General features: G+C 50.0%; 4 protein-coding genes, 2 long non-coding RNA genes and 2 other non-coding genes across 11 annotated transcripts in view; 4 read left to right on the forward strand and 4 right to left on the reverse strand.

Moving 5' to 3' along the window:
* Nucleotides 1–16,271: 16,271 nt before the first annotated feature.
* Nucleotides 16,272–31,869, forward strand: LOC128400704 (2-acylglycerol O-acyltransferase 3-like). 2 transcript variants are annotated; one of them, XM_053363136.1, is made up of 7 exons: nucleotides 16,272–16,356; nucleotides 18,509–18,616; nucleotides 20,291–20,361; nucleotides 20,703–20,907; nucleotides 22,380–22,551; nucleotides 29,573–29,775; nucleotides 30,318–31,869. In XM_053363136.1, the coding sequence occupies exons 1-7, from the start codon at nucleotides 16,290–16,292 to the stop codon at nucleotides 30,470–30,472; spliced, it is 981 nt and encodes a 326-aa protein (XP_053219111.1). In that variant the 5' UTR covers nucleotides 16,272–16,289; the 3' UTR covers nucleotides 30,473–31,869. The 2 variants fall into 2 exon arrangements, with proteins under 2 accessions (XP_053219111.1, XP_053219110.1); XM_053363135.1 differs by lacking the exon at nucleotides 16,272–16,356 and adding an exon at nucleotides 17,694–18,027.
* LOC128400728 (uncharacterized) lies at nucleotides 18,508–29,581 on the reverse strand. The gene is made up of 2 exons (XR_008327364.1): nucleotides 28,288–29,581; nucleotides 18,508–19,192 (listed from the first exon to the last, which is right to left on the reverse strand). It is a non-coding gene; the product is annotated as an uncharacterized LOC128400728 (long non-coding RNA).
* An 818-nt stretch (nucleotides 31,870–32,687) lies between the features above and the next one.
* Nucleotides 32,688–46,022, reverse strand: LOC128400725 (uncharacterized). The gene is made up of 2 exons (XR_008327362.1): nucleotides 45,294–46,022; nucleotides 32,688–33,211 (listed from the first exon to the last, which is right to left on the reverse strand). It is a non-coding gene; the product is annotated as an uncharacterized LOC128400725 (long non-coding RNA).
* Nucleotides 33,825–34,779, forward strand: LOC128400713 (tigger transposable element-derived protein 1-like). The gene is made up of 2 exons (XM_053363152.1): nucleotides 33,825–34,360; nucleotides 34,391–34,779. Exons 1-2 carry the CDS (start codon nucleotides 33,839–33,841, stop codon nucleotides 34,634–34,636), a joined length of 768 nt encoding a protein of 255 aa, XP_053219127.1. The 5' UTR covers nucleotides 33,825–33,838; the 3' UTR covers nucleotides 34,637–34,779.
* Nucleotides 46,023–46,055: 33 nt separating the features above from the next.
* LOC128400706 (2-acylglycerol O-acyltransferase 3-like) lies at nucleotides 46,056–52,591 on the forward strand. Of its 2 annotated transcripts, XM_053363139.1 has the most exons (7): nucleotides 46,056–46,174; nucleotides 47,863–47,970; nucleotides 49,360–49,430; nucleotides 49,590–49,794; nucleotides 50,421–50,592; nucleotides 51,492–51,694; nucleotides 52,239–52,576. In XM_053363139.1, exons 1-7 carry the CDS (start codon nucleotides 46,108–46,110, stop codon nucleotides 52,391–52,393), a joined length of 981 nt encoding a protein of 326 aa, XP_053219114.1. In that variant the 5' UTR covers nucleotides 46,056–46,107; the 3' UTR covers nucleotides 52,394–52,576. The 2 variants fall into 2 exon arrangements, with proteins under 2 accessions (XP_053219114.1, XP_053219115.1); XM_053363140.1 differs by lacking the exons at nucleotides 46,056–46,174; nucleotides 47,863–47,970; nucleotides 50,421–50,592 and having other exon boundaries at nucleotides 49,071–49,794; nucleotides 52,239–52,591.
* Nucleotides 52,592–58,149: 5,558 nt separating this feature from the next.
* Nucleotides 58,150–58,223, reverse strand: TRNAT-AGU (transfer RNA threonine (anticodon AGU)). The gene has a single exon. It is a non-coding gene; the product is annotated as a tRNA-Thr (tRNA).
* A 2,317-nt stretch (nucleotides 58,224–60,540) lies between these two features.
* Nucleotides 60,541–60,612, reverse strand: TRNAW-CCA (transfer RNA tryptophan (anticodon CCA)). Its single transcript has one exon. It is a non-coding gene; the product is annotated as a tRNA-Trp (tRNA).
* Nucleotides 60,613–65,411: 4,799 nt separating this feature from the next.
* Nucleotides 65,412–68,249, forward strand: part of NAT16 (N-acetyltransferase 16 (putative)) — a 16,418-nt gene continuing 13,580 nt past the window's right edge. For both annotated transcript variants that reach the window (XM_053363142.1, XM_053363143.1), the window contains exon 1: nucleotides 65,412–65,551. The gene's annotated coding sequence lies outside the window, so the exon portion shown is untranslated. The remainder of the gene's footprint in view (nucleotides 65,552–68,249) is intronic.

Raw genomic sequence — 68,249 nt, forward strand, 5'->3', positions numbered from 1 at the left:
ATGTTTGCCAAGGTTAACCCCTCCCCTTTTGTGACATGTCAGTGATGTAGCAATGATGCTGTACGAACTGTATTCTGGGATGTGGTGGGAAAGTTTAAAAAGTCTTTGTCACCCCATCCTCGGGGTTCAAAATTGCTCTTTGAAACTACTGTGCAATAAACTTTGGTCTACAGCTATGTTGTTAGCCGCCCTGAGCCCAGCTTCGGCTGGGGAGGGCGGGATATAAATAAAATTTATTATTATTATTATTATTATTTGCTCCGGTTGGCTGGACTCCTTCCTTTATTCCGCAGGGACCCGCGGGCTCCCTATATACTTATGTATGTCTTTGCCTGAAACCAGCCCTGAGTGCTCACTGGAAGGACAGATCCTGAAGCTGAGGCTCCAAGACTTTGGCCACCTCATGAGAAGAGAAGACTCCCTGGAGAAGACCCTGATGCTGGGAAAGATGGAGGGCACAAGGAGAAGGGGACGACGGAGGACGAGATGGTGGGACAGTGTTCTCGAAGCGACCAGCATGAGTTTGACCCAACTGCGGGAGGCAGTGGAAGACAGGAGGGCCTGGCATGCTCTGGTCCAGGGGTCACGAAGAGGCGGACACCACTAAACGACTAAACAACAACAACATGTCTTTGCCTTGTACGTTTATGAGCATTTAATTTATATCTGAGACCTTAGAATTCTTACAACAATACCCTCACCTTGATACCCTAAAAGGGGCAGGAGGCTGTCCCCCCCCGCTCAGCCCCTCCTACAACTGCCCCCCTCCATGGCAGCCATTTTGTGACCTACACCCATGGCACACCCCCACCCCCCGGGGGACCTGCCTGGACCCCACCTCGCCAGCCGGGAGCATATGGGGCAATGGCCCTGAGAGGGGAGGAAGAGACTTGCTAGGATAGACCGGGCCCAACAAAAGCAGCTTCCCATGAGGTCAACACTGTAACAGGGAACACTGGCGCCTCATGAATCCTGAGTTATGGGCCGAAGATAATGTTAGGAGAGGCTCAGAACTTACAGGGTTAAGAGTTCTGAGTGATGACGCCTCACATTCTGAGGGTGTGTTTAGAACACGGAAGTGGGAGTGGTCAGTATCTCTGAGAGAGAGAGAGAAAGACACACACAGTGTGCGTGTTAGCTCCGTGGAGAAGGGAGCAACATGGGCGAACTATCGCCAGGAGATTTATAGCTGTTGTGTTTTGCTAAGGAATAAAGGCTTTAAGATAAGGAGACTGCTGCGTTTCAGCCTGAGTTATTACCACACGACAGAACGTTCCTGCTTCTACTTCCGCTGTGTTTTACGCTCTGCTGAGTCAAAGGTCCCAGGGGGGAAGACCAGAGCTGCGCAAGAGAAGTGTGCCGGACCCCTGGACGTAATTGACCACCCAACAGGTTATGGAGGTCAGCAATAAAGATAAGCAACGTTCGTGCGTGTGAGGAGGCTGCAGCCAGAGGCCAGCCGATGAGACGCTGGGAAGTGAAACTGCAGGCAAAGAGGCTGAGGAGCAGCCAAAGGCCAGCTAAGGAGTAGCTGGAGCCAGCTGGAGCGAAGGGAGCTCGCTGGGAAGGATCTGCCGGACTGGGAGGCCGGGCCCCGGGGGAGAGATGGCAGACAGCCAGAAGTTGTCGATCCCTTTTGATAAGGTGGACGGGAGCAAGCCCTGGGCCGGGAGAAGCAGTGGGAGCCAGGCCAGAGGGGGCTGAGAATTGCTCTGAGGAAGCACCATGCCCAGGAGGCCCAGAGGGGGCTGGGACTGTGTTGGAGGGCTGCCGGAATGCCCCAATACGTGAGCTGCGTGCTGGAGAACAGCTGAGAGAAGAGAAGAACTTTGCACCAGAGAATGGAGTTGCAGGCCGTTCCAAGGGTCTTGAGAGTGCCCAGGCTGTTTGGCAGGAGCTGGAGGGGGTTTGCAGAGAAACCACAGCAGAAGCCAAAAGCCATTTTCCCAACGGCAGAAAAGCCTCGAGGAGGAGTGCTGCTGGAAAGGGTGGGGGGGCAAAGAAGACCAAAGGCAAGTCTGCAAAGTTTTCCACTAGGCGATGTTTTGTTTGTGCCTCGGCTGACCATCTGCGTCGCAGCTGCCCACAGAGAGCAAAGGAGCCAGGGCAGGACGATTCCAAGGTCGTTTCCCATGGGAACCAGCCGGGTTTCCATGGCAACAGAGGGAGCAGGCGTGGGAAGGCTTATCAGCTGACTGCTTCGATGGCGGTTTTGGACAACAACAACACCTGCAACGAGAGCCCCAAGGTCGGGGGCAGCAGGAAGTCAGTTGCTAAGGCAACAAAGAAGGACAACTCCGGAGGGGGGAGAGTCCTACGTTGGGTTGTGGACTCGGCTGCGAATGCCCATTTGGTAACAGCGCCACCTGATGGACAAATGTGGAACTGCAAGGCTGTTTCAGCTGAGAAAACAGTTAAATTTGCTACAGGTTCAAAGGGACGTGTAACCCATGTTTCTAACATGTTTGTCTCTTTTTTACAGGCTGAATTGAAGGTTTATATTCTCCCTGAGATAAAACATTGCTTGCTGTCTGTACCGTGCCTTTTACAGGAGGGATATTCTGTGAGTTTTGAAAAAGATGTTTGTACAATTTCCAGAGATGGGAAGGAGCTCGTAAGTGTTGGAAAGGATCAAAACAACCTCTTTGTTTTGGAAACACCACTGGAGGGTGAGGGGAATACTGGGAAAGCCACTGATCACACTCATGTGTCGTGTGCTTGCGTGTGGCACAAGAGGATGTCACATGGGTCCTGTGAGGACGTCCAGATGTTATCAGAGTGCACCAAAGGTTGCAAGGTAAAAGAATGTGGTAAACCTTTGAATTGCAAGGCTTGCAGAAAAGCCAGAAACAAGGGATTTAATAATCCCAGGGTGGAGAGAGTAACCACAGAGCCTTTTGAGCTTGTGCATGCAGACCTTTTTGGTATGCCACAGCCAAGTCTGGGCAAGGCCAAGTGGCTGATGGTGCTGACAGATGATTATACGCAGAACGCATGGGCGTACACGCTGAAAACGAAGGAGGAGGCAACGCAACTGATCAAAGATTGGGTTGCAGAGGTGGAACTGAGGTTCTCCACCAAGGTGCAGGGGTTCAAATGTGACCGAGGTTCAGAGGTCACTGGGTCTGCTCTAAAGGGTTTCTTTCGCCAGAGGGGGATACGTCGCAAGGTGACTTCTCCTCAGGAGAGTGGCGTGGCAGAGCTGAGGAGTAAAGCTCTGGTTCGAGCATCCGAAATTCTACTGGATGACTCTGGTTTGCCTCAAAGTTTTTGGGGGGAGGCGGTAAAAACGGCCAATTTCACGATGAACAGGTGCTACAATGCAGAGGTAGGTGACACCCCGTATTTCCTGCTTCATCGGCAGAAGCCGCTTGTGCATTTCTTTCGCACTTTTGGTAGCAGAGCCATGGTGCCTGTACCAAAGTTTCTGCAGCAGGAGGGTGGTCCAAGGTACCAGGAAATGATCTTCTGTGGATATGAGCCTGCGACAAAAGGGTGGAGATTCGCATACCCAGAAGGTGATCAGACCAAGCTTCTGGTCAGTAAACAGGCTGAGTTCTTTGAGCAGGATGGTTGGGCAAGGCGCGAAGCGCGCTCTAACGTTCACTCAGATTGTCTGTCCGACTCTGAGGAGGAAGGAGAGCCAGAGCCTGAACCTGCTGGTGGAGACCAGGTCCCTGAACAGAGTAGGGCGTCTCCACAGGTTGTTAAGGGAGTGTCCAAGAGTGAGCCCTCATCTCCTGTGCGCATAATGGAGAAAGCTCACAGACGTGTCAAGTCAGAGGGGGAGTCTTCTGATGAGGAAGACGCACATGCTGGCCCCAGTGGGTCAAGAGGAGCACCCCAGCTTGTGCCCAGGCGGTCTTCGCGGGCTACAAAGGGAATTCCACCTGAGAGGTTTCAAGTCACAAATGCGTGGGTTGGTTTCGCACAGTGCGAACCTGAGGTTTGTGAGGTTCAACAGGTGCCTAACAACGATGCCAGGAAGGGGCGGAAGGCAATGGGGAAGGTGTTGAACACTCAGAAGTCCCCTCAGAACGTGATTTGAGAGGGGGTGTTAGGAGAGGCTCAGAACTTACAGGGTTAAGAGTTCTGAGTGATGACGCCTCACATTCTGAGGGTGTGTTTAGAACACGGAAGTGGGAGTGGTCAGTATCTCTGAGAGAGAGAGAGAAAGACACACACAGTGTGCGTGTTAGCCCCGTGGAGAAGGGAGCAACATGGGCGAACTATCGCCAGGAGATTTATAGCTGTTGTGTTTTGCTAAGGAATAAAGGCTTTAAGATAAGGAGACTGCTGCGTTTCAGCCTGAGTTATTGCCACCACACGACAGAACGTTCCTGCTTCTACTTCCGCTGTGTTTTACGCTCTGCTGAGTCAAAGGTCCCAGGGGGGAAGACCAGAGCTGCGCAAGAGAAGTGTGCCGGACCCCTGGACGTAATTGACCACCCAACAGATAACCCCCCGGGCATGGCTAGAAATATACTCCCCATGACCATCTGCTAATCCCGTAGCTGCTAGACAGTATCCCATCCCACGCCTAGCGGCCGAAGGGGTCTGGTTCCAGATTCTTCTTTGCTTTCCCCTTTGTTAACAAACAAACACAGTGCACCCCCACTGTCCCAGAAACTGGATCATCCTTTGCTGAATGGTTGGCAATACTTTGTCTCAAGTAATAATTTTGTGTGGGAAGACTACGGCCCTGATGCAACAATGGTTGTTCAGCATACAGAATAAGGTTTCTACAAATGATTCATTCTCATCTCTTCTTGCTAAAGGCTGTTGCAGCAACAGCACAGCAGCATGGCTTGGATCTAAAGGCAATACAGATTCATGCAAGTAGTAGGACATCAGTTTTGCATGCTTATCTCTTGGCTCCAGTTACAGATAGGTAGCCGTGTTGGTCTGCCATAGTCAAAACAAAACAATTTTTTTTCCCTTCCAGTAGCACCTTAAAGACCAACTAAGTTAGTTCTTGGTATGAGCTTTCGTGTGCATGCACACTTCTTCAGATACAATGAAACAGAAGTTGCCAGATCTTTCTATATAGTGAGAAGGTGGGGAGGGGTATTACTCAGAAGGGTGGTGGGAATGGGTGATTGGCAGATAGCTGTGATGAGCCTGTTGACGACTCTTAACGACTGCAATAGGTCTTACAGGAAAAAGCAAGGGGTGAGAAGGTGAAAAATGGCTTTGTCATGTATAATGAGATAAGAATCCAATGTCTTTGTTCAGACCAGGTCTCTCCATGGTTTTAAGTTTGGTAATGAGTTGCAATTCAGCAGCTTCTCTTTCCAGTCTATTTCTGAAATTCCTTTGTAGTAAAACAGCTACTTTGAGATCTTGTATAGAATGTCCTGGGAGATTGAAGTGTTCTCCTACTGGTTTCTCTGTCTTGTGATTCTTGATGTCCGATTTATGTCCGTTTATTCTTTGGCGTAAGGTTTGGCCTGTTTGTCCAATATAGAGAGCTGAGGGACACTGTTGGCATTTGATGGCATATACAATGTTAGACGATGAGCAATTAAATAGTCCCGAGATGGTATGTGTGATGTTGTTGGGGCCAGTAATGGTGTTGTCCGGGTGTATGTGGCAGCAAAGTTGGCATCTGGGTTTATTGCAGGCTCTGGTGCCAGTGTCCGTGTTACGTCTGGTTGTAGTATTATTGTGGGTTAGGAGTTGTTTAAGATTGGGTGGCTGTCTGTAGGCAATGAAAGGTCTTCCTCCCAGAGCTTGAGAAAGAGAACTGTCATTGTCCAGGAGAGGTTGTAGATCTCTGATGATGCGTTGTACTGTTTTAACTTGGGAGCTGTATGTGATGACTAGAGGTGTTCTGTTATTTTCTTTTTTGGGTCTGTCTTGCAGCAAGTTCTCTCTGGGTATCAGTCTGGCTCTGTTGATCTGTTGTCTAACTTCATCTGCTGGGTATTTTAGTTCTAAAAAGGTTTGCTGTAGATCTCTTAGGTGAGAGTCTCTGTCTGTAGAATTGGAACAGATACGGCTGTAACGTAGTGCCTGGCTATATACAATGGACTGTTTGGGATGGTAGCTAGAGGCATGTAGATATGTTAGTAGCTGTTTTACTACAAAGGAATTTCAGAAATAGACTGGAAAGAGAAGCTGCTGAATTGCAACTCATTACCAAACTTAAAACCATGGAGAGACCTGGTCTGAACAAAGACATTGGATTCTTATCTCATTATACATGACAAAGCCATTTTTCACCTTCTCACCCCTTGCTTTTTCCTGTAAGACCTATTGCAGTCGTTAAGAGTCGTCAACAGGCTCATCACAGCTATCTGCCAATCACCTATTCCCACCACCCTTCTGAGTAATACCCCTCCCCACCTTCTCACTATATAGAAGGATCTGGCAACTTCTGTTTCATTGTATCTGAAGAAGTGTGCATGCACACGAAAGCTCATACCAAGAACTAACTTAGTTGGTCTTTAAGGTGCTACTGGAAGGAAAAAAAAATTTTTTTTGTTTTATCTCTTGGCTGTTATGTCACCATCCTGAACTGCTGGCCATACTGCCTGGAGCTAATTAGGAGCTACAGCCCAACAACATAAACCCAGAAGGCCAAAGTTTACCCACCCCATGCTCTAAGCAAGGACCTGAAGAGTAACTTCTTAAAAGCAAGTGAAAATTTTCTGGGAACTTTGTCAAAGTTTTTTTTTTCAGGTGCTGTTTCACTCTGGAAGGGACGCGGCATGCTCACATCAAAAAGCTGCTCCAACATGAGATTTTGAAACCTTGCCACACAATGGAACACCTTGTTGCTCCTCAAGAACGAGACTTACGCCACTCTTTCAGGGGAGGGTATTTGTGTGGGACATTCAATCAGGGAATCGCGCCCCAGCCCGATTCGTTATCTTGCCACCTGGTAGAGCTCCACCCGGAGCCTCCAGAAATTACCTAAAGCCTCCCCCTGGCCCAAAGAACCTACTTGTTTAATAATAATAATAATAATAATAATAATAATAATAATAATAATAATAATTTAGTTGTTTAGTCGTTTAGTCGTGTCGGCCTCTTCGTGATTCCATGGACCAGTACACGCCAGGCCCTCCTGTCTTCCACTGCTTCCCGCAGTTTGGTCAAACTCATGCTGGTCGCTTCGAGAACACTGTCCCACCATCTCGTCCTCTGTCGTCCCCTTCTCCTTGCGCCCTCCATCTTTCCCAACATCAGGGTCTTTTCCAGGGAGTCTTCTCTTCTCATGAGGTGGCCAAAGTCTTGGAGCCTCAGCTTCAGGATCTGTCCTTCCAGTGAGCACTCAGGGCTGATTTCCTTCAGAATGGAGAGGTCTGATCTTCTTGCAGTCCATGGGACTCTCCAGAGTCTCCTCCAGCACTATAATGCAAAAGCATCAATTCTTTGGCGATCAGCCTTCTTGATGGTCCAGCTCTCACTTCCATACATCACTACTGGGAAAACCATGGCTTTAACTATACGGACCTTTGTTGGCAAGGTGATGTCTCTGCTTTTTAAGATGCTGTTTAGGTTTGCCATCGCCTTTCTCCCAAGGAGCAGGCGTCTTTTAATTTCGTGGCCGCTGTCACCATCTGCAGTGATCATGGAGCCCAAGAAAGTAAAATCTCTCACTGCCTCCATTTCTTCCCCTTCTATTTGCCAGGAGGTGATGGGACCAGTGGCCATGATCTTCGTTTTTTTGATGTTGAGCTTCAGTCCATATTTTGCACTCTCCTCTTTCACCAGTCAGTTGTTCCATATCCAGTTCTAACTGTAGCTTCTTGTCCCACATAGAGATTTCTCAGGAGACAGATGAGGTGATCAGGCACTCCCATTTCTTTAAGAACTTGCCATAGTTTGCTGTGGTCAACACAGTCAAAGGCTTTTGCATAGTCAATGAAGCAGAAGTAGATGTCTTTCTGGAACTTTCTAGCTATCTCCATAATCCAGCGCATGTTTGCAATTTGGTCTCTGGCTCCTCTGCCCCTTCGAAATCCAGCTTGCACTTCTGGGAGTTCTTGGTCCACATACTGCTTAAGCACCTGCTAGGTAAGAACCTACTAGGTAATAGATAAACAGATCCCTGAGCCCAAGTGGTGCAGATAGGGCTGTGGGTGACTATGGCTTTGGCCATGGTGGTATTTTTACTGCCTCTGGCCGTCAGTGTGCCCACACCGCTTCAGGTGACCAAGCAGCTAATGCGGGAGTGGGGTGCCCGCAACATGAATAATAAACAGCTGCAAATGGCTGAAATGGTGGCTTATTCTGCAAACCGAACCAACTGCACGGTCTGCACTCTGGGACCGACAGATGCTTTGGGAGGAATGCCCCTCCTCCCTGTGCCTTGGAATGAGTCCTCAGTTACGGCCCCAATTTTTGGCTTCCGCCCTCTGGAAAACAATTCTTTTTGATGGAACTATTCTATCCCTTTCCAGGTTCACCGAATTCCTGGATGGCTCTGTGTGAACCAGTCTGAGGGCGCCAGTAACAATCTGACGTATGTGGGGACCTCCCGTTGTAATCGCACCTTCCCAGCCCAGACAACCGTGACTGAGTCCGCACTAGGAACTCTTTCTGGCTGTAATCTAACTAGGTGCCTAACACACTTGGCAAGGGCTTCAAAAGGGGGAGGTGGTGTCTCTGCTCAAGGACATGGTGTGCATTGGGTGTGTGGAAAGCCGTCGGAGGAGACGCTCGGTTGACCTAGTAGCAGTTGCAGGAGGCAGCTCCCAAAATTGGGGCAAGGATCAGTGGCCTCCAGAAAGGATAGTGGCCCATTACGATCCGACCTCATGGAATCGGGGAGAAAAAATCACAGGGGCAAGGGGGCCAATTTATAATTTAAACCGCATAGTAAGACTCCAAGCGGTAGTAGAGATTGTCGCCAATGCCACAGCCACAGCCCTCTGGTTAATCGCCACCCAGTCCTTCAGCTCCGCTTAGGGCTGGACTTTCTCCTGGCACGACAGGGCGGGTTTTGTGTTGTGTTAAATTTGACAGGAGGGGCCTGTTGCTTTAACGTCTCTGACCATGCTGAAGCTATTCGAAATTTGGCAGCAGAAATTGAAAAAGTGGCCCATGTCCCTGTCCCTACTTGGAACGGATGGGACATGTCCTGGTGGACTGATTGACTTCCAAACCTAGAGGACGTTTGATGATGTCACTAGGCCCATTGTTAATTTTGCTTCTTTTCTTCTCCTGTGTACCTTGCTTATTGCAATGCTTGCAAAATATGATGCATAAAATGGTGTCACGAATGGTTCGGCCCCAGACTATAGCACTAGCCCGAGAATATCAGCCAGTGCCTCCTTGGGACGAGCTGGAAGGCTGTCCAAAATAAGAGGGGGGAAAGAAGGGACAGGATACCCAAATCCTGACTGTGTGGTCATCCCAATTAGTGTGTACTCACCCCAACTAGGCCTCCAGACTTCCCAAATTCTTTCTTTGAGGATGCAAACCTGAAATGCATTAGCTCTGCTGTATAACACAAAGCATAACACAAAGTAGCTGAAAGGAACAAAGCTTTCTCCTCTTCTCAGGAAAAGATGACCTGGCCAGCAGCGCATCCAGCTGATCAGCCTGCTGGCAACTTTCTTGGCTCGCTGACGGGAGCAATGCACATCCGACCCGTGGGAAAGGCCTGAAAGGCTACAACCCAATGCAAAAACCCTGAGGATCCATGTGGATCTGTGCTTTGTAACCACGTTTTTGCGCCATTGCGGCCCCACAAAACAGTGGGTGCGTGATTTTTTTGGTGCAGGCTGTAGTCACGGACATGCTATGTGATCTGATGGTGAATTTGGGGTGACCCAATGCTAAAATCCTGAGGACCCATGGGCTTTTACCTCCCCCCTCCCAGACAGCCTCCTTTATCGCTAGCCTCCCTTATCTCCCTCCCGATCGCTTGCTGATCAGCGGATTTGTTTCAACACCCACTTCCCTCTTTCAAAAAAAGAAGCATGATCTGCTTTTTGCCCCTGGGCAATTCGGCTCCAGGGACCACACATTCGCTCTGTAAGACGCACAGACATTTCCCCTTACTTTTTAGGAAGAAAGGTGTTATTTACTGAAGTTCTCACCCTGGGCCAGCAGGGGGATGTTGTAGATAGTTATGCAAATGAAGGATCGAAAGTGACGTTCAGTGATTGGATAGTTTTAGAAAGTTGCTACAGTAACGTTGTACTGGAGCTCTATATAAGCAGGCTGACTGAGCTCTTCAGTTCACTTCTGTTCTGGCCTGTGAATAAAGAAGAGCTGTTTGAAGAATCGCTGTGTTGTCTGATATGTTCACCCACAACTTAACAAAAAAGGTGCGTCTTATGGAGCGAAAAATATGGTAGGTGGAAATCAGTCTTCCCCCTCTCCGCCCCCCCTTCCTTAAAAACCCTGCTCTTCCTGGCTGGGGTCTCTTTCCTCTCTCTCCCCACCCCCAGCCAACCCACCTCCCCATTCCTGGGTTATGGGTTCAGCCCCACGCTGGGCCAAATATTCCTACATTGCACAGGGGGAGGGTAGACTAATGACCCTCCCCTTCCAGCTCTGCTATTCTATTATTGTATATATGGGCAACTTATGAACACTGATAGGATTGTAGAGCTGGAAGGGAACCCGGGGGGTCATCTAGTCCAACCCCCCCCCGCAATGCAGGATTCGTTGGAAGAATCAGGAGCCAGGAAGAATCAAATTTCAATAAAGAATGGGGAGAGTTTAAAATGCATTTGAAAAAAATTATTGTAAACAACTACAATCCTTCGTAGGTTTGACAGAAAACGTGTAGTAAAAATTCGAATCATGGATTGGAGTAAGGACTTATAATAACTGGAGTCAGGGAGGAGATGCAGAACAAAAATTGTAACCTAAGGATCCACAAAGGGGGGGGGGAGTCAAAGGAAATATGTTTGCATTTTGATTCTTTGTAAAATTGAAAATGAAAAAAAATGAAAAAGAGGAACCTTTGGCCTAGCATAGGCTCGAACCCGCAACCTCGAGATTAAGAGTTTCCTGCCATACCCTCCAAGTGTCTTGATTTTCCAGGGACAGTCCCAGAATTTCGAAGGCCCTCCAGGCTTCTGATGTTTATTTGTGAATTTTAATTGTGGGTGTTCATGTTTTCATTGGATTGTTTTGATTTTTTGATATATATATTTTTGTAAACCAGTGTTTTACCTTCTGTGGCTAATGTGCCATTAGATTATAAACCACATCTTATACAACCAAAAATAATATTGGGCTCCGATACATCAGTATAGAAAGGGATGATCTACAAGGACGTGTTGCTGGAGGTGTCAAAACGAGCAAAACGAGAATACACCTCTTTGAAGCCTCTGCTTATGCAATTTTCTGATGCTTACAGATTTCTGGAGGAAAGTAATGGGATATATAAATGCTAATTCATAGAGAGGCTGCCCTGCCCTGAGGCAGGAAGCAATGTCATTGCCAGGAAAGGTTTGCATAATTTCTACCTCTGCCCCCGCCAGGCTCAGGTCAGCTTGGACCTCACTGGCCTGCCTGGCAGGAGACGGAGGAGGAGGAGGAGGGGGCAACCTTTGAACTGCACCCAACACCCCCACCCACAGGGTGCTTCAGAAACCCTGGTGATTTCTCACCCTATCTTTCTTCCAGGGGCACCTAAAGGCCATCAGGAGGAGCTGCGCTTGGTCCCTTTGAAAGGAAGGCAGCTGCAACTGCGGATCCTCAGAGCACTCTTCACCTGCTCAGAGGCACTCTTTCTTCCCTAGAGCTACAGTGCCACCAAAGCTGCGATTCCTGCCTTGCAAGGGGTTGGGCTGGATGACCCCTGGGGGTCCCTACCAACTATACCGCTTTATGGTTCCACCGTAAGACAAAAACTAAACACCATTACAAATTTGGAAGTAGAAGGAAAAGATATACATAACCCAAATGAGATTAGAAATTGCTTCCAGAAGTACTTCAAACAACTATATGCACAAGGGCCACAGAATGAAATGGACATTGACTGTTTTTTGAAAACAAATGGATTACAAAAAATCTCGCAAGAAAGTAAAACAATGTTGAACTGTAAAATATCAGACCAGGAGATAGAAGGCGCCATTCAAAATATGCAACTAGGCAAGTCTCCAGGGCCGGATGGATTGACCTCCAGATACTATAGATCTTTGAAAGAGTGGCTATTGCAACCATTGAAGGAAGTCTGTAATGAGATTTTGGAAGGAAAAAGGGCACCAGAATCGTGGAAAGAGGCTTATATTACGCTAATACCGAAAACAGAAACTGAAAAGACTCAACTTAAGAACTACCGCCCGATATCCTTATTAAATGTGGATTACAAAATTTTTGCTGATATTTTGGCCAAGAGATTGAAAAAAGTTTTGATGAAAGAGATTCACAAGGACCAAGCGGGCTTTCTCCCGGGAAGACATATGTCTGACAATTTGAGGAACGTAATTGTTATTTTGGAAAAACTAGAAGTGAACATAAATACCAAAGCAGTTCTGATATTTGTGGATGCGGAGAAAGCCTTTGACAATATCTCTTGGAGTTTTATGAAAAAGAACTTACAGGGTATGGGGGTAGGCCAAGGTTTTGAGAATGGTATAGGCGCAATATATTCTGAACAAAAGGCTAAATTAATTGTAAATAATGTGGTAACGGAACAATTTAAGATAGAGAAAGGGACACGACAGGGATGCCCAATTTCCCCATTACTTTTCATTTCGGTCTTGGAGGTCCTGCTGAACATGATTAGAAGGGACCAGTGGTTAAAGGTATACAGGTTACACCTTGGAAGAATGGCAGATGCAAGTAATTGACTATATGGAAATGGCTGAGATGACTGGCAGAATCCGAGACCAGGGAGAAGAGTTGGTGGAAGAAGATTGGAGGAAATTTAAAATTTATTTACAGAAGTATTGTAAAATGTATGAATGCGGATGACAATGTAACAAAATGAAGGGGTTCTAGCAACAAGAGATAAAAATTTGAAACTATAATTTTGGGAGGTAAAATATTTAAGGATAAAGTAGTAGGATATGAATTTGCTGAACTAATTGTAAAGAAGGATACAAAAAAGGGAGGCGGGAGGAAGTCAGGAAAATAAGTTAATCAAAGTTGAATAATCAGAAAAGAGTGATTTGTGTTTGTTTTATTGTATTGGTTGTGTTTGTATTGTATCTATTGTTGTGTTTCTTTTTTGTATGTGTGTCTTTTATTGTTTTAAGTTTGGTTGTAAACCTAATAAAATATTATATAAAAATAAAATAAAAAATAAAGGTATACAGGTTGGAGCTAAACAGTATAAACTGAGAGCATTTGCGGATGACCTAGTTTTGACCTTACAGGAGCCAGAATCTAGTACTAAAAGAGTTTTAGAACTAATTCAAGAATTTGGCCAAGTGGCAGGATTTAAACTGAATAAGTCAAAAACTAAGGTTTTAGAGAAAAACTTAACACCGATTGAAAGAGAGAAGTTTCAGAATGAAACAGGTTTAACTGTTGTGAACAAAGTGAAATACTTGGGGATCAATATGACAGCTAAAAATGGGAATTTGTTTAAAGATAATTATGAAAAATGTTGGATGGAAGTGAAAAAAGGTTTAGAAATTTGGTCAAATTTGAAGCTTTCCTTGTTGGGTCGAATTGCAGTTATAAAGATGAATGTATTGCCTAGAATGTTATTTTTGTTCCAAACATTGCAAATTGTGGACAAGATGGACTGTTTCAAGAAGTGGCAGAAAGATATTTCTAAATTTGTCTGGCAGGGCAGGAAACCAAGAATAAAATTTAAGATATTAACTGATGCAAAGGAAAGGGGTGGATTTGCCCTGCCGGACTTAAAACTTTACTATGAAGCAGCAGCATTTTGCTGGCTGAAAGATTGGCTACTTCTTGAGAACACAGACACTTTGGATTTAGAAGGTTTTAACAATGTTTTTGGGTGGCATGCATATTTGTGGTATGACAGGGTTAAAGCACATAAAGCATTTAAAAACCATATTGTCAGGAGAGCATTGTTTAATGTTTGGATAAGATACAAAGATTTATTGGAAAATAAAACCCCAAGGTGGTTGTCACCAATGGAAGCGAAAGCTCAGAAAAAGCTCAATATGGAGGCCAAATGGCCGAAATATTGGGAGATTTTGGAACAAGAAGGAGATAGATGGAAACTTCAGAGTTTTGAGAAGTTAAAAAATAAAGTGCGAGACTGGCTACATTATTTTCAGATAATGGAGGCGTTTAATTTGGACAAGAAAATCGGCTTCCAGGTGGAAAAATCAAAATTAGAAACAGAACTGTTAGAACCCAAAACTAAGATTATGTCAAAGATGTATAACTTGCTGCTGAAATGGAATACTCAGGATGAAACGGTGAAATCTGCTATGATTAAATGGGCACAAGATGTTGGACATAACATTATGTTTGCTGACTGGGAACAGTTGTGGACCACAGGTATGAAATTTACGGCATGTAATGCCTTAAGAGAAAATATTATGAAAATGATATACAGGTGGTACATGACACCAGTCAAGCTTGCAAAAATATATCATTTGCCCGATAATAAATGATGGAAATGTAAAGAAAATGAAGGTACATTTTTTCACCTTTGGTGGACGTGCCCTAGGATTAAGGCTTTCTGGGAAATGATTTATAATGAATTGAAAAAGGTATTTAAATATACCTTCGTGAAGAAACCAGAGGCCTTTCTCTTGGGCATGGTCGGCCAATTGGTGTTAAAAAAGGATAGAACTTTCTTTATGTATGCAACAACAGCAGCAAGAATACTCATCGCAAAGTATTGGAAGACGCAAGATCTACCCACTCTGGAAGAATGGCAAACGAAGTTGATTGACTTTATGGGATTGGCAGAAATGACTGGCAGAATCCGTGACCAGGGAGAAGAGTCGGCAGAAGAAGAATGGAAGAAATTCAAGGACTATTTACAAAAATATTGCAATATTGATGAATGTTGAATGATGCAGGATTGAAATTAATTGGTTTCTAGCTGTAATGGTAATAAGATTATGAAAAAATGGTCCCTTTTTTCTTGGTAAATAATCAAGAGCTTAAGATATAATAATATAAGAGGATGGTTAGAAAATAAGGGGTGTAATTGCAATGCTGGGAGACAAGGATTTGCTGAATAAACAATTCGAACTGGAATACAAGAAGGGGAGGTATGAGGAGGTCAGTGAAAGATGTTATTGAAAAATAAGTTTTGAACGTTATGTGTTTTTTATTATTTTTTCTTTTTAATTTTTTCTTTTTATTGTTTGTAAAAAATGGAAAATCCTAATAAATATCTTATAAGAAAAAAAAAGGAGGAGCTGCGCTTGGTCCCTTTGAAAGGAAGGCAGCTGCAACTGCGGATCCTCAGAGCACTCTTCACCTGCTCAGAGGTACTCTTTCTTCCCTAGAGCTACAGTGCCACCAAAGCTGCGATTCCTGCCTTGCAAGGGGTTGGGCTGGATGACCCCTGGGGGTCCCTTGTAACTATACCGCTTTATGGTTCCACCGTAAGTCCCACTGTTTTTGAAATGCGTCTGTTGTTTTGAAAACGGTTCTTCCCTGCTTTTTATTGCATTTTATGCTGCTCTGAGCTTGGCTTTGGCTGGGGAGGGCGGGATATAAATAAAATTATTATTATTATTATTATTATTATTATTATTATTATTATTATTATTATCTCCTGAGCCCAGCTTCCTCTGTGGTTTGGAGAAGGGAGGCAGGCAGATGGGGCAATCGATCCTTTGTCTTGTGGGTCAAGAGGGCGGGGCGGCCCTGGGATGAGGGCCAAGGGGAGGAAGCCAAGGGCCAGCAAGACAGGTGCCAGGCAAAAGAATCTGAAGGTCCTCTGGGCACGGCCAGTTTGGGAGTCACTGGGCTTGACCTTTTTAAGGTCAGGAATGAAATGACACACCTTGTCTCCTTTTGGAGGAGGAGAGCTCAGCCAGGTCCCCTTTGCCTCACCTGGGTGCCAGCAGCATCCTTATTGCCAACTCACCTGGGGACTAAAGAGCAGGTGGCAGAGAGAGAGAGACTTGTGCATTGCAGCCACGGGCAGGTCAACGTCTTCTCCTGGACAAGTGAGGCTCTTTCCTCCCCCTCCTCCTGCCCCACATGCTGCCCCCTTCCCGAGGGCACGGCTGAAGGGGAGCAGCTGGGCTTTGGGATGCAGGTCAGAGGCCACCTGTGCTGAACACACCTGCGTCTTCACGCTCTCCCTTCTGCCAAGGCAGGGGCCCCTCCTGGTTGGAGTCCTGCTGCACATCCCCCCCCAACTCCCCCCCTTGTGGATTTTCTCCCCAGGATCTCTTCCTGCCACCCAGGGTCAGAAAATGGCTCTGCAGAAGCACCTGGAGGCTCTTAGCGTCTTCCAGTTGGTCCTCACCTTCTTCTTCTTTGGTAAGTTGGGAGCTGGAGTAGGAGGGAGGGAGGGGCAGGGGGTGCTCAGGGAAGAGGGGTGTAGCAGGAACCCCCCCCCCATCATTCAGTTTGTACAAACTTCACACACACTCACACACTACATACGCTACGCTTCTGTTATAAATTCATAGAAAATCAACCATGCATCGGATTTGCACTGTTCCACTTTTATTTTACTCCATGAAGGAAGGACTACAAAATGGGGAAGATTTGATACAGGCCAGCCATAATCCTTTCACCATCCCAGCACATCCACAGGAGCCCTGCCCAGTTGCTATGCCAACCCTGATGGTCCTAGACAGAAGACCATCAATGTCACAAAGAACTTGCATATGGGAGTGGATTCAGCACAGACTGGAACAAAGGACAATGATCAGCTCTTCCCTCTGGGGGCAGGAAACTGCAAACTCCCCTCTGTCACCTGGAAAGTACTCATGGGGAGGGGGAAAGGGGGAACCAGCCAGGTGACAGGACACTCAGGTTACCACCACAACCCCTCCCTCAACCCCTCCTTTCTGTGATGTAGGTGTGATGTTTCTGGGGGTGGGCTTGATCTACAGGGTGGGAATTTCAAGAGTTTTTATAAGGTCTTGCACACCATCTTTCTGGGTCTTTCCTCTCACCTGCACCCTGTCGCGACAGTCTTTCTTCAACAAAGACCAAGCCTACAGGCTGCTGATTTGCTTCAATTTACTCTGGTTGGTGTCTTTACTTTTTGTCCAAGGGAGCCCTCGGATTTTTCCGGTAACAGTTGCAGCTTGGCCTCCTCCTCTTCCTGGGGCCATGGCCCTTGGGAGGTCCTCTGGCAGGCCAGGCCCCTGTAATAAACGTAAATCTGCCCTTTTCCCATTATGGGGGACACAAGTGCCCTTAGAAAGTCCCAGTGGCGTAGCGTGGGTTGTCAGCACCCGGGGCAAGGCAAGTAATTTGCGCCCCCAACCCATGGATTTGCGCCCCCTAACCCGTGGATTTGCGCCCCCCAACCCGTGGATTTGCGCCCCCCAACCCATGGATTTGCCCTAACCCCAGATTTTGCGCCCGGTGCGGCCGGCCCCCCCTGCACCCCCCACGCTACGCCACTGGAGAGTCCTTTGTAGGTTCTCCATCAGTCGGAGAAAAGAACAGAGGCCAAGCAGAGAATATTGAGAAGCAAAGCAGCTAGTAAGCCTGATCTTTATTGAACTGCTGCAACAGGGTGCCCCCTTCACAGGCAGGAGGATGGAGGAGGACCCTGAACAAAGGTGTGCCCGCCCTCATATAGACATTTTACATTGCCCGCCCTGGAGTCCAAGACCACCCCCAGAAACGTGATGCCTACATCGCAGAAAGGGCAGTTTACAGCAGAAATCTGAGTGCGTTGTTTATCTCCTGTCTGGCAGGTTACCTATTAATGCTCACTTGATTGGATACCCTGGGGAGCCTGGCCAGTCTTTTGTAATGACAAATACTTAGCTCCTGAGCCAGGTCACAGGCTCACCCTATTCATACACAGACATACCCTTAAGACAGGATTTGTGAAGGAAAAGACAATGGGGAGGCTTTTCCATTTTCCTTCAACCTTGCAAAGAAATCGTTTGGTCAGTTTGGGGGTCAAAATGGTTTCCGGGCTGTTTTCCTGTGCTGCTTCAGACATGTGGTTTATATATTTATGTACGTGTTTGCTTGGTACATTTATGAACATTTATTATATATAAAAGACCTTAATTTTTTTATTTCACATCCATCCCCCAGAAGCCAAACCCCCTCTTCTTTTCAAAGCAGCTTTGGGCCAGGTGAGTCTGGACTAGGGAGTCAGCACCGCAGGGGGTTGGGCTAGATGACCCTGGGGTGCCCCTTCCAACCTAAAATGTTCTTCTGGGTTTAGGGGGGCTTCAGATCACATCCTCGGGGGTCCTGTGAAATTGGGGTTGTGGTCCCAGGCAGGGCCTCTGAATCCCAGCGCTGCTTGTGTGTAGAGTTGGGCGATATATTGATATATCATCCACAACCAGTTTGATGTCCACATTGTGATATTCGTTTCATTATTTTTTAAAATTTATTTATTTTGTTTTTCAAATCAGAATTTTGCAATCACAAATGCAGCATACAACATAAAAACAAGATTCCACAGAATCTCCTCCCCCCCCCCCAGGTGCCTTCTTCTCCGTTCTCCTGGTCTACCTGCTCTTCACCTCCTACTGGCCTATCAGCGTCCTGTATTCCGCCTGGTGGATCTTCGACTGGGATACGCCAGAGAGAGGTGAGTTCGATTCTCCCCAACCAGGGCCGGATTGGGGTTTGATGAGGCCCTAAGCTACTGAAGGTGATGGGGCCCTTTATATGTCCAGCTGTCCTTTGTCCACAACAAATTGTCGCTGTTTTTTGTGTTTAATATATGCTATAAGGTGATTGATGGACCTAATAAGTGTCTAAAGCCATGCAAGCAGTCCATGCAGATCGTAAGATAAAGGTAAAGGGACCCCTGATCATTAGGTCCAGTTGTGACTGACTCTGGTGTTGTGGCGCTCATCTCGCTTTACTGGCCGAGGGAGCCGGCGTACAGCTTCCAGGTCATGTGGCCAGCATGACTAAGCCGCTTCTGGCGAACCAGAGCAGCGCACGGAAACGCCGTTTACCTTCCCGCCAGAGTGGTACCTATTTATCTACTTGCACGTTGACGTGCTTTCGAACTGCTAGGTTGGCAGGAGCAGGGACCGAGCAACAGGAGCTCACCGTGTCGCAGGGATTCGAACCACCGACCTTCTGATTGGCAAGTCCTAGGCTCTGTGGTTTAACCACAGCGCCACCCGCGTCCCAGATGCAGATCGTAGGTACCCTATATATAGAAATGAGCAAACCAGGGATAATTTAGGGAACAGGCTAGCAGGTGAGGCCCATGACTTACATCACCGGAGCCTACACAACACAAAACACTGTTCCTGTAGGTAGGTTTTATTTTATTTATTTTTTATCTTGTATTTCGGATATGTGCATCCAGGTTTTTTTCCTTTAATTTTTTGGGGGCGCCCAAGGGACTGGGGCCCTAACCTATAGCCTGCTTAGCTTATAGGTAAATCCGGCACTGCCCCCAACCCTACCTGGAGGTCAGGTGAAAGGCGCCTCTCCTTGTCTGAGAAGAGTGCTGAGCCCCACACCCAGACCCACACAGCTGGAGCTGCTGCTTCACCCTGCCCCTCCTCCTCCAGCTCACCCCCTTCCCCTGGGGCAGCATGCGACCATCCCAAACCTGTTTTCCTCACTGCTATTTACTGTTGTCTATTTTCCAAGACAGCTTCCAATGGCAGAAGGCATTTCATATCTCTCTCTCTCTCTCTCTCTGTATGGAGGGCAGAAAAATCAGCTGCATTTATTTATGTATTTATCATTATTTATTAAATTTTGCTATAAGAACACACACAAAATCCTGTAATTGACACGAATCAAAAGAACCCTCCCCAAAATATAACATAGAATCAGAGTTGGAAGGGACCCCAAGGAGCATCTTGCTCCTCATTATTGATTGATTGATTGATTGATTGATTGATTATAATTTTATTTATACCCTGCCCATCTGGCTGGGCTGCCCCAGCCACTCTGGGTGGCTTCCAACACACACACACAATAATAATAAAACATCAAGTATTAATAGTAACAATCAGATCCTACATAAAAAGTCACAATAATTTTAAAATAATTTATACCAAGTAAAGCAATATGCAATAATCTATTGGAATCCAATAATAAACACTAAAATTAAACATCAGCAAGTCATAATTAAATGAATTTTTAAGCAGAGGTCGGTTGGTCACCTGCCAGGGATTCCCCAGCTGCGATTCCTGCATTGCAGGGGGTTGGGCTGAATGACCCCTGGGGGTCCCCTTCCAACCCCACAGTTCTCTGACTCCATCCCCTGCCTGAACCCTTGTCTTCGCAGGTGGGCGCCGCAGCGACTGGGTGAGGCGCTGGAGAGTCTGGGAGCTCCACCGGGATTATTTCCCCATCAAGGTATGAGAAGGGGGCTGGCAGGGTCTCTGGAACCCCCGGAGACCAGATCACAGAGGAGGAGGTGGTGGCTGTCAAAGGCTGCTGGCCATGGAATCTGTGCATGCCCACTAATGGAAAGCGGGGCATGCCTCTGAATGTGACATTCAGGTGTGAGAAGGGGGCTGGCAGGGCAACAGAGGGTCTGCCTTCCTCCGAAGGATGCCCAGGGTCTCTGGAACCCCTGGAGACCAGATCACAGAGGAGGAGGTGGTGGCTGTCAAAGGCTGCTGGCCATGGAATCTGTGCACTGACATTCAAGTGGGGGTCCAAATGCCAAAGGCCTCGCCCCTCTTGCCTTGCAGCTGGTGAAGACGGCCGAGCTGCCCCCGACGCGGAACTACGTCCTGGGCTCCCACCCCCACGGGATCATCTGCGCGGGGGCCTTTTCCGCCTTCTGCACCGAGGCCACGGGCTTTTCCCGTGCCTTCCCTGGCCTCCGCCCCAGCCTGGCCGCCCTCGCAGGGCTGTTTCGCATACCCGTCTACCGGGAGTACCTGATGAGCTCAGGTGAGGCCAACGGGGCGAGGAATGGTGGGGGTGGGGAAGTGGGGTGGCCCCTCCCATCCAATGGGAGGAACCACCCCACCCTCAGGAATGCCTTCCCAGAGCACCTGGGAATAGAATTCCCCAGCAAGAATGTCTGTTTTTCCTGCTATTCTTTGCTCCTGTGCAAATGAAAAGGGGCGTTTGTTTGTGCAAATGATGATGGTGATGGTGATGAGGATAATAATAATTATTATTTATACCCCGCCCATCTGGCTGAGTTTTCCCAGCCACTCTTAGTGGCTTCCAACAGAATATTAACGACACGATAAAACACCAAACATTAAAAACTTCCCTAAACAGGGCACCCTTCAGATGTCTCCTAAAAGTCAGATACTGTAGATTCTGGCATATAAGACGACTTTTTAACACTGGAAAATTCTCTAAAATGTCAGAGGTCGTCTTATATGCTGGGTATGGGTTCGCTGGGCAGCGGCAGCGGGTGGCAGGCTCTACGCCGGGAAGAAGCTGCCCAGCGATGCTAAGCCGGTTTTGCTGGGCGGCTTCCTCCCGGTGTGGAGTGGCCAATTTAGGGGGTCATCTTATACGCCCAGTTGCCTAATACACCGTAATCTACGCTAATTGTTTTTCTCTTTGACATCTGATGGGAGGTCGTTCCACAGGGCGGGCACCACTACTGAGAAGGCCCTCTGCCCTGTAGCTTTGCTTCTCGGAATGAGGGAACCGCCAGAAGGCCCTCGGAGCTGGACCTCAATGTCCGGGCAGAACGATGGGGGTGGAGACGCTCCTTCAGGTCTGCTGGGCCTTTGAGGCCGTTTAGGGCTTTCAAGGTCAGCACCAACACTTTGAATTGTGCTCGGAAACGTACTGGGAGCCAATGTAGGTCTTTCAGGACCGGTGTTATGTGGTCTCCCAGTCACCAGTCTGGCTGCCGCATTCTACATTAGTTGTAGTTTCCAGGTCACTTTCAAAGGTAGCCCCACATAGAGCACATTGCAGTAGTCCTGGTGGGAGATAACCAAAGCATGCACCACTCTGGCCAGACAGTCCAGGGGCAGGGAGGGTCTCATCCTGCGTCCCATATGGAGCTGGTAGAAAGCCGCCCTGGACACAGAACTGACTTGTGCCTCCAGGGACAGCTGTGAGTCCAAAATGACTCCCAGGCTGCGCACCTGGTCCTTCTGGGGCACATTCTGGACCAAGGAGTCCGCCACACCTGCCCGCCGCCTTTGCCCCCCAAAACAGTACTTCTGTCTTGTCAGGATTCAACCTCAATCGGTTAGCCACCGTCTCTCCTCCAACCACTTCCAGACGCGCTGATCCTTTGCCAGCAACCCTGTTGCCCTTTAACCGACTCACAGAATTTCAGAGTTGTAGGAGAATCGCGAGGGTCCTCTAGTCCAACCCTCTGCAAAGCAGGGAACCCCTGGAGATGTTTCACACCCACAAGAATGTTTGCTTTCTCCCACTTCCAGGGTTGGTCCCGGTCAACAAAAGGTCCCTGGACTTCCTCCTGAGTGGCCCCCCGGGGCACGCGGTGGTCATCGTGGTGGGGGGCGCGTCCGAGATGCTGGACAGCGCCCCCGGAGAGCAGCGCGTCTACCTTCAAGGGAGGAAGGGCTTCGTGCGCCTAGCGCTGCAACACGGGTAGGGGCACCAAGGGGGCAAGGGGGGGTCCGGGGGGCGTGTTGGGTGCAGGTCAGCAATATATCAGGCCTCGTGAGCATGGCAGCGCTTCCTGGTGGATTTTGCCCCAATGAAGCAATTGCGAGAACAGAAGGTCCCTGCCCTTCCTTGCTGTATAATTTTTTATTACATTTTTCTTACGTTTTCACAATAAACTTCCTAACAAATAATTCCACCGTTCCGTAAGTTGGCTTCCCCACCTACACCGTGTTTTTACTCAAAGCTTTTCTACTGTGCTGTATCTTCATCTATTGCAAAAAAAAATTAGTACAATTATTTTGTCATTTTTCTTCTGCTGCTTTTATCTTGAATTCTGTCCGTGATTTCATTTGACTGTAATATTTTTTAAGTAATCCACAAACAGCCTCCACCCTTCTGTAAAAAATTCATCATTCTGATCTCTTAATTTTGCTGTGAGCTTTGCTATTTCTGCCTAGTCCATGTCTTTCAAAAGCCATTCCTCCTTTGTTGGGACCTTCTCTTTTCCCCAATTAAGTTTTCTCTTAATGTATAACAGGCCGTGAATTCCATATGCTAAGGTCCCTGACTTCCCACAGCCTAGCCTTCCTCAAAGGTTCTTGGTTGGATTAAATGCTCTCCCTGACCCGACATTCCATCTGTGAGTTATGAGCCATAACCTGTTCTGCTGAACGTCTGTTTCGACTGTGAACAGCTGAGTGCTTCTGATGTGCCACTCTGCTCCTCCCGGCTTCAGCAGACTATAACCGATAGCGTGTGTGTAGGAGACAGTTGTAGGAACGATTCAGAGTGAAATTTGCCATTTCCCAAGCTTCCGCCCAGAAGCTGTGTGGTAAGCCTGAGTCAAAAAGCATCGCTTCCACCGCTTCCTGGAACGTTCCGCCTTTCTGCCACCCCATTTTCCTGTGGTGAGTGCAGAACCGTCAACCTGTGATGTATCCTTGAACGCCTTGGCACTACGTCAGATGCCCCCTCTCACCCTGAGGTACTGGGACCAGCACGTGTGTCCTTGTCCTCAGAAGACTCCCCCTCTGACTGACTGCATCTTCTGAACTTAGCTGGACTGGTAGGAGAAGTTGGCGCACTCCAAGGCTCTTGCTTAACAGCCTCTGGAGATGGCCATTCCTGCTCCTGCTCCTGGTCAGGGACCTGATCCGCAGCAGGTTCAGTTACTAACTCTCTCTCTCCAGCAGAGTCAAGCAAACTGAGAGAATGTCAGGATTCCCATGGATGCCTGTCCACCCACTTTGCTCACAAAACTCAGCACTCCTGCTGATTAGAACCTGTGACCGATTGCCCTCTGGATAAGCGAATCTCCACTCCTTTGTCCCTCGCTCATTCCCACAAAAGATCATTTTCTGGGACCTGGGGCCACCCTTCCTGCATTAGCTTTCGGAACAAGAACCAAAGCCTCACACCCAAACACACGAAAGAAATGTACCTTTGGTTTCTTACCATGCAAGAGAAAATAGGGTGCGCCCCCTACAACAGAGTTGCAGGAACGATTCAGAGTGAAATTCTCCATTTTCCAAGCTTCCGCCCAGAAGCACTGTAGTAAGCCTGAGTCAAAAAGCATCGCTTCCACCGCTTCCTGGAACGTTCTGTTCCGCCTTTCTGCCACCCCGTTTTCCTGTGGTTAGTGCAGAATCGTCAACCTGTTACGTATCCTTTTCTGGCTAAAGTAATTCTGCAACACAGTGAACTCCCCACCGCTATCTGATTGGAAACTGCAAACCCTCAGTGAGAATTGGCGCTCCACTGCAGTGACCCACTCCCTCAGCATGGTGGCAGCTTCACCCTTGTCCTTCAGAGGTATCACCCAGCTGTTTCTGGAGTAATCATCTGTCAAGGTTAAAACATATTTAGCCCCACCCAGACTTGCAACGGGCATAGAGCCACAAATATCTACATGAACCAACTCAAAAGGTTTCTTGGTTACCCTGTGAGACCTAGGATAACTGCATGTTTTTACCTTTGCCTTCTTGCATGCTCTGCAATCCAGGAACTTGGCACATGACTTCATTTTGCATCCCTCAGTGCACCCTGGTATTTTTCTCACATATCCCCAATTGCAGGGGGACATCCTCCTGTGCCACAAATGACGACACATATTGTGAGTGGGAACATTTGCACACTCTGCCTGTGTTGACCCATTGTTACCCTTACCTGCTTGAGATGTTTCCAGAATAGCCTGTTCTGACATTCAATACTGAACAACTGGTTCCCACCCCTGGAAATAGAGCATGCATTATTCTCAAAGCAAACCTTAAACCCATCTCTAACTAGAGAAGACACAGACCATAGACAGCATTTCATCCCTGGGACCACAAATGCTTCCAGTTCAGCCTGAAAAAAAAAGGAACAAAAACAGAGCCAACAGAGCATGGCAGCGCTTCCTGGTGGATTTTGCCCCAATGAGCAATTGCGAGGACTGAAGATCCCTGCCCTTCCTTGCTGTGTAATTTTTTATTACATTTTCCCTCCGTTTTCAGCTTTACTAAGCCTGTCTGGACACTCTGACATACATTTTGGAAACGTATGTCTAAATGTTTAGTTCTGGACTTGAAATGTCCAGACTCTGCCAACGTCAAACAGGGTTGATTGTCTTCCCAAACGGTGATGGGCAAGCAACACTCCCCACAGATCTCTTGGACCAAACACTTGTAGAATTCCAGTTCCCTACAAAGCTCTTACAACGCACTGAATTCAGCTTCTGTAGAGGAAAGCGCAATGAGACTTTGCTTTCGGGACTTCCACCCAACTAGAGATTCTCCAAACTTCACTACCAACCCAGACACTGATTTCCTGTCCCCAAGATTTGCCCAATCGCTGTCAGTCCAGCATGTGAGTTGTGTGTCACCCTCAGCTGACAGTTTGAGGCAGAAATCTTCGGTATCCTGCAGATACCACAGCACTCTCTTGATGCCATTCCAGGCAGTCACACTGGCTTTGTAGCTTCCCTGCTGAGCAGATTTGTAGCAAATGCTATGTCTGGTCTGCTCCATTGGGAAACTCCCTAGAGCTGACTGAAGGATCTCAGTGTTTTCGAACTCAGAACATTCCCCGAGCTGACTGTCTTTCACATGGCTCGTTTCCATGGGTGTTCTGACCCCTGCACACTCAGCCATCTTGAACTTCTCAAGCAACTGCTCAATCTTGCGTTTCTGACTGAGAAAGAAACTTTCGTGCTCGGTTCTATCTACCTGGACGCCTAGGTACACCTTTACCGGTCCTAGGTTCTTGAGTTTAAAATGCTTTTCAAGTTCTTTGGCAAAACCTTGCACCTGTTTACCAGTCTTAGCCACATGTATGGTGTCATCAACAAACACCAACACTAGCTCCTCTGTCTCTCCTGACCCCTTCAGGTTGTTGTTGTTGTTTAGTCGTTTAGTCGTGTCCGACTCTTTGTGACCCCCTGGACCAGAGCACGCCAGGCACTCCTGTCTTCCACTGCCTCCTGCAGTTTGGTCAAACTCATGCTGGTAGCTTCCAGAACACTGTCCCACCATCTCGTCCTCTGTTGTCCCCTTCTCCTTGTGCCCTCCATCTTTCTTAACATCAGGGTCTTTTCCAGGGAGTCTTCTCTTCTCATGAGGTGGCCAAAGTCTTGGAGCCTCAGCTTCAGGATCTGTCCTTCCAGTGAGCACTCAGGGCTGATTTCCTTCAGAATGGAGAGGTTTGATCTTCTTGCAGTCCATGGGACTCTCAAGAGTCTCCTCCAGCACCAGAATTCAAAAGCATCCATTCTTCGGCCATCAGCCTTCTTTATGGTCCAGCTCTCACTTCCATACATCACTACTGGGAAAATAATAGCTTTAACTATAGGGACCTTTGTTGGCAAGGTGATGTCTCTGCTTTTTAAGATGCTGTCTAGGTTATTGCTTTTCTCTCAATACCCCTTCAGGTACAGGCAGCTATCTGCAAGACTCTTCCGGAAACTCATACTTTCCAAAGTTTCATTCAGACACAAATTCCAGTTTCTGGCCGATTGCTAGAGGCCATAGATGGATTTGTGTAACTTCAGCACTACGTCTGGCTTATTGCCCTCGAACCCTGGAGGAGGTAGCATGTACAGATCCTCCTTCAGATCCGAGTTCAAATAAGAAACATCCACATCAAAATGATGTACCTGACAACCCCTCTGGGCAGCAACTGCTAGTAGCAAGCACAGAGTTTCACTCCTAGAAGTTGGAGCATACACTTCAATGTAATGCAGCCCTTTTCTCTTAATGAAACCTCTAGCTACTAGCCTAGCTTTGTACTGTGGTGCTCCTGTTGCTATGGGTTTAATTCTGTAAACCCAATGACAGCTCATGGCCTGTTTACCTGCTGGTAGTGTTGTGGTGGAGAACACACCTAGAGACTTCATTGAGTTCAACTCATTCTCCATTGCCTCATGCCATTTCCTGGCTTCTGCCTGAGGCAACTGTTGCACTTCCTCAAAACTTTCTGGTTCACATTGAGCCAAACCAACCCACACACTAGTGACTGAGAACCTTTTGGACGGCTTCCCTTTCGTAGTGCGTGCAGAACGCCTTGGCACTACGTCAGATGCCCCCTCTCACCCTGAGGTACTGGGACCAGCACGTGTGTCCTTGTCCTCAGCAGACTCCCCCTCTGACTTACTGCGTCTTCTGAACTTAGCTGGACTGGTAGGAACTGGAGATGGCCATTCCTGCTCCTGCTCCTGGTCAGGGACCAGATCCTCAGCAGGTTCAGTTACTAACTCTCCCTCTTCAGCAGAGTCAAGCAAACTCTGAGAGAATGTCAGGATTCCCATGGATGCCTGTCCACCCACTTTGCTCACAAAACTCAGCACTCCTGCTGACGAGAACCTGTGACTGGTTGCCCTCTGGATAAGCGAATCTCCACCCCTTTGTCCCTGGCTCATTCCCACAAAAGATCATTTTCTGGGACCTGGGGCCACCCTTCCTGCATTAGCTTTCGGCACAAGAACCAAAGCCTCACACCCAAACACACGAAAGAAATGTACCTTTGGTGTCTTACCATGCAAGAGAAAATAGGGTGCGCCCCCTACAACAGAGTTGCAGGAACGATTCAGAGTGAAATTCTCCGTTTTCCAAGCTTCCGCCCAGAAGCGTTGTGGTAAGCCTGAGTCAAAAAGCATCGTTTCCACCGCTTCCTGGAGCGTTCTGTTCCGCCTTTCTGCCACCCCGTTTACCTGTGGTGAGTGCAGAACCGTCAACCTGTGACGTATCCCTTTCTGGTGAAAGTAATTCTGCAACACAGTGAACTCCCCACTGTGGTCTGATTGGAAACTGGAAACCCTCAGTGAGAATTGGAATTCCACTGCAGTGACCCACTCCCTCAGCATGGTGGCAGCTTCACCCTTGTCCTTCAGAGGTATCACCCAGCTGTTTCTGGAGTAATCATCTGTCAAGGTTAAAACCTATTTAGCCGCACCCAGACTTGCAAAAAGGCATAAGGCCAAAATATCTGCATGAGCCAACTCAAAAGGTTTCTTGGTTACGCTGTCAGACCTAGGATAATTGCTCGTTTTTACCTTTGCCTTCTTGCATGCTCTGCAATCCAGGAACTTAGCACATGACTTCATTTTGCATCCCTCAGTGCACCCTGGTATTTTTCTCACATATCCCCAATTGCAGTGGGACATCCTCCTGTTCCACAAATGATGACACATATAGTGAGTGGGAACATTTGCACACTCTGCCTGTGTTGACCCAGTGTTACCCTTACCTGCTTGAGATGTTTCCAGAATAGCCTGACATTCAATACTGAATGTTGTTCAGTGTTCCAGTCCCGCCCCTGGAAATAGAGCATGCATTATTCTCAAAGCAAACCTTAAACCCATCTCTAACTAAAGAATACACAGACCATAGACAGCATTTCATCCCTGGGACCACAAATGCTTCCAGTTCAGCCTGAAAAAAAGGAAGAAAAACAGAGCCAACAGTTGTCAGCTGTCTCTTGGATCCATCGGCAAGCGTGACTGTTTTTCCTTTGGAAACAGCTCTGCAGTTTCGCATTTGGCCACCAGATGGCAGCAGATGATGACTGGCTCCGCTGTCAATTACCCAGCGCTGTACGTTGCTCTGGTCGCTGTCCTTCACTGTTGCTATGGAAACTGCCAAATGACGTGACGTTGCATCTCTCTCAGTTCCCCTGGGACCTTTCCTTGCGTTCCCACGCCGGGCCGTTCCCCTAATCTGGTTGCCCGGGGCAATGGCCTTGGAGGCATTCTGTGCAGCTTCCTTGGGACTGTTTATGCAGGTGGGTTTCCAAGCCACGATAACATCTCGTAGCAAAAGCCTTCACGGTGTCCGCTTTCACTGCCCCCCCCCCACTATTGGAAGCAGGACTGCCTGGGCCAGCGTGCCCCTCTCTCTGCCGATGTTCCTCTTAATCGCATAGGCGACCCGAGACAAACTGCAACGTTAGGTCGGCAGGGGGCATGGCTTCTAGAGTTAGGCACAAATTGTCATAACTCTAAGCTCAGAAGAATGTGAACATTCAAATCTTCTGGAAAATTCACGTTTAACTGTCTCAGTCAGTATAACACAGCCACCATTTTTGTCACATGTTCTCTGATGCTGTCCCCCGGATGTAGCCTCAGCTCAAACAAACTTTTGGTGACATGGATCTTGGCTCCTGCTGTGGTTCTGTGATGGACCCTCTCAAGAGCCTGCCAAATCACCTGGGCGGCTGACTCCATAACCTGTGAGTTATGAGCCATAACTTTTTCTGTTGAATGTCTGTTTAGACTGCGAACAGCTGAAGTGCTTTGGCGTCCAGCACTCTTCCGATGCGCCGCTCTGCTCCTCCTGGCTTCAGCAGAGTATAACAGATAGCAAGTGTGTGTGTAGGAATCAGAGGCATACAGAGAAACCCTCATACGCAGCTCCTTCTAATCTAAGAAACGATTTATTGTACAGTACCAAAATAAATCAACGACCCCGGAGAGCGCAGCGACATTCTGTCTCTCCCTCTCTCAAAACAGAAAGTAAATTCTTCCTACTTGCAGGGCTGACCTGGTGCCTGTTTACACCTTTGGGGAGAATGACATTTACCGACAGATCCGCTTCCCCGAGGGCAGCTTCGTTCGCCGCCTCCAGCTCGGTTTCAAGCAGCTGACCGGCTTGGCCCCTTGCCCCTTCAGTGGGAGGGGCCTCTTCTCCAGCATCTCTTGGGGGATCCAGCCCATGGCTGCCCCCCTCACGGTGGTGGGTAAGGACACACAAGGCTCCCCGTTCCTTCCTTAGCCTTCGCCTTGCACCCCAAAATCCCCCCAACTCACCAGCCTGCTTGCAAAGAGCCACAAACTCTTCAGCATCGTACAAAACAGCAGGTTCTGGTGCATCTCCCTTTTGCCCTCTCTTCGAACTGAATCGGAGACCTGTGGAGTTGAATGGGACCCCCAAGGGTCATCTAGCCCAACCCCTCTGCAATGCAGAAATCAAACGAGCTGCCTCGTTTAATGGGGCTTGCTATGGAGGGAGCTGCGATTGCGTGCGTGCGTGCACACACACACACACCGACTTCCTTCTCCCCTTCCTTGGAGGTTTCTAAGCAGAGGTTGGTTGGCCATTAATCAAGGGGTTGGGCTAATTGACCCTTGGGGTCCCCTCCATTCCTGCACTTAAGCCACCCCTGAAACCCAAGGCCAGAGTGCAAAGCTGCTGGGGTGGGGAGGCCCTGGCTGCCATGGGGTGGGGGCGAGGGGCAGAACAGACCCCCCCAACCGCCCATGCTTCTTCTCCTTCCTGCAGTGGGGAAGCCTATCCCAGTCCCGCTCTGCCCGTGCCCCACCGAGGACGAGGTGAACAGCTTCCACGCTCTCTACGTCGAGGCCCTGAAGGAGCTCTTTGATGCCCATAAAGAATCCTGCGGCCTCCCGGCCTCCCAGCAGCTCCTTGTCACCTAGAGGGACCCAGACTTGACCCGAAGCAGCATCAGGGGGCACAAGGTTGTGATGGGGGGAGACACATGGGAGTCTTTGCCCCCCATCCCCATCTGTACACACCATTTCCAATAAAAGGCGCTGTGCCTGATGTCTGATTTTGGGTCCTTGGTGCCCGAACCCCCTTTTTGTGCTCGCCTGCGGAGCCCAAGGCTGGTTGTCTCATTCGCACATGCATTATGAAGGCAAGGTCTGCAGGGCCCGGCAGCCAGAGAAGCAGGCCGTGGCCCTGTTAGAATACCTGCTCCATGACTGCCGTCATGGGATTGTTGTCTTTTACATGACAGTGTATGTTTTGACTCCACAGAGTGGGAAGTGACGGAGACAGGATGTTTGTGTTCCGTGAAGTGGGACTATTGTCCTTTGTTCTTTTTCTCCTTGCTGTCTGATGCTAGAAAGAGGGAGCCATGTTGCAGTGCTCCGTGTGTCTTTAAATGTAAATAAAGTAGATTAGCCAAAATGCTGAGTTCTGTTACGCATGATGTGCATACTCTGCAGATCCCTAAGTGTGCTGGTGTCGGTTGGCATCGGTCCGGGCTGAAGAAAGCTTTTGAAGCTCCCGAACGATTGATCAGGAGGGAGAGAACATGCCAGCCGGGCATGTTTCTCTGCCAGGGTCCTACTCGGGTGTAGGCCGAGCTCCTGACAGCCCCTGGATCCATGGCACTGGCTTGAGGGTGCCTGCCCACATGCCCTCCGGGTGAGCAGCTAGGAGCTTGCCTGTCTGCAAGAGAAAAGATCATTTGGACATGCAGGCCTAGCTCTTACACGGAAAATGGGGGCTGTTACGGAAATTACCGGGGGGGCACATCTTTAAAGTTAAATGTTACAAATATTATGCCTGAATGTATCCTTTCAACTTGACAGCTCAGGGAAGTTACCTAGCTTTAAAATAATATAAAATCATCTCCTTTCCCAGTTTCCTCCATTCCAAAGCTATTTTTCCCCTTGCAAAAGGACTCCAGGAAGTTCTCAAAGGTGACAATTGCTGGGCTCATGGTTAGCCAAGGGAAGCCAAATCTCATCACCTGACCCGCCTCAGGCTCCAGACATGCAAAGGAACTTCTATTGTACTTTTGGGTGGTGGGTACTTAAGACATATTTGTCTATGCTAATCTTATACCTGAGTCTTGCCCTGCCATGTCTGCTTATGCTAATCTTGTACCAAGGACTTGTCTGGACATGTTTGCCAAGGTTAACCCCTCCCCTTTTGTGACATGGCAGTGATGTAGCAATGATGCTGTACGAACTGTATTCTGGGATGTGGTGGGAAAGTTTAAAAAGTCTTTGTCACCCCATCCTCGGGGTTCAAAATTTGCTCTTTGAAACTACTGCGCAATAAACTTTGGTCTACAGCTATTTGCTCCGGTTGGCTGGACTCCTTCCTTTATTCTGCAGGGACCCGCGGGCTCTGCCCGACCAGCTGGGGGACTGAGCAGCCTCGCACCCAGATTTTTCCTTAACAGGGGCCCTGCTCTTTGGCCAGGAAAAAGAGGGAGGGTAAGCTGGGCTTACTGCCAACCTAGCAGTTCGAAAGCACGAAGTGCAAGTAGATAAATAGGTACCGCTCCGGCGGGAAGGTAAACGGTGTTTCTGTGTGCTGCTCAGGTTCTCCAGAAGCGGCTTAGTCATGCTGGCCACATGACCTGGAAGCTGTACGCCGGCTTCCTTGTCCAATAAAGCGAGATGAGCGCCGCAACCCCAGAGTCGGCCACGACTGGACCTAATGGTCAGGGGTCACTTTACCTTTAAGCTGGGCTTGGGGATCTGTTTTCCCAAGGGGCTTGAGGACCCTTCTCTGACTGCAGGAGCAACACAGGACATGCCTGGGTCGGGTGGAGGCAGGGCAGGGGGGTGCCAGGAGTCTCAGGCCAAAGGGGGGTGGGAGAGAGGGCCCGCGGTTCAGCATCCCCCTTTGCCCACCCATCGTGTGCACTCTGTGCATGCCCCGAGGCAACTCCCAGTTTGCACCCTGGTTTTGAGTGGAAATCTGGGTACTGTTATCCCCAGAGGTCCTCGTGCAGGTCAGAGAAATAAATGCCAGCAAAAAGCGGCTATTCAGCCCCATCGTCCTTTCGTGGTTGCCAAGGTGACTTGAAATCTGGGTATCCCTGGTTGCAGTGCGCCCCGCGAGGCCCTTCCACCAGTCAGGATAAATCAAGAGACCGCAGCCAGGTACAGGAAAGCAAGAAGCAGCTATTAAGCCTTGTCTTAATTCTTGCGATAAGATTTCAACCTCTAAGCCAGGAAAGAATAAGCCCCAAACAAAGGCATGTAACTCCTTTTAGAAGTTACATTTCCCCTCCACAATTCATTTCAGAGAAGCTTCATTCAAACCTTATTCTTCACCTTAAAACAGGTGGAGTGACAGACAGACCTTTGAGGCCATGACCTGTCAGCTGTCAGTCAAGGTGTCAGTGTATTGTCTGCCTTTTCCTCTCGGAGCAAATATTTTACGTTCCTTTTGGCATTACAGTTATGTCAGCTCAGTTCTGCTCATCCAGTCTCTTGTGCCAATATGGTGAGTATACAGTATTATTTTTCTGTCTGTCCTTTATCAGGTCAGGTGGCCCATTGGCAGCTGAGAGGAAAAGGTCCAAGTTGGTGCTCTTCTGCTTCTGGGATCATGGCCACCCCTGCTCTGCCCAGCACTGCGGCTCAGAAACACTTTATTTATGCTCATGTATTTCTTGTTTTACCCTCCTGTACAAAATAAAACTGTTTGGATACAGTGGTGCCCCACAAGACGAATGCCTCGTAAGACGAAAAACTCGCTAGACGAAAGAGTTTTCAGTTTTTTGAGTTGCTTCGCAAGACAAATTTCCCTATGGGCTTGCTTCGCAAGACGAAAACGTCTTGCAAGTTTGTTTCCTTTTTCGTAAAACGTTAATACCCAGGGTGCATTGCTTGAAGAGGTGCAGTTGCGACTTGACTTCGAGGAGCAACACATAGCACGCAGTGTGGTAGCCTTTTTTGAGGTTTTTGAGGACTTTGCTGATTTTTGAAGCTTTTCCAAAACTTCTTTTGCAGCCATTTGGTAAGTTAAATTTTTAAAACTTTTTTGGGGGTTTTTGGATTTTGGGCTGGGGTGTTTGGAATTCAAGGACTTGGTGTTGGGGAGAGGTTTGCAAGAATCTGGGAGCTTGTGTGGTTTTTTTCTGCATTTTTATGATTTTTTGTGACCATTGGGCCACTCTGCTGTTTTTTTAAAAAAAAATTCTGGGTTTGAATTTCTGTGTGGTGGGTGGCTGGGTGCTTTTGAATTTTTTGGATGTGAAGCACTGTTTTTTTATTTTCCCCTGAGTTTACGAAGGTAGGAGCTGTGCTGCCATGGGACCCAAGAAGACTGCTGCTGCAGAGGCCGGCGAGAGGAAGAAGGAGAAGGTGATGCTGGAAATGAAGAAGGAGATCATCCGGAAGCACGACGGTGGAATGCGTGTGACAGACCTCGCCAGGGAGTACGGGAGGAATCCATCGATCATCGGGACCATCCTGAAGATGAGGGAGAAGATCCTTGCGACTGATGCAGCCAAGGGAGTCACCAGGATCGTGAAGAACCGCCCAGCTGTTCTGGAGGAGGTGGAGAAGTTGCTGCTCATCTGGTTGGAAGAGAAGCAGCGTGCAGGGGACACAGTGACTGAGGCCGTCATTTGTGAGAAGGCCAAGGCCTTGCACGCAGACCTCGTCCGGCAACAGCCAGGAACCTCAGGCGAGCCAGAAGTCTTCAAGGCAAGCAGAGGCTGGTTTGACCGGTTCAAGACAAGATCTGGAATCCACAGCGTGGTCAGGCATGGAGAAGCTGCCAGTTCTGATGTTCCTGCGGCTGAAGACTTTGCAGCGGAGTTCCTGGAGGTTGTGATGACGGAGGTCTATGTTCCACAGCGGCTGTCCTCCAAAGAACTGAGGGACATTTGCCAGAAGTGGAAAGATGTGCAGGCTTTTGCACAGTGGCACCACCCTGACAAGGACCTGACACGTCACCTTGCGAACACTTTTGATACGAGGGTCATGTCGCCTTTCAGGGAGGTGCTGAAAAGGCGGATGAAGCAGCAGACCATGGACAGGTTCTTCAGCAAGAAGCAAAGAGTGGAAGAGGAACCTTCTTCGAGTGGTCCCCCAGAGTCTTAGAAAATGTACTGTACACTTTGTTGATTTTTAAATGTTTTTCTGTCATGTTTAGAAACTTAATTTATTGTTCCTTCAGTTTTTGAAATGCTCTTTACAGTATGTGTGACTTTAAAGAGCACTTAATAAACTCTTTTTGTACCAAATTTGGCTTTGTTTGGACTTTTTTTGACCATAGGAACGCATTAATTGAATTTCAATGCATTCCTATGGGATTTCGTGCTTCGCAAGATGAAAAATTCGCTAGACGAAAAAACTCGTGGAACGAATTAATTTCGTCTTGCGAGGCACCACTGTATTTACAGTGTTTTTCCATTGCTTTCCATTCATATAATAGGGTTTTATTGACTTAACTGATGATTTCCACAAACCTGGGAAGGCTCAGTTGATAGAGAACGACGTTAAATAAGTTGGAGATCTTGTTATTAAAAATACCAAGAAAAATGCACACCAAGAACTCTGGCCAGTATAAGTTTCAATAGTGAGAGTGGTCCCTACTCGCAAATCAATAGTCAATTGTAACAAAAACTAATCCATTCAAAAGTAAGTATTCTGACAAGGATTAGAAACTCAAATAGAGATTACGAACTGAAACAGAGATTACAAACTCAAACTCATAAGGCTATGTATAACACAATAATTCATTACAGTATTAGAGATAAGAGTTCATGAGTAGAGAAAGTTCACGTTAGTCCATAGTCAGATTCGACGTGAAGGTCTGAGTTTCAATCACTGAACAGAAGTCAGAAGTCAATTATGGATCAGAAACCAGAACAGGGTCCTGTTTCGACGTATTCATCTTCATCAGCTAATTTTTAAAGGGTCGCCTAAGTTTGAAGAATTCGTGTAAATATAGCCTGTTATTTTCTATGTTTCTCAGAGATAACAACTCAGTGTGGATAGATCAACGTGTATCTTGAGCTTTTCTGTAAAGCAAAAGATTCCCGTGTTGCACCGGGTTGGACTAGATGACCCTCGTGGTCGCTTCCCGCTCTACAATTCTATGATTTCATGGTTCTGTTTTAAGCCCTGCTGTTCGATGGGTGAGATGTTGACCTGCTCTTTGCAGAGGGTTTTTCAGAGCGCTGCAGAGTTTGTCTGCTATTTACACAGCTCTTCTTATGAAGGCCATTGTCCATTAAGGGGATTTGAAGTTTAAGGGGCTGCCAGCGCTGTTTCTGATTGGGTGGCTGTCAAACGAAGTGGCGCCTGATTGGTCAGTTTTCAGGTTACAAGGGAAATGGCGGTTTCTCGCCTTATTTTGGCACAATGTTGTGAATGCACCTGTCTATGTATAGGGGGTTGAACTTATGTTCGTGTGCACCTGGTTTGGGGAGGGGAGTGGGGTTGGACTAGATCTCCCTAGGGCTCCCTCCTAACTCTATAAATTTACAATTCCATGTGGAGGGAGGGCCTTCCACTGAGATCTGGCTAAAAGGAGCAAGGCTGGGTGATGAGCCCCTTCCAGGCTCCACAGAGGAGAGCAAATAGGGAGAGGCTGCCCCGCCCTGAGGCAGGAAGCAATGTCATTGCCAGGAAAGGTTTGCGTAATTTCTACCTTTGCCCCCGCCAGGGTCAGGTCAGCTTGGACCTCACTGGCCTGCCTGGCAGGAGACGGAGGAGGAGGAGGAGGGGGCAACCTTTGAACTGCACCCAACACCCCCACCCACAGGATGCTTCAGAAACCCTGGTGATTTCTCACCCTGTCTTTCTTCCAGGGGCACCTAAAGGCCATCAGGAGGAGCTGCGCTTGGTCCCTTTGAAAGAAAGGCAGCTGCAGCTGCTGTTCCTCAGAGAACTCTTCACCTGCTCAGAGGCACTCTTTCTTTCCTAGAGCTACTGTGTCACCAAAGCTGCATTAACTGCATTTCAGCAAAGCTGAGGGGGGGGGGTCTTGAATCTCCAGTCACACTTCCCAGGCTTGTGCCCCAGAGAGGCCAATTTGCTGTTGCTAACACAGTTGTTTCATTTCACCCGGGAAGCACACTCCATTGTCTCTCCAGGCAGACAGATGCCAACCAAAGGGGTTGGGCCGGATGACCTTCGGGTCCCTTCCAACTCTTCTGTTTTATGACTCTACAATGAGTGTCATGGTCTCTGCCGCACTGTGCTCTGTCGACATTGTAGTGTTTTAAAAAATCATCTGTTTTAAAAATGGTTCTGAGCTGCATTTTACTGCATTTTGTGCATCTCCTTGAACCATGTGCATGGAAGGAGATTAATTTATTTATCATTATTATCATGATGATGGAACGGGGCCAACTTTGAATTACAAATTTGTCTGCTAACGTGACCATGACGGCTGGCAGTCATCTCAACCCTGCCGGGTGCAAATCCCTTGCCGGCAGCTGTGGGGCCTGGAGACAGACAGTGACCAGAGGAGGAATGACTGCTTTGGGGAGCAGAGCAAAGAAGCGCAGCACAACCAGACGCCTTCACCTGCCCCAGCTGCAACAAAACATCTCTCTCCTGCATCGGTCTCTAAAGCCCCAGCAGGCGCTGTGAACTTCCAAGAGTTTGACCTAACCCTCAAAGGCGCCCTCCTCCATTGTCTCCCGAGACAGACAGGTGCCAACCTGGATAATAATAATAATAATAATAATAATAATAATAATAATAATAATGTGGCACCTCAGGTTAAGAACTTAATTCGTTCCGGAGGTCCATTCTTAACCTGAAACTGTTCTTAACCTGAAGCACCACTTTAGCTAATGGAGCCTCCTGCTGCCACCGCGCCGCCGCCGGAGCACGATTTCTGTTCTCATCCTGAAGCAAAGTTCTTAACCTGAAGCACTATTTCTGGGTTAGCGGAGTCTGTAACCTGAAGCATATGTAACCTGAAGCGTATGTAACCCGAGGTACCTCTGTAATAATAAATAATAAATAATAAAAATTAATAAATAATAATAATAATAATAATAATAATAATAATAATAATAATAATAATAATTTATACCCTGCCCATCTGGCTGGGTTTCCCCAGCCACTGGGCGGCTTCCAACAGAATATTAAAATACAATAACCCATTAAACATTAAAAGCATCTGTAGTAATGTTGCAGACACACGCCCCTTCCTCACCCGTCCTGCAATCCAGCAGGACCAGGCTAAAAAGAGGGAAGGTGGTGCCACAATATTTACTTTTTTCAGGACAAACACATCAAAAGGGGCGGTTGCTGCCCCCACTCCCTGGCACCAGGGGACAGCCCAGAAGATGAACCTAAGGGAGAAGTTTACTCTTCTTAGTTACCGGCTGCTCCACCCTGCAATTGCTTCCACAAAATGCTGGCAGAAATTCAACAGGTTCCGCAAATTACAGGCAGGAATTCACAGGTTCAGTAGGAGGCTAAATGGTTGGGCTTGGATTCAGGCTCCCCCCCCCCCAGAAAGGCACACAGAACAAATAGGAAAATCCTCTTTTTAAAATTTATTTAAAAAACAAGATTAAACATACTTAAAAGTAGGCACATCTCTTATAGCATTTCAGACAGAACAACAAAACTTTATTAGCAAAGCCAACAGGCCACAGCTGTACAAGAGTTAAAAGTAAAAATAGAGATAAAAGGAGGAAAAGAACAGGCAAAAGATGGTCCGTCGGATGAACAAGTCTGTCACTCAGATGGTGGCCCTCAATTTCGCAGCTCTCTCGATGTACCTCGCGACCTTCTCTGTTATCTGACTTTCCGTATCAGATAATAGAAAATACAGTGTAATGTCTGATGAACGGCCGGGGTTGGAGAGAATGAGTGGAGTAATAATCTCATTCCTTAGGTCTTTGTAGAGGGGGCAAGAAAGAAGGACGTGAGACACTGTTTCCGTGTTACCATCTCCACATGGGCAGAGTCGTTTTTCAAATGGAGTCTTTTGGTAACGACCTTCGAGTACAGCAGAGGGAAGAACATCCCATCTAGCCAATGTAAAGGCACGTCTGTATTTCGGGATGGTTAGTTTAGACAAGTATGAAGCTGGAGAGTCAAAATGAGAAGGGGGAAAGTAGGTATACCATGGGCACAGTTTCTTTAAGATGGTCAGGTTGTTTTGTCGTTCGATGTCTTTCAGGCGCTGGCCTATTAGACTCTTTGCTTTGATGAGGCCCATTGATAATAGGGACTGTGAGTGCAGACCGCATGTAAGGAGTTTTTGATGCACGGTTTTGAACCACTTGCTTTTGTGAGAGTCTTGCATTACTAAAGGCAGTAGACCAGGTGGATTCAGATTAAGACGAAGCCAATAGTTGAATGTTCTCTGCCAAGTCCGAGTTTCCACAGATGGAAGGCAGGCCTCGAGTCTTAATGCTGCGTTGGGAACACAGGGGGGGACACCGAGAATCTGCCTTAGAAATTTAGACTGGACAGACTCAAGACTGGAGCAGTGGTTCCCCGTCCAGATTTGGGCCCCATACAGTAACTGCGCCAGAGGTTTTGCTTGATAAACTTCAAGGGCTGCTGGGATGTATCTGCCCCCCTTCGTGTAGAAGAAGCGGGACAGCATCTTGATACTTTGAGCTGCTTTTTCTTTGGCACATTTTTGATGGACATCCCAGGACCCAGTCGACTGGAAAACGATACCCAGATATTTGAAGGCTTTGACTTGTTCAATTGTCTGGTTATCCATCCTCCAGCTATACTGTCTGTGTTTCCTTGCAAAAACCATAATTTTGGTTTTCTGATAGTTTATTGCAAGTTGCTCTCTCCTACAGTATGCTGAGAATTCACCTATGAGCCTATTTAAGCCTATTCTTGTTCGGGATAGGAGTATCGCATCGTCAGCGTACAAAAGCACTGATATTGCTTTGTCAGCCAGTTTGGGGGCGTGGAAGTCCGGAGATGACAAACAGTTAACCATATCGTTGATGTAGATGTTGAATAGAGCTGGGGCCAGGATGCAACCTTGCTTGACCCCCTTACTGACAGAAACTGGTCCTATAAGATGGCCGTTTAACGAAGTTCTTACATGCAGCACCGTGTCTTTATACAAACAGCTCATCAGAAATAATAGTCTTTTGTCTATACTTGATGTGCTCAATTTATCCCAGAGTCTTACACGTGGAATTGAATCGAAAGCAGCCTTTAGATCGATAAAGGCTGCATATAACACCCCACGGGATTTTTTGGCATATTTGTCAATTAGATAGGCTAAGATGAAGCAATGGTCTATGGTGGATCTGCCTTGCCTGAAACCCGCTTGCTCTTCCGCTAGAATGGCTTCAGTTTCCAGCCAGCTAGTTAGCTTGGTATAAAGATGTTTGGCATATAGTTTGCTCGGTATAGGCAGAAGGCTGATTGGTCTATAACTTGCCGGGTCTGTCATGGGTCCTTTTTTATAGATTGGGATAATTATTGCCTCAGACCAACCATCTGGGAGTAAACCCGTTGAGTCGATCCAAGAAAATAAAGACGCCAGCAGGGGGGCCCACCAGCCAATGTTGGACTTCAGAAGTTCAGCAGGGATGTAATCATTCCCTGGGGCCTTGTTGTTCTTTAGTTGTGCGATTAAATTCTCAACTTCCTTCGCAGTTACTGGTGGCCAATGAGGTAGGTCCTCCAATTGGATGCATAGTTTGTAATGTTGGGCTTCCTGGTCATAGAACAAAGATTGAAAATGGCGCAACCACTCCATTGGTTCCACTGTACAGATGGAATTAGTACGCTCCTGGTCCAGTAGACCAGATATGGTTCGCCAAAAACAAGTAGTATCTTTCTCGTGCGATGCCTTAACCAAACTGTGCCAAGCGGCTCTTTCAGCTTCCAATTTCTTTCTCCTTAGTAATTGTTTGTAAGACCGTCTCAGATAAATATAAGCGTTAAGTAGGGGGGCAGTCCCTGATTTCCTGTATCTCCAGTAGGCTGTTCTCGTTTGTCTCCTTGTTTGCCTGCACTCCAGGTCAAACCAGCTAGCTCCGTCCTTTGCCCTCTTTGTAGCGGAGCAATGTATCACTGTTGTTAAATGGGGTTTCAATCTTTCCAAAAGTAATTTAAAGCGTTCCATGATCGCAGCTACTGAATTGCCTGATACGATAGCGGAGCGAATACGCTTTAACTCCACTGACTGAAGAAGGAGGGTTAGATTTTCATTCAGTATTGGGGACCATTTAAGTCTTTTGGGGGCAGGTATAACCAAATTTGCAGAAGGTATATATTGTGGCTCGGCAATAGAATAGTCAAAAGGCCGACCTGCAAGCTCTAAAATTAGAGGCAGGTGATCACTCAGAATATTGTGGCCCACTTGGAACTTCCTTACAAAGCTGTGAGCAAATCTTGAGATTAAGATATAATCTATAACGCTTCCCCCAGCCTTGGAGAAATGGGTATATTCCCCGGGGCGGTCCCCCTCTATATTGCCGTTTAATATCAGCAGTTCCCTCCGTCTGGCAGCCTGCACCAAGCAGAGACCTGAGAAATTACTTCTGCTATCTTTGGACAGTCGTGTCGCGCCAATATCCGTCAGTTCTTCGGGGTCCATAAATTGGTTGAAATGAGTGTATAGACTGTTGTCATCTGTTCCTATGCGAGCGTTGAAGTCTCCGCACACAATGGTCAGGGCAGACGGGTAAGTAGATTCGAGAGGCTCTAAAAACGCCTCTAGCTCAGCCCATGTAGCCTTGACAACGGGGTTTTTTTGGCCTGGGGGAATATAGACATTGACCAGCAAGAGAGTAGTTCTCTTGAAGCTAAGTAGAGCGGCTGTTGCTACAGAATTGCAGCTAGGTAGGGCTGTTAGAGAATGCGCCAGCTCCGTGGAAATGAAGCAAGCTAAGCCACCACTAGATCTGCCGCCCCTCAAAGATGGAGAGGCAGGCAGGTAGTGGCAGTTATACCCATTAAGAAATATAGGGTCATTCTGCCATGTCTCCTGAAAGAAGATGATGTCAAATTGCTTAAGGTAACACAAAAATTGTTGGTTATTTTTCTTGGCGTGCCAACCCGCGATGTTCCAAGACAGCACTTTTAGGCCCCGGGCCCTTCGGGGAGCTGGATCTATGACACCACCATGTCCAGCAATTCTTTGGTGTCTAAAAAAACACACCCGTTGGCTCTTTTCGGGGCTGACTGCTTGGAGAGAGTGTAGTGGTCCTCTTTTCTTGGTGATTTGGGGCTAGTTTTTGGAGTTGAAGGGGAAGCTAATTCACTCGGAGACAATTTAAGATAGCTGTGCCAGGAGCTTTGAGGTTTCACACCTTGATTTGGTCTTACTTTATTGTACATCACAGGGGGCTCAGATTGTAATTCCACGTCTACACATTTAAAGGTGCCTCCCACTGTCTTCTTATCCACCAGACATTTGGGAGATATGGGTTGCACATAAGGGTCCTTCATTGTCTCACCTTGATCATCCTTTTTTTCTAGTCTGCTTCGAAGTAGATCAAGTCTTTTCAGGATCTCAGTTTGAGCTGGGGAATGCAGTGACCAAAATCGCTTTATCAGCGAAAGTTCTTCTTCCCAAGCGGAGTCCTCACTATCCCACGTGAGAGGCCCGACGCTAGTTGGATGAGAGGCTTCCTTTTTTTCATTTGGTGCTGTTTGGTGGGGATGATCCTGCTGGAGCTTATGCTTTCTATTTCGATGGTTTTGGTGGTTGGTTTTTTCCCCTTTGTGAACTTCCATACCTATGCTCTTGGGCCCCATCAGAGAGGTTGCAGGTGCTCTATTTTCAAATATTCTTAATAGGACTATTCTTTCTTTTTTGAATAGGTTTTTAGCTCTAAAGATGAAACTGGCCAGATTATGATCTAAAAAAGTAATCAATGCTCGTACCGAGCAATCATCTTGATGTAGATACTCTATAGCGGCTATGTCAATTGCTTTTACTACCCCCGGTAGAATGCCACTTATAATGGACAAAAAGTGGTCTATACGGTCCAACCCTGCATAAAATCTATGCGGTTTAGGGTAGTTAGCAAAGACAAGCTTTTGTGGGATTAGGACTAAACTCCATTCTCTTTTGGGACACAACATCTGTCGAACTTGGGAGGAGTGGTTCCCCTCAATAGTTTGGGTCGCCTGCTCACCTCTGTCTGCAGATTCTGTGCTGGCCATAAGAGGACTCTGGGGCGGTATAACTGCAGATGGATTAGTTCCTTTGTCCCAGCTCGGTGTTGATTCTTCAAAGCTTGATTTGGATTCTTTTATGGGTGTATCTACTTTACGTGTCTCTTTGATGGCACTCGAGTTGGATTTGTTTGTTCCACTTGTGGAAAGAGATGGAAGAAGGTTAAAGAGCTTCTGCCAATATTTTTTACAGGTGCGGTGAGTTGTCTTAAGCCGCCTTGGGTTTTTCATGTTTTTGCTTTTCTTCATCTTAGGCTTGGCTTTTTTCCTCCGGGGTTTGCTGGGGAGAGGTGGATCCGGGCTGGCTAGGGGATTTGTATTCTGGTCTGAAGCGCTCACATGTTGTTTGAAATTATCCACTAGGGTCAGGAGCAGCCCGTTTGTTATCGCTAAGAAATTTTTAACGTTAAGGAGATCCTTAGAAATCTGGTATATCTGCTCCTGAGGATAATCACCCCACATTTTTGTTCCGCAGTCATTGGCTTTCAGCCAATGGGTTGAAAGATTACCTCCAAGTTCCAGCGGTGACAAATGAGGATTGGCATCAGGTGTGTTGGCTGTGTTAACCTTTGTAGCATTCTCTGCTATGGCAAGTTCTTGGGCCAGATTTGTTGGGTGGTTTGTCCTCTTGTTGTCTGTTTGCAAATCCTTTAGCTGTGTTGACCAATCCAACACTGTGAGTGGCAAAGGCATAGCAACATCTAGGATACTCTCATTCTGAGTTCTCTTGCTCGAGTCTTTTTGAGGAAAGTAGCTGGTAATTTTACTTTGTCTCCTTCGTCGCTCCATCGGGCTCTGCGGTGAATTAGGCAAAATTCCTTGGTCCTTGTATTTTTTCCTAGTGAGGACCATAGTGGGTATATGGGTATATATGGGTGTATGGTAGGGGGTGCTTGCTTAACGACGGCTTATCTCTTGTTCTAAGCTGGAGTAAACAGTAGCAGAAGTGCCGATTTGTGGAAGTTGCCTCCTAAACCTCTCCAACCTCTCCAGATTTCAGACAGAGAAAATAACAACATTGTAAAGCATCGCTAGCTAAACATACTTACAAAAACGAGAACACAAGGAAAGTTAGAGCAGTTCGAAAAGTCCTCGGTTGAATCCGCATCTCAAGAAGACAATAGGATTTCTTCATCACAAAGGACACGCATATGAATGTGGCACGTCTACTGTCAGCATGATGGTAACTGACAGAAGGGCGGATAGGCTGTGCACAACGCAGGCTCCTTTCCTAGGGTTTTTATTCTTTAACCCCACGTGGAATTGAGACCCCAAGGCCAATCAGAATTCCTGATTAATTCCAAATTTACCAATGGTCAACTAGTTGGGTAATAACTCAGCTTGTGGCATCTGAAGCTCGTTTGTTCTCAAGATCTTGGGATCAAAAGGTTCCTCCCCAACTTCTCAGAGACACAGCAGAACCTCCTTCTCCTGTAATGAGGCTGGATAGCCCTTATTCACACAGGGGACACTTAGTAACCAGGTGTTAAATCACCACTAACCAACTAGAAGTTTTCCTTCCTGCAGATGCATGAGATAAGTATTCACACTCCCAGAAGCCGCTAGTCTGCAGCTTAAAGTAACAAGGACACATAAATCCTTTGGCCTTTGGTCTTCCCACAGTGCTTTTCTTCACCTTGACCAAAGTTTGTCTACTGAAATTTCCTAACTTCACTACAGCGTCCCTAAACAGGGCTGCCTTCTAAAAGTCTGGTGGTTGTTTTTCTCTTTGACATCTGGAGGGAGGGTGTTCCACAGGGCGGGCGCCACTACCGAGAAGGCCTTCTGCCTGGTTCCCTGTAACTTGGCTTCTTGCAGTGAGGGAACTGCCAGAAGGCCCTCGGAGCTGGACCTCGGGCTGGACGATGGGGGTGGAGACGCTCCTTCAGGTATACAGGACCGAGGCCATTTAGGGCTTTCAAGGTCAGGACCAACACTTTGAATTGTGCTCGGAAAAGTACTGGGAGCCAATGTAGGTCTTTCAAGACCGGTGTTATAATCTGGAGTGCCAGCAGAAGCCAGTGCAGGGACTCCTCCTGGCATAATGGGAACCCCCCCCAATCCACTCCAGGATGTCAGGGGAACCCCTAGAATAACACACAGGAGGAGGGGAGGGGATATTGTTCCAGGGGGCATACAAAAATGTTTGCACTGAGACCCCACTGTGACCTAGGTAAAGGTAAAGGGACCCCTGACCATTAGGTCCAGTCGTGACTGACTCTGGGGTTGCGCGCTCATCTCGCTTTATTGGCCGAGGGAGCCGGCATACAGCTTCCAGGTCATGTGGCCAGCAGGACTAAGCCACTTCTGGCGAACCAGAGCAGCGCACGGAAACGCCGTTTACCTTCCCGCCAGAGCGGTACCTATTTATCTACTTGCACTTTGACGTGCTTTCGAACTGCTAGGTTGGCAGGAGCAGGGACCGAGCAACAGGAACTCACCCCGTCCCAGAGATTTGAACCATGACCTTCTGATCGGCAAGTCCTAGGCTCTGTGGTTTAACCCACAGCGCCACCCGCGTCCCACTGTCATCTAGGGGCCTATAAATCTGCCCAGCCAGCCCTCCCCATGGGCTCATGGCTGCCGAAGGACCGTAGCAGGTTGGGGCACCTACCTGGCATGCAGAAGGGCCCAGCTGCCAAGCCCCCAGGGCAGCATCTCCCGGCGAGGCAGGGAATTCCTCCCTGGAGAGGCACTGGTGCCGCTGCCAGTCACAAGGTGGATGGGCAAAGGTCTCCGTCTGAGGGAGCTTGGAGGAGGGAGGCGGGCAGGCAGGCCAATCGATCCTGGCACCCCAACCTTTGTCTCGTGGGCTGAGAGGGTAGGGCGGAACTGGGACGAGGGCCAAGGGGAAGGAGCCGAGGGCCAGCAAGGCTGGTTGCTGGGGATGGAGCGATTAGCTCTAGTGCCCTGGCTGGGGGTCAAAATAAATAAATCTGAGGGTGCCTCTGGGCACACAGAGTTTGGGAGCCGCTGGGCTTGACTTTTTAAGTTTCCTGGAGCCCGGAGGAGAGCTCAGCCAGGTCCCCATTGCCTCACCTGGGTGACAGCAGCGTCCTTATTGCCAACTCACCTGGGGACCAAAGTGCAGGTGGCAGAGAGAGAGACTTGTGCATTGCAGCCGCGGGCAGGTCAACATCTTCTCCTGGACAAGTGAGGCTCTTTCCTCCTCCTCCCCCTCCTCCTGCCCCACATGCTGCCCCCTTCCCGAGGGCACGGCTGAAGGGGAGCAGCTGGGCTTTGGGATGCAGGTCAGAGGCCACCTGTGCTGAACACACCTGCGTCTTCACGCTCTCCCTTCTGCCAAGGCAGGGGCCCCTCCTGGTTGGAGTCCTGCTGCACATCCCCCACAACTCCCCCCCCCCCCCGTGTGGATTTTCTCCCCAGGATCTCTTCCTCTTCCTCTTCCTGAGAACCAGGGTCAGAAGATGGTGCTGCAGAAGCATCTGGAGGCTCTTAGCGTCTTCCAGTGGGTCCTCAGCTACCTCTTCTTTGGTAAGTTGGGAGCTGGGGTGGGTGGAAGGGAGGGAGGGGCAGGGGGTGCTCAGGGAAGAGGGGCAGCTTGGCCTCCTCCCATAGTTGTCAACTTTTCCCTTTTCTTGCGAGGAATCCTATTCGGAATAAGGGAATTTCCCTTAAAAAAAGGGAAATGTTGACAGCTATGCCTCCTCCTCTTCCTGGGGCCATGGGCTTCAGGAGGTCCTCTGGCAGGCCAGGCCCCCCTCCCCAAAATCCAAACCCCCTCCCCAAAAGCCAAACCCCCTCTTTTTTTCAAAGCAACTTTGGGCCAGGTGTGTCTGGACTAGGGAGTCAGCACCGCAGGGGGTTGGGCTAGATGACCCTGGGGTGCCCCTTCCAACCTAAAATGTCCTTCTGGGTTTAGGGGGCTTCAGATCACATCCTCGGGGGTCCCGTGAAATTGGGGTTGTGGTCCCAGGCAGGGCCTCTGAGTCCCAGTGACGGGGGAGCGCTGCTCTTGGGCTCAGAGTTGGAAGATATATCGATATATGATCCAAAACCGGTTTGAAGTCCACATTGTGATATTGGTTTTTTAAAAAAATTAATTAATTAATTTGGTTTTTCAAATTAGAATTTTGCAATCACATATCCAGCATAAAACATAAAAACAAGATTCCACAGACTCTCCTGGACTTTGTGGGTCCTACTGTTAATCATTTTCTCTTGCATCTCTTATACGAATCCAAATCTTTTACATCTCCCTTATATCCGAAATTCACCATTAAACTACAAGTGTTATTCCAAGCCTACTAACGATTTTAACCATTTACAACGGTTTTTAAGGTAAGTTATAAATTTCCCCATTCCTTATTAAAATCAAGAAAGAGCATTTACCAAAAAAAAAAAAAATCAAAAAATGTTTTGGTCTTCCTGATTTCTGATTCTTCTGGTCATTTTTGCCATTTTGGCATAATCCATCAACTTAATCTGCCATTCTTCTCTGGTCGGGACTTGGTCCAAATTTGGCTTCATAGTTTTTGAACCCGGCAATATATCATGAACTGTGATGTCTGTGTCTGCTATGCAAAGATCACGATGTACAGGGAAAACCACGAAGCCAGCCGATGCCTCTGCATCAGGGGTCAGCAACCTTTTTCAGCAGGGGGCCAGTCCACCGTCCCTCAGAGCATGTGGGGGGGTCGGATTTTATTTTGAAAAAAAATAATGAACGAATTCCTTTGCCCCACAAATAACCCAGAGATGTATTTTAAATAAAAGGACACATTCTACTCATGGAAAAACACCAGGCGGGCCAGATTGAGAAGGCGATTGGGCCGCATCCTGCCCCCGGGCCTTAGTTTGCCTACTCCGCTCTACATTCTCTCACCAATATTTCAGACATCACGATAGATCGGTATATGGCGGTGTTTAGTGGGTGATATATCGCGATGTTGGAAGCCAGAGATCGCCCAGCCCTAGTTGTGGGTTTCCCTTCAAGGGCATCTGTTGGGCAACTGTGAGGGCAGGATCCTGGGCTGCAGGTGGTTGGCTGGCCTAATCCAGCCAGCTCTTCTTATGCTCATATGGGAAGCATAGACCTGGGTGGACCAGCGTTTCCCCTGCCCTAGATGGACCCCTTCCGACAACTCCCCACAACCCAGGGAGCTTTCAACCTGGAGGGCCGGCCGGCCCCTCACCTGCATCTGACCTCTCCCCCCCCCCAGGTGCCTTCTTCTCCGTTCTCCTGGTCTACCTGCTCTTCACCTCCTACTGGTCTATCAGTGTCCTGTATTTCGCCTGGTGGATCTACGACTGGGATATGCCAGAGAGAGGTGAGTTCGATTCCCCCCAACCCTATCTGGAGGCCAGGTGAACGGTGCCTCTCCTTGTCTGAGAAGGGTGCTGAGCCCCACATCAAGACCCACACAGCTGGAGCTGCTGTCTCGCCCTGCCCCTGGTTTAAATGTGCATCTTGGATAAACAGAAAACTGGTATAAATTGAATTAAAGAGACAAATGAACTGCCAGCCCAGATGCTCCTCTCTCACTGCCCAGCTGCCCAACCCAAAACTGTTAAGTTGCAGAGAAAGCCTTAAGGATCAGATTCCCTGGAGGCAAAGTCTTCATTCCCTTGGGAGGCTTGGGGTTGGGGTCTTGCCCAGAGGGTCCCCTCTAGGGAAAAACGGTTGGTGAATTGTAGGTAGGTTCCCACGAGGCAAGACGCAGCAATAACAGCAAGAACCTTTATTGAACTACATGATTGGGAAACAGGGGCAATAGAACTGCTTATATACCCTATCTTTCCATCTATGAGAAGACGCCCCCATGTATAAGACACCCCCTATTTCGGGGGACTCAGATTTAAGAAAATTGGGGGAGCTGACCTCGTGTATAAGATCACCCCTATTTTTTGACATTCTTTTTTAGGGGGAAAACCTAGTCTTATACCCAGAAAAATACGATACATTCCTGAAAGCCTGGGCCACTCCCACTCCCAACGTGATTGGCTGTCTAAACTTCCAAGCTGCGAATCACGACTCAGAGTTGAAGGGCCAATGGCAGAGGCCCAAATCCTGAAATGTTCTGTGATTGGACATCATGTATTGAATCAGAACACAGGAACTCAGAATCCTTAGTCCAGACTCAAGCTCAGGCCAACACAGACCCCTGAATACATAACAGTTGGTATTCGTTGAAATACAAAAATGTCTCCGTGACTTACATTCCAAGCAGTGTACAAACGCGTAAAATCCAAGGTCTTAAAACTGCATTGCTGTTCCTAAAAATAAAATAAAACACACATATTCAGACAACAACAATGGCAAGGCTTTTGTAGGAAGGAAGGTCTTGCGGGGGGTCCAGCCTCAGCCAGACCTCCTTCCCTCAAGGGCACCACAGGACCACCAAAAGGCTGTCACGTGGAGCTAGCAAGTCTCCTGCGGCTCCCGAGGGCAGGATCTGAACCCATGACTTCACATGGCAAGAAAGGAGATTCCGACTCCACACCAGGAAGTACTTTTGGAGGGTTAGGGCTGTTCCTCAGTGGAGCGGTCTCCCTCAGAAGGCGGAAGGCTCTCCTTCTTGGGAGGTTTTTAAGCAGAGGTTGGGTGGTCACCTGCCAGGGATTCCTCAGCTGTGATTCCTGCATTGGAGGGGGTTGGGCTGGATGACCCCTGGGGGCCCCCTTCCAACCCCACAATTCTCTGACTCTTGCCTTCGCAGGTGGGCGCCGCAGCGACTGGATGAGGCGCTGGAGAGTCTGGGAGCTCCACCGGGATTATTTCCCCGTCAAGGTATGAGAAGGGGGCTGGCAGGGTCTCTGGAACCCCCGGAGACCAGATCACAGAGGAGGAGGTGGTGGTGGCTGTCAAAGGCTGCTGGCCATGGAATCTGCGCACTGACATTCAGGTGGGGGTCCAAATGCCAAAGGCCTCGCCCCTCTTGCCTTGCAGCTGGTGAAGACGGCCGAACTGCCCCCGACGCGGAACTACGTCCTGGGCTCCCACCCCCACGGGATCATCTGCGCGGGGGCCTTTTCCGCCTTCTGCACCGAGGCCACGGGCTTCCCCCGCGCCTTCCCTGGCCTCCGCCCCAGCCTGGCCGCCCTCGCAGGGCTGTTTCGCATGCCCGTCTACCGGGACTACCTGATGAGCTTAGGTGAGGCCAACGGGACGAGGAATGGAGAAGGGATATGGTGCAGGGAGTCCACAGGGGGGCGAGACATCGGTCGGGGTGGGGGGTGGGGAAGTGGGGTGGCCCCTCCCCTAAGGACCACCTTCAAGAACCCTGCCTGGCCCATCCAATGGGAGGAACCACCCCACTCTCAGGAATGCCCTCCCAGAGCCCCTGGGAATAGAATTCCCCAGCAAGAATGTCTATTTTTCCTGTCATTCTTTGCTCCTGTGCAAATGAAAAGCGGTGTTCGGTTGCCCAAATAATACACAGAACTGACCTGCGCCTCCATGGACAGCTGTGAGTCCAGAATGACTCCCAGGCTGCGCACCTGGTCCTTCGCGGGCAGTTACCCCATTCACGACCAGGGAATCCCCCACACCTGCCCGTCCCCTGTTTCCCCAAAACAGTACTTCTGTCTGGTCAGGATTCAACCTCAATCTATTAGCTGCCATCCACCCTTCAACCGCTTCCAGACGCGCTGATCCTTTGCCAGCGACACTTTTGCGCTTTAATAGACTCGCAGAATTTCAGAGTTGTAGGAGAATCGCCAGGGTCCTCTAGTCCAACCCTCTGAAAAGCAGGGAACCTTTGCTTTCTCCCACTTGCAGGGGGTGTCCCAGTCAACAAAAGGTCCCTGGACTTCCTCCTGAGTGGCCCCCCCGGGCACGCGGTGGCCATCGTGGTGGGGGGCGCGTCCGAGTCGCTGGACAGCGGCCCCGGAGAGCAGCGCGTCCGACTTCTGGGGAGGAAGGGCTTCGTGCGCCTGGCGCTGCAACACGGGTAGGGGCACCGAGGGGGCAAGGGGGGTCCGGGGGGGCGTGTTGGGTGCAGGTCAGCAATATCTCGGGCCTCGTGAGCATGGCAGCGCTTCCTGGTGGATTTTGCCCCAATGAAGCAATTGCGAGAACGGAAGGTCCCTGCCCTTGTTTGCTGTGTAATATTTCATTACATCTTTCATACATTTTCACAGTAACCTTCCTAACAAATAATTCCGCTGTTCCATAAGTTGGCTTCCCCACCTACACCGTGTTTTTACTCAAAGCTTTTCTACTGTGCTGTATCTTTATTTATTACAAAAAAATTAGTACAATTATTTTGCAATTTTTCTTCTGCTGCTTTTATCTCGAATCCTGTTCGCGATTTCATTTGACTGTAATGTTTTTTCACAAATGGCCTCCATCCTTCTGTAAAAAGTTCATCATTCTGATCTCTTAATTTTGCTGTGAGCTTTGGTATTTCTGCCTAGTCCATTTCCTTCAAAGGCCACTCCTCCTTCGCTGGGACTGTCGCTTTCCCCCCAATTAATTAATTAATAGCCTATAAGAAAAGCTCCTGGGATTTTGGGAATAGACCACTTAAACATTTTCTCCATTTCATTATATATCTTTCCCCATAAGCCTTTCGCCTCCCTAGGTCTCCACCACATGTGGAAGAAAGACCCATCTATCTATTTCTAGCATTTACTTGACACATTTTTATAAATCTTGGCCAGTTTATCTGCCATTAAATACCACCTGTACAGCATTTTAAGATAGCTTTCTCTTAATGTATAACAGGCGTGAATTCCATGTGCTAAGCTCCCTGCCTTCCCCCAGCCTAGCCTCCCTCGCGAGGTTCTTGGTTGGATTAAAGGCTCTCTCTGACCCGGCATTCCTTCTTCCTCCTCTTCCTCCTCGCAGGGCTGACCTGGTGCCCGTTTACACCTTTGGGGAGAATGACATTTACCGACAGATCCGCTTCCCCGAGGGCAGCTTCGCTCGCCGCTTCCAGCTCGGTTTCAAGCAGCTGATCGGCTTCGCCCCTTGCCTCTTCAGCGGGAGGGGCCTCTTCTCCAGCCGCTCCTGGGGGATCCAGCCCATGGCTGCCCCCCTCACGGTGGTGGGTAAGGACCAACCAGGTTCCCCGTCCCTTCCTTAGCCTCCGCCTCCTGCCCCACAAACACCCCGACTCACCAACTTGCTTGCAAAGAGCCACAAACTCTCCAGCATCGTACAATGCGGCAGGTTCTGGTGCATCTCCCTTTCGCCCCCTCCTAGAACTGAATCGGAGACCTGTGGAGTTGAATGGGACCCCCAAGGGTCATCGAGTCCAACCCCTCTGCAGGAATCAAATGAACAGGCTCGTTTTATGGGGCTTGCTATGGAGGGAGCTGCGATTGCGCACACACACACACACACAGAGAGAGAGAGAGAGAGACTTTCTTCTTCTCATCCTTGGAGGTTACTAAGCAGAGGTTGGTTGGCCATTAATCAAGGGGTTGGGCTGGATGACCCTTGGGGTCCCCTCCATTCCTGCACTTAGGTCACCCCTGAAACCCAAGGCCAGGGTGCAAAGCTGCTGGGGTGGGGAGGCCCTGGCTGCCATGGGGTGGGGGCGAGGGGCAGAGCAGACCCCCCAACTGTCCATGCTTCTTCTCCTTCCTGCAGTGGGGAAGCCTATCCCGGTCCCGCGCCGCCCGCGCCCCACCGAGGACGAGGTGAACAGCTTCCACGCTCTCTACGTCAAGGCCCTGAAGGAGCTCTTTGATGCCCATAAAGAATCCTGCGGCCTCCCGGCCTCCCAGCAGCTCCTTGTCACCTAGACTGAGGGACCCAGACTTGACCCGAAGCAGCATCAGGGGACGCAAGGTTGTGATGGGGGGAGACACGCGGGAGTCTTTGCCCCCCATCCCCTCTGTACACACAGTTTCCAATAAAAGGCGCCGTGCCTGATGTCTGATTTGGGGTCCTTGGTGCCCGAACCCCCTTTTTGTGCCCGCCTGCGGAGCCCAAGGCTGGTTGTCTCATTCACACGTGCATTATTAAGACGAGGTTTGCAGAGCGCGGTAGCAAGAGAAGCAGGCCGTGGTGCTGGCTTGAGGGGGCTGCCCACATGCCCTCCGGGTGATCGGCCATGCAGGCCCAGCTCTTACTTTGAAAACGGTGGCCCTGCTCTTCTTCTTGTTGTTGAGTCGTTTAGTCGTGTCCGCCTCTTCGTGACCCCCTGGACCAGAGCACGCCAGGCACTCCTGTCTTCCACTGCCTCCCGCAGTTTGGTCAAACTCATGCTGGTAGCTTCGAGAACACTGTTCCACCATCTCGTCCTCTGTCGTCCCCTTCTCCTTGTGCCCTCCATCTTTCCCAACATCAGGGTCTTTTCCAGGGAGTCTTCTCTTCTCATGCGGTGGCCAAAGTCTTGGAGCCTCAGCTTCAGGATCTGTCCTTCCAGTGAGCACTCAGGGCTGATTTCCTTCAGAATGGAGAGGTTGGATCTTCTTGCCGTCCAGAGTCTCCTCGCCCCGCTCTTATGGGCCAGGAAAAAGAGGGAGGGGGAGCTGGGCTTGGGGATCTGTTTTCCCGAGGGGCTCGAGGACCCTTCTCTGACTGCAGGAGCAACGCAGGACATGCCCGTTTCGGGTGGAGGCAGGGCGGGGGGGGGTGCCAGGAGCCTCAGGCCAAAGGGGGATGGGAGAGAGGGCCCGCGGTTCAGCATTCCCCTTTGCCCACCCACCGTGTGCACTCTGTGCATGCCCCGAGGCAACCCCCAGCTTGCACCCTGCTGAAGAATAGCTTTGGTTCCTCGAGGAATGGAAATCTGGGTATTGCTGGTTGCAGTGAGCAAGTCATCCCCAGAGATCCTCCTGCCGGTCAGAGAAATAAATACAAGCAAAAATTGTATCTTCAGCCCGATCATCCTTTCGTGGTTGCCAAGGTGACTTGAAATCTGAGTATCCCTGGCTGCAGTGCGCCCCGCGAGGGAGAAGCCAGACATGTGCTCTGACAGGTTATACAGACCAGTGTTCCCCAAGCTGGCGCCCTCCGGAATTTTTGGACTACAACTCCCATCAGCGCCCTGGACTGGCACTGGGAACAGGAACTGTGGGAGCCACAAAGGCTGGGGCAAGGTTGGCAGAGGGCAATGGGGTCAGCACAAGAGGGGGAGGTTGACCTGGGCCCAAACCCTGACCTTCCACGGGGACACTGGGCTAATCATACACACACTCAGCCAGCAGGAATGGTTTTGAATAGGCGTGCAATTAATTTCTGCTGTTCTGAATTTTATCAGACTGCTGTCTTCCTTAGTGGGCCCCACACTCCGACTTAATGAAAGATGCTGTTCTGTAGGGCAGGGCAGGGGGCATGCGGGATGTGTTTGTGGAATCCAGTTTGGGAGATGCTAACTTCGACCTTCTTAAGCTCCCCGGAGGAGAGCTCGGGTGAAAAAAGACCGGGAATGAAATGACACGCCTTGTCTCCTTCCGGAGGAGAGCTCAGCCAGGTCCCCTTTGCCTCACCTGCCTGACAGCAGCCTCCTTATCGCAGACTCACCTGGGGACCAAAGTGCAGGCGGCAGAGGGAGGCATCTGCGCTGGAGCCGCTGGCAGGACAACATTTTGTTCAGGGAAGCTTTTAATGTTTAATATGTTATTGTATTTTAATATTCTGTTGGAAGCCGCCCAGAGCGGCCGGGGAAACCCAACCAGGTGGGCGGGTTATAAATAATAAATTATTATTATTATTATTATTATTATTATTATTATTATTATTATTATCAATTTCTCCCTTTTCCTTCTCCCACCCCAACTGCTGCTTCCCTCCCGAGGAGGGGTGGGCTGAAGGGGAGCAGCTGGGCTTTGGGGCGCAGGTCAGAGGTCACTTGTGCTGGACACACCTGCAGGTGCAGCTCTTGGCTGAAGCCCCGTTGCAAAGACCCTGCTGCCCCCCCAACTCCCCCCACCCCAGGAGGCTGGTCAGGGAGGGAGGCGGCAGAGGCAGCCCCAGCTCCAGGCAGGACAGCATTTTCACTTGCGACAAGCGACGCAGTTTCCCTCTCCCTTTCCCTCCGCGCAGGGCTGACCTGGCGCCCCTTTACGCCTTCGGGGAGAACTTACTCGCCTCTCCGCTTCCGCTGCAGCAGCTTCGTCCGCAGCCGCCAGGTCCGCTTCATCTTCTCCAGCTACTGCTGGTGGATCGTGCCCCATGCCGCCCCCATCACGGTGCTGGGCAAGGACCCGCCAGGCTCCCCTTCCCTTCCTCGGCCTCCCGTCTCCCGTCTGCCGCCCCGACTCACCCACCTGCTTGCAAAGAGCCGCGAACTCTCCAGCCTCGGGCAAAGCGGCAGCTGCTGGCGCGCCTCTCTCTCTCGCACTGCCTGCACCAAGCCCCTTGCAACTGAGCGGGAGACCTGGGCAGCTGGAAGGGCCCCCCGAGGGTCATCTAGCCCAACCCCCCTGCGAGGCAGGAATCAAACGAGCCGCCTCGTTTTATGGGGCTTGCTATGGAGGGAGCTGCGATTGCACCCCCCCACAGGCCCAGACAGATGGGGGGGCATATGGGCCACTTGGCCCGGGCCTCCGATTCCAAAGGGGGCCTCGGTCAGCATATTCACAATCGCTAGGAAAGCATTTTTAAATGTAAATACTTAAAATAATCCTTTTCCCTATGTATTTTTAAAAAGCACTATTGTATATCTATATTTTCCATTTTGTCTTTATATGCCGATACGGTTCAAGCCTTGAAATAAAATTATTTGTCAGCATAACTTTTGTGAAAATTATTTATATACTTACTTATTTATAAGACTTCAGTTATCCCCAGGGTAAAAAAAATGGGGGGGCATTATCTACCTGGCCCGGGCCTTTGCCTGGCTCTGCAGGGCCCTGTGTGCGCACACCCACCCACACACCCCGACTTCCTTCTCCTCATCCTTGGAGGTTTCTAAGCAAAGGTTGGTTGGCCACTAATCAGGAATTCCTGCATTGCAGAGGGTTGGGCTGGATGACCCTCGGGGGTCCCTTGGCTTCCTGCACTTAACCCACCCCTGAAACCCAAGGTCAGGGTGCAAAGGCCGCTGAGGTGGGGGTAAAGTCTTGGGAGATGCAGGGGCTACAATGGTTAGAGCAGACCCCCCCCAACCGCCCATGCTTCTTCTCCTTCCTGCAGTGGGGAAGCCTATCCCGGTCCCGCGCCGCCCGCGCCCCACCGAGGACGAGGTGAACAGCTTCCACGCTCTCTACGTCGAGGCCCTGAAGGAGCTCTTTGACGCCCATAAAGAATCCTGCGGCCTCCCGGCCTCCCAGCAGCTCCTCGTCACCTAGAGAGACCCGAACTCGACACGAAGCAGCAACAAGGTTGTGGTTGCGGGGAGACACGCGGGAGTCTTTGCCCCCCGTCCCCTCTGTACACACAGTTTCCAATAATCAATCAATCAGTCAACCAACCAACCAATCAATCAATCAATCAATCAATCTCCTTAACTGGCATGCAGAGAGTACAAAAGTATATAAGTCAAAGCATAAAACTGGAGTCTGCTTATAAAACGATATTTTTTAAGATAAAACTAAGGCAATAAGGTTAAAAAGTGCCTCTCCATTTATAGCGACGTAGGTAGTTCCATAGCATCTCTCAGAAATTCTGCTACCTTTATACTTTCGCCTAAGGCTGTTCCGTAGAAAGGAAACCCCGGAGAGGTCAAAGCAATTTGACCTTTTCCTTTCTGCACGGGGGTTTAGATATTTGCCGTGTGAAAGGCGCAGGGTAATAAAGCACGTGGAACCCTGGTTTCCACCTGCCTTTGTGCCACAACTAAAACGAAGCCTTTCTGGGTGTGGAGTTTGCGGGAATATTCCTTGCAGGGTTGCGGGTGGCATGAGGTCAAGTCTTGCAAGGGAAAAAGCTCTGCGTTGGTGGGGACGTAAATATGGGTGGGCAATGGGGTGAGGGGTGTGCCAGGGGCCTCGGGCCGAAAGGGCATGGGGGAGCCGGTCTGTGGTTCAGCATTTTGCCCATCCGTGCACGTCGTGTGCACTCTGTGCATGCCCCGAAGCAATCACCTTCCGAGCTTGCACTTTAATAATAATAATAAATTTTATTTATACCCCACCCTCCCCAGCCAGAGCTGGGCTCAGGGCAGCTAACACCAGTAAAATTACAGTAAAAATATAATAGGGGGGGAAACCTACCAATTTAAAATACAGGTTAAAATGCATTTTAAAATGCAGCCTCATTTTAAAAGTAGCCCATAGATCAAAACCATAAGGGGAGGGAAACATAAGGGTCAGACCGAGTCCAAACCAAAGGCCAGGCGGAACAGCTCTGTCTTGCAGGCCCTGCGGAAAGATGTCAAGCCCCGCAGGGCCCTGGTCTCTTGGGACAGAGCGTTCCACCACGTTGGGGCCACAGCTGAAAAGGCCCTGGCCCTAGTTAAGACCAATCTAACCACCTTGTGACCTGGGACCTCCAAGGTGTTGTCATTTGTGGACCTTAAGGTCCTCCGGGGGCAGACCAGGAGAGGCGGACCCATAGATACGAGGGTCCTAGGCCGTGAAGGGCTTTAAAGGTCAAAACCAGCACCTTGAACCTGACCCTGTACTCCACCCGGAGCCAGTGCAGCTGGAAAAGCGCTGGGTGAATATGCTCTCATGGCAGAGACCCCGTGAGGAGCCTCGCTGCAGCATTTTGCACCCGCTGGAGTTTCTGGGACAGCTTCAAGGGCAGCCCTGCAAAGAGCAAATTACAGTAGTCAAGCCTGGAGAGGACCGTCGCATGGATCACTGTGGCCAGGTCGGGGCGGGAAAGGTAAGGGACCAACTGCTTGATGCTGCTTGATGCAGCAAAGGTGGAAAAATGCCACCTTTGCTGTGGCTGCAACCTGCGCCTCCATGGAAAGGGAGGCGTCGAAGGTTGCGCCCAAACTCTTGCCTGAACAATTGCTTTGGTTCCGTGGCTGGACCGAGAACCACGTTGAGCCCCTAACCACCCCACCCACAATAATAATAATAATAATAATAATAATAATAATAATAATAATAATAATTTATTATTTATACCCCACCCATCTGGCTGGGTTTCCCCAGCCATTCTGGGTGGCTTCCAACAGAATATTAAAATACAATAATCTATTAAACATTAAAGAAAGCTTCCCTAAACAGGGCTGCCTTCAGATGTCTCCTAAAAGGCAGGTAGTTCTTTATTTCCTTCACATCTGGTGGGAGGGCGTTCCACAGGGCGGGTGCCACCACCAAGAAGGCCCTCGGAGCTGGACCTCAGTGTCTGGGCAGAACGATGGGGGTGGAGACGCTCCTTCAAGTATACTGGACCGAAGCCGCATGCACAAGGCAGCAGAGGGCGCTGATATGGGTGGAGAGTGTGTGTGAACGGGGAGACACGTGTATTGTGGTGGTGAGCTGGATTGTGCAGCCCTGCCGCGCACATCCACGCGGGAGGGTTAGGATGCGAGAGCCGCCTTCCTTCCTTCCTTCTCCGGCGCGCAAAAGCGAGACGATGCGGTTAAAAGAGGCGCGGCTGCTTTGCTCCGGGCGGAAAATGTGGGGCGCTTCCTCTCGCTCTGGGCTGCATCAGGCACCGCTGGGATTCGAACCCAGGATCTCCTGTTTACTAGACAGGCGCTTTAACCAACTAAGCCACGGCGCCGCGCGCTGCCTTCCCTCTCGGCGGCCGGAGCTGTTCATTGGAAGGGCGGAGGGAGAGCCGCAAGACGCGGCGCGGATCACATTCGGGCGGAACGGAGGGCGGGAGAACGAAATCCCGGGGTGGAGTATCTCTTTCTTGTTTCGTTTTGCGCAGAAAAGCCAGATCGAGAGAGAGAGAGAGAAAAAGGATCTATTCCGGGGGTCCAACAACAGCGAAAGAAGAGGCGGGGTGGCGGGAGGGGGGGCAGAGGCAAGAGGGACCCCACCCCCGGCTCCAAATCCAGCTCCATAATAATAATAATAATAATAATAATTAATTTATTTATACCCCGAGCATCTGGCTGGGCTTCCCCAGCCACTCTGGGCGGCTTCCCAAAAAAATAATATTAAAATACTGTAATACATCAAACCTTATAAGCAATAGATGAGATGTCCAAAGGAGTGCCTGCCCCGATGAGGCTCCAATCGGAATATTGGAGGCAACGGCGGGAATGCAGGGGAAATGCCAGACCTCCCCTCCCCCCCCATACACCCCCGACCTGCCTTTTGCTCTACCGGGGAACAATCTCACAGGGATCCTTTAGTTGCGACCCCTGTCCTGCCGGGGGTTGGGATGGATGACCTTTGGGGGTGCCTTCTGCGATTCGCGGCCCGCGGGGCTGCGAGGTGGGGGGGATGCTGCCCGCTGGGTTAATTGACGTCCCCTTCTTCCCCCCTCTCCACCCCCCACTCCCGCGCACCCCAACCCCCCCCTTGCCAGCCCCCCACCCCCTCCTCCTCCTTCCACTCCGTTGCATCATTTTAACGAGCGGGAGGACCCCGGCCAGGCCACACGGGGTGATGCAATGGGGCGCTTGGCGCGGAGGGATGCTTTGTGTGCGCGCAGGGGGGTGAGGGGGGGGAGAGGAATGTTCCTGGCTGCTCTCGCCCCCCCCCAGCTAATGACCTGCCTGCCATCGCCTGCCAAGGGTTGGCTAAGGGGCCACCCACAGGGCGCGGGGTGGGGGGCGCGCCGGCTGCCAGCACCCAAACTCCAGTCGGTTGCCATCCTCCAACGGTGGGGGGGGACACAGCACACGCAGGGCGGGGTCTGGGAGTCCAAGCCCCGAAGGAAGCTGCGGGGGAGAAGATCTCTTGCGGTTCTGTTCCTTCTCAGCTCCGCAAGGTTGCAACTTGGTTGCAAGGTTGCAAAGGAGAGAGCGAGAGAAATCTGGACCATGTGCAGAGTGCTCCCTTTCCATGCATAGGCTTCGAGAGGAGAAGGAGCGCCTCTGACCATGTGCAGAGTGCTCCCTTTCCATGCATAGGCTTCGAGAGGAGAAGGAGCGCCTCTGACCATGTGCAGAGTGCTTCCTTTCCATGCATAGGCTCCGAGAGGAGAAGGAGCGCCTCTGACCATGTGCAGAGTGCTCCCTTTCCATGCATAGGCTCCGAGGCAGCTGCGAAGGGCGCAGAGCGCTTCCTCTTGCGATTCCTTCTCAGCTCGCAGCAGAGAAGAAGGAGCGCCTCTGACCACGTGCAGAGTGCTCCCTTTCCATGCATAGGCTTCGAGAGGAGAAGGAGCGCCTCTGACCACGTGCAGAGTGCTTCCTTTCCATGCATAGGCTTCGAGAGGAGAAGGAGCACCTCTGACCATGTGCAGAGTGCTTCCTTTCCATGCATAGGCTTCGAGAGGAGAAGGAGCGCCTCTGACCATGTGCAGAGTGCTCCCTTTCCATGCATAGGCTTCGAGAGGAGAAGGAGCGCCTCTGACCATGTGCAGAGTGCTCCCTTTCCATGCATAGGCTTCGAGAGGAGAAGGAGCGCCTCTGACCATGTGCAGAGTGCTCCCTTTCCATGCATAGGCTTCGAGAGGAGAAGGAGCGCCTCTGACCATGTGCAGAGTGCTCCCTTTCCATGCATAGGCTTCGAGAGGAGAAGGAGCGCCTCTGACCATGTGCAGAGTGCTCCCTTTCCATGCATAGGCTTCGAGAGGAGAAGGAGCGCCTCTGACCATGTGCAGAGTGCTTCCTTTCCATGCATAGGCTTCGAGAGGAGGAGCGCCTCTGACCATGTGCAGAGTGCTTCCTTTCCATGCATAGGCTTCGAGAGGAGAAGGAGCGCCTCTGACCATGTGCAGAGTGCTCCCTTTCCATGCATAGGCTTCGAGAGGAGAAGGAGCGCCTCTGACCATGTGCAGAGACGTCCTCCTCTCGCGCGCAAAGGCTTCGAGGCAGGCAGCGCCCGCGCTCCCGGGCTGAAAAGGAGCAGCGCCTCGGCCGCGTGTCCCCCCCCCCCCAGCCGCGCAAAAGGAGCCCCCGCTGGGCGCCCGCTGCTCTTGACCCCGACGTGATTCGAACACGCAGCCTTCTGATCTGGAGTCAGACGCGCTACCGTTGCGCCACGAGGTCGGCCGTGCCAGGCGCTCCGGGCAGGCCCTTGCAAGGCGGCGGCGCTTCTCTTCCGGAGGCTGCCCTGCCTGCCTCTCTCCTCCTCCTCCTCCTCCGGAGCTGGACTCTCCTGCCTTGAGGCGGCAAGAGGCAGAGAGAATAAGAGAATTACGGAGTTGGAAGGGATCCCTAGGGTCATCTAGTCCAACCCGCTTCCATGCAGGAATCTCGACTAGATCATACATGACAGGTGGCCATCCAGCCTCCGAGAAAGGAGAGTCCAGCGCCTCTTGTGGCAGTCTGTTCCACCGTCGAACAGCTCTCACGTCTCATTCCTTGTACTTTGACTCCATTGGTTCTGGTCCTCCCCCAGGAGGGAAAAAACAAGTTTGCTCCCTCTTCTATGGCTCTTATCTCTCCTCTCAGTCTCCTCTTTCCCGGGCTAAACATCCCCAGCTCCTTCAACCGTTCCTCATCAGGCTTGGTTCACAGACCCTGGATCACCTTGGTTGCCCCCCTCCCAGCTTGTCAATATCCTTCTTAAAATGTGGTACCCAGAACTGGACACAGGACTCCAGTTTGGGTCGTCTGGCCAAGGCAAAACCATCCTTTCAGAGGGAGGTATCCGACAGGCAGACTGTTTCAGTTTATCAGTTGATTCAACCCCTGATTATGTATCCAATATCGATCAACTTCCTGTCATTGTTAGATCTGTTTCTCCTCGTGATGATGGATTACCAGTTGAATGCTTTCTGAGTTTCATCGAGCTGGAAGATCACACCAGTGAAAGTATGGCTAAGCAGCTAATACTACATCAGTGAACTTGAAATAGATTTCAGTAAATGAGCTTTAACAGGGAGAAATGTAAAGTATTGCACTTGGGCAAAAAAAATGAGAGGCACAAATACAAGATGGGTGACACCTGGCTTGAGAGCAGTACATGTGAAAAGGATCTAGGAGTCTTGGTTGACCACAAACTAGACATGAGCCAACAGTGTGACGCGGCAGCTAAGAAAGCCAATACAATTCTGGGCTGCATCAATAGGAGTATAGCATCTAGATCAAGGGAAGTAAGAGTGCCACTGTATTCTGCTCTGGTCAGACCTCACCTGGAGTACTGTGTCCAGTTCTGGGCACCACAGTTCAAGAAGGACACTGACAAACTGGAACGTGTCCAGAGGAGGGCAACCAAAATGGTCAAAGGCCTGGAAACGATGCCTTATGAGGAACGGCTAAGGGAGCTGGGCATGTTTAGCCTGGAGAAGAGGAGGTTAAGGGGTGATATGATAGCCATGTTCAAATATATAAAAGGATGTCACATAGAGGAGGGAGAAAGGTTGTTTTCTGCTGCTCCAGAGAAGCGGACACGGAGCAATGGATCCAAACTGCAGGAAAGAAGATTCCACCTAAACATTAGGAAGAACTTCCTGACAGTAAGAGCTGTTTGACAGTGGAATTTGCTGCCAAGGAGTGTGGTGGAGTCTCCTTCTTTGGAGGTCTTTAAGCAGAGGCTTGACAACCATATGTCAGGAGTGCTCTGGTGGTGTTTCCTGCTTGGCAGGGGGTTGGACTCCATGGCCCTTGTGGTCTCTTCCAACTCTAGGATTCTATGATTCTATGAAATGTAGAGTACAATATTTTGATTGGAAAACATAAGGGCATTCAACAACAAAAAACTGGGAAGGAACAAGCTTGCAAAGTTTATTCCATGTTCTGGACAATCCCCCTAAATCTAGTTGGACTAACCACAGTTGACCCATGTCTGGATGCAGTGATTGATTGATTGATTGATTGATTTGCAACAATACATGAGCTTTATTGTTTTTTTTCTCAGCTGGGGGAAAAATTTGCTTGTTGAGTTATAAGTTCCTAAACATTTAATCAGGCACAAGATGGGAGGCTCAAGCCAACTCTGCCATTGTATGGTTTCTATTATTGTTGAAGCCCTCAGGCATATTTACTGTGATGAAACTGAGAAAGGAGCTGCTAGATGGGAGGTGGAAAATCTTCTGCAAAAAATGGGAGAATTTGAATTCATTTCCATGCTTCAGATTTCATAAAGTTAGCAAGGCCCTTCTTGCAAATTTCACGGGGCAAATGTGCAAATATTTACAGTTCACTCTTGCAGTTCGAATCAGTCAGGCTAATTTTGATGAAGTTGAACAGCAAGCGACATTTACTCTACCGGATGCAGGATACAAAACTGTCAAAAGAAGGCAGAGAGTACAAAAAAAAATCAAAAGAAAGCTGAGACAAGCTTTGAAGCCTCAGACGAACTTTCTGCAAGAGGCATGTTTAGGGTAAATCCATTTATCCCTGTCATGGATGCTCTTGTGTCCAACCGAGACAGAAGTGCAACGGTGTGTAAGAGTGAAGCTGGCAATTTTTCATTTTTGGTGAAGCTGCGAGCAACTAAGGATCGGATTCACAATGGCGTCAAGACGTTAATGCAAGAATATCCAAAGGCTGTTGACCTTAGTCTAGTCGATGAACTTTTGCACTTCCGCCTGCAGGTCAAACAAGCTCACCTTGAGAAAGAAAATTTCAGCTACCAAGAGGTGTATCCAATAATAATCCTGGAGAAAATTCGGGTGGCGTTTCCAAATGTGGAATTGACATATTGTTCCCGTGTGTTGGTGTCAGACAGTTTTGTAGCGGACTAAAAAAGCATTAAAAAATGATCTGCGGCTTCATCAAGATCAGTTTTCTGATCTAAGCCTTCTCTGCATAGAAAATGATAAACTGAATTTAATTAAATAATTGATAAGTCTGCATCCAAAAGAGCTCGAAAGAACTTTGAATATAGTGTAGGATTATAATATAGCTGTGATTCCCCTAGGAATGTTCTGTATGGATGTCTTTATTAATTCCATACTTTTATACGTATAGTTATTAAAGGTTGCATATTTATAAACAATATTTTCCCCCACGTTAAATTCTGCTTTCTCTGACTAGATAAGATGAAGAGGACGAGGTTCTGCTCAGGGGCTTCCCGGAAGAGGCACCTGCTCGCCGACCGGGGGGGGGGGACAGGAGCCGGAGAGGGAAGAGGGAACGTGGATGCTTAGAGAACAAACTCTGAAGGAGAGCAAGTCTCCAGGTGGAGAGGGAAGGGACCCGCAAGGGCCATCTAGTTCAACCCCTGCCGTGTGACAGTGGCCGGGAGGGAAGGAAGGAAGGAAGGAAGGAAGGAAGGAAGGAAGAAAAAGAAAAGAAAAAAGAAAAGAAAAGAAGGAAGGAAAGTAAAGGAAGGGAAGGGAAGGAAGGAAGGAAGGAAGGAAGGAAGGAAGGAAGGAAGAAAGGAAGAAAGAAAGAAAGAAAGAAAGAAAGAAAGAAAGAAAGAAAGAAAGAAACAGAAAAGAAAAAAGAAAAGAAAAGAAAAGAAAAGAAGGAAGGAAAGTAAAGGAAGGGAAGGAAGGAAGGAAGGAAGGAAGGAAGGAAGGAAGGAAGGAAGGGAGGGAGGGAGGGCACAATGCCGGCACGACAAAGGGCCAAAGTCATCGAGCGAGGAAAGAAGAGCAAGAAAAAAGAGGGGAAATAAGAGCCCCTAGAGGACTGATAGGCCAGGTGAGGGCGGAATCAGGCTCAGGCAGACGAGGATATGCAGAAGCGGAGGGCAGAGGAGTGGAAGAGGAAGGAGATCTAGGAATCCCCAGTCACCTGGGGGCCCCGTGTGGTGCTGGCTGGAGAAGGGGCACCCCCCTGCTGCCCCACTTGGGATCGCTGGGGTAGTCGGGAGGCTGGTCTGGAAGTTGCTGGGGGAGCGCTTCTGGATGATGCCTTCGGCCAACGCACCGCGCCAGTCCTGGCCTGACCCAGAGGCAGCGCAGGTCCTGCACGGGAGGCTGCGAGTGCAGAAACGCGCGTGAACCTACAAGTCACCTGGAAGGGCGCTGGGCTCCCTTCGGATCTGCGGGTTTCGAGTCCTGCACCTCCCGCGAGTTTGTCTAAGACTAACGCTTTGAAAAATTTAATTTATTCCATTTGTATACCGCCCTCCCTCCGCAGATCTCAGGGCGGTTTACAACATAAGAATGCAAGATGAAAAACCCACACAAAATGCAATACCCCCCCTTCAAAACCCCTCCCCATCATTTAAAAGGGATGTCGAAGGCTTGGAAGAAGAGGAACTTTTCCGCCTGGCGCCTAAAGGTTGTACAATGAACCTCACTTTTAATTCAAAAGAAAAAGCAGAGGCGATAAAAAAATCCGCACCCAGACCGGACAGGGAACAGAGTGAGTTTTCAGCTGCGGGGTCTGAGAGGTCTGGCTCAGGAGAAGCTTCTGACGGGGACGCCCTCGCTGGGTGGCCAGTCCAAAGCGGCCTCTCCCTCCTGCATTGCAGCGGGTTGGTCTGGATGACCCCTGGGGGTCCCTTGCCACTCCACAGTCCCGCGATTCCGTCGCGGCTCGTGAGCCTGGCTGCGCGCCTGCTTCTTGCTGGTGGGGGGCTCCTCTCTTGCGCGACCTGCCAGGTGCGCTCTGGACGGGGGGGGGGCGCATAACAGGTGCCATGGGGGGTGTTCTGTCTCCGGCGCTAATTCGGGTGGGGTGGGGGCGCCGTCCTTCCAGCGAAGCCTGCGCGGGAGCAGGGGGGAAAGAGGGTCGTGAGCACCGTCTCCTTTCTGGGTCCTCTCCCCGCCCTGCGCCCTTGTCCCCAAATGCCCTCTCTCCCCCCTCTCTCCTCCTCCATCGTCGTCTCTGACGTCGGGAGAGAGCCCCCCCACCGCGCCGGAGTGATGAACCCCCCGCCGCCCCGGAGGCCAGGAGAGGGCGGGGCTTCCCGGCGGTGGGCGGGGCTTCTCTCCATCTTTATAGGGGGAGGCGGAGGAGGGTTCTCCGCGCGCAGCCTGGGCGAAAAGGGACCGAGGAAGAAGAGGAGGAGGAGGAAGAAGACCCACCGACCCAGCCTCGGTTCCCGGCGTCCGCCCGGCTCCCCCTCTCTCCTTGCGCGCAGCAGGTACTGCGGATTGGGTTGCGGGGGGGGGGGGCGCAGCTCACCTCCACCAGCCCAGAATCTCCGCGTCCTTTTTCGTTCCGGGAGGGGGAAGGAGTTTCTATAGGGCCACCCATTTTACGGAGGTCGGTCTCAGGGAGGATTTTCGGGAAGGTGCGCCAAGGGGGTCGCCTGGGGAGAATAGATGGGAGGGGGCCTGGGAGCCGCCCTGATCTTTGCGAGGGAGGGGGGCTGAGCGAGGACTTCCTTCCATATTTCTCTCCCCCACCCCCAGTCTTGCAGGACCCTCCCGGCATTGTCTTCTATCCCGGCTGCCGATGGGAGTCCCCCCCCCCGTCGAAGTGAGCGACGCCCCCATCACTTCCCCACTGCAAAATCTCTTGGGGAGCCGCTCCTGGCTATGCCCTCCCCCGCCCCTCTTCTGCCAATTAATGCCCCTCCCGGGAATGGCCAGAGATAAGAGGGGGTCCATTTCCGGCCACCGCCTCCCATCTCCTCCGAGAGAAGCCCCTCCCCGCAGGGGGCCTGTGGTTCGTCCTGCGGGGGGTGGGGGGAGGCGGCGAAGAGCCGGCTCGCCCAGGGATGCTTGGCGGCGGCGTGGATCCCCACTGAATTCTCAGGTGCCCCCCTCCCGCTCCGCTTTCTCTCCCCCCACCCTCCCGCCCCACTTCCAGGGGAGGGGTGGTGTTACATTTCCTTTCTTCGTGCCTGCTATTTATAGGGCTGGGCATGTGACTTGGGGAGGGGGGGCGTCATCGGCACAGATGGAGCCCAGAGGGGGGGGGCGAGGGAGGGAGGGAGGGATGGGAGATGGAGGGAGGGCGGCCAGGAAAGATGAAGGAGGAGGAAGAGGAGCAGGGCCTCATCGCTACCCCCCCACTGCCTCTCCCCCCACCCCACGTCAGATCTTTGGGGGTGGGGAGGGCCATCAGGATCTCTCTGCGTTGCTGCAAAGCTCCTTGCTCCCTCCCCGCGCCCCCCTCCAGACCATCTGCTTTATATGGAACTGGTTCAATGCTGGGGAATCGGGGGCGGGGGCGGAGTCTGGTGAGGTGATCGTTTTAATTGGCCCCCCTGGTTAATTTCCATTCCCGTCAGTCTTGGCAGTTCCTGATTAATCCCCGTGAAGATCGATGGGGATTGATTGTGGGGGGTTGGGGAGCGCGGCGCCAGAGGTCACGCCAAGGGTATGGGGGGCGCAGCTTCCCCTCTCCCCCCTCCGTGCAGGTGGAGGGGGGTGCCTCTCCCCCCCCACGTCCTCCCCACACATATCTCTGCCCTATCGCAGCGTAACCCCACAGGGTCACCCGATAGCCAGGGCGCACAAAAGGCGGCAGCTCTTCTTCAGATAAACTGCGGAACTCCCTCCGGCAGGAAGCGCCCTCGCCGGCTGCGAAAGAGGACCAGCCAAATTCAGGGAAGAGGCGGCGTGTTTCCTGCTTCTCCCTCTGTTGCCGGAATCAGATAACGCAGCGAAGTCTCTGCGCCAGGGCAGTTTCTAGGAATCGCAAGGCGCTGGGGGGAGAGCGCCCGGGGGCGGGGGCGGGTAGTTGGCCATCCTGAGGATAGGATGCCGCTGGGCCAGACGGGAGCCCTTTGGCGAAGCTCTGTTTATTTATTTGTTCATGGAAAGCGGATCTCCTAGACGCCTTTGGAGGACAGAGTGCCACAAAGTGGGTCTATAGCTGTGTGTGCACACATATAATCAAAGTGGGGCGTGTGGGGTGTTAGGCCAGAGGAAAGGCCTCTGCTGAGGGACATCATTCTGGGGGTAGTGTGTCCACCTTCGGTCCATGAGACCAAGAAGGGGTCCAGCTGTCAAGAAGGCAGTTTCTGGATCTGCTGTAGAGGGAAGTGAGGGGCCAGTGGGCCTCATCCTAGGAGGAAAACTTGAATCCTCAACCTCCGCTGCCGTGTGGGATATCTTCAGGAGAAGAAACGACTCGGGAGTAAACCCTGCACAAATCCACAGTGATGGTTGGAATGTTCCTTGTTCCTTGTTCGCCTCCTAGCAGCTCCTGCAGCCAAACCGGCGCCCAATGTCTCGCTCTGCTTTCCTTTGGACCACGCCAGTGAGGCTGAGAGGGGGGTCTTGTCATCTGGGCAGCCCAGGACCCCCAGACGCACGACACACGTTTTGCCCCAGAGAGGTCACTTCAGGGCTGCTAATGCAGACGTTTGACTTCACCCCTGGAGGCAAACACCATTGTCTCTCGGCAGACGGGTGCCAGCTGTCCACGACGGTCAAAATGCAAGCCCCAGTGTTGTGCCACTGAGGAGGGGGTGATGACTCAGGCCAGGCCAGGGTCAGCAACAGAGGGGAGGTCTCTGTGTGGGTTCAGGACCACCAGCGGAGGCCAAACGGCCAAGTTGCCCTCAGAAGATTCTGCAGAGAGAATGGCTGAGTTTCATAAGAGGCCTGGACATTGATTGACCGGAGGGCCTGCCACCCCCCCTTTAAAAAATGTTGCCGCCTGGCAGTTGAAAGGCCAGGTCCACCTTTGGCAGCTGTTGCCTCCTTAGGGGCAAAGGGGTTCCCAGCTGTGGAGATGCCACTCTCAGGGCTCTCTCGATCCCATCAGCACAAAGGAGCCTCTGTGGAGCAGCCCTCAGAGTCTGGCAGTGGAGGTGTCTCTGTGGGGCTCAGGGGAGAAGAGGTAGACAGGCTCCTCCTGCTTAGCTTGTTATTAGTCACTGTGGG

This window comes from Podarcis raffonei, chromosome 13, assembly GCF_027172205.1.
Source record: "Podarcis raffonei isolate rPodRaf1 chromosome 13, rPodRaf1.pri, whole genome shotgun sequence".
NCBI classification, from domain to species: Eukaryota; Metazoa; Chordata; class Lepidosauria; order Squamata; family Lacertidae; genus Podarcis; species Podarcis raffonei.

Excerpts from the sequence above, each read along its gene's own strand:
- LOC128400713 (XM_053363152.1), top strand. The coding sequence starts at position 33,839 with ATGGGACCCAAGAAGACTGCTGCTGCAGAGGCCGGCGAGAGGAAGAAG. Across the intron at positions 34,361-34,390 it reads TTGCAGCGGAGTTCCTGGAG|CGGCTGTCCTCCAAAGAACT; the intron begins GTTGTGATGACG and ends TATGTTCCACAG.
- LOC128400704 (XM_053363135.1), top strand. The coding sequence starts at position 17,907 with ATGGGGAGGCTTTTCCATTTTCCTTCAACCTTGCAAAGAAATCGTTTG. Across the intron at positions 18,617-20,290 it reads CTGGGATACGCCAGAGAGAG|GTGGGCGCCGCAGCGACTGG; the intron begins GTGAGTTCGATT and ends TTGTCTTCGCAG. Across the intron at positions 20,908-22,379 it reads GGAGTACCTGATGAGCTCAG|GGTTGGTCCCGGTCAACAAA; the intron begins GTGAGGCCAACG and ends TCCCACTTCCAG.
- LOC128400706 (XM_053363139.1), top strand. The coding sequence starts at position 46,108 with ATGGTGCTGCAGAAGCATCTGGAGGCTCTTAGCGTCTTCCAGTGGGTC. Across the intron at positions 46,175-47,862 it reads CCTCAGCTACCTCTTCTTTG|GTGCCTTCTTCTCCGTTCTC; the intron begins GTAAGTTGGGAG and ends CCCCCCCCCCAG. Across the intron at positions 50,593-51,491 it reads CGCCTGGCGCTGCAACACGG|GGCTGACCTGGTGCCCGTTT; the intron begins GTAGGGGCACCG and ends TCCTCCTCGCAG.